The sequence below is a fragment of the Gadus chalcogrammus genome, chromosome 8 (assembly GCF_026213295.1).
Source record: "Gadus chalcogrammus isolate NIFS_2021 chromosome 8, NIFS_Gcha_1.0, whole genome shotgun sequence".
Classification (NCBI taxonomy): Eukaryota; Metazoa; Chordata; class Actinopteri; order Gadiformes; family Gadidae; genus Gadus; species Gadus chalcogrammus.
The window spans coordinates 24,392,010-24,464,098 of record NC_079419.1 but is presented as its reverse complement, the minus strand read 5'-3'; the positions used below and the strand labels follow the sequence as shown (position 1 = coordinate 24,464,098).

Genomic DNA, 72,089 nt, shown 5'->3' with positions numbered 1-72,089 from the left:
AATTGGGTGTATGGTTTGACCATGTGCTGGATGTAGGATGGGACAGAGCCCTTTGCAGCACGGTAGGCAAGCCCCAGTGTCTTGAATGGGATTGGAAGCAGCTACAGGTAGCCGCGTTACGGATGAGCTGCAGAGGACAAATGATAATGAAGGTGAACCAGCCAGGATAGAGTTGCAGTAGTCAAGGCGCAAGATGACAAAAGCCTGGAGCAAAACTCGGGTGGCCTTCTGGGTGAGGGTCTGGTCCAATGTCAGTGTGATGGAGAGAAGTAGAGAGAGAGAGAGAGAGAGAGAGAGAGAGAGAGAGAGAGAGAGAGAGAGAGAGAGAGAGAGAGAGAGAGAGATGAAAAGAAGGCAACCAGATCTTTATCCTGAGAGTTGTGTGACACAAGAAAACCATAGTGTTGTTCTCTTAGCTAGAACTTCCTGCAGTCGAGCATTAGTTGGTCGTCTGATATGGTCTGTCAATATAGTCACTCAATATAGACTCTCCTCCTCTCCCACCACCTCCTCCTCCTCTAAATTTTCCTCCTCTCCCACCACCTCCACCTCTCCCACTACCTCCTCTCCCTCTCCCACCTCCTCCTCTCTCCCTCTCCCACCTCCTCCTCTCTCTCCTCTCCCACCACCTCCTCTCTCTCCTCTCCCACCACCTCCTCTCTCTCCTCTCCCACCACCTCCTCCTCTTCCTCTCCTTCCTCCCCCTCTCATACTAACACCTCCTCCTCTCCCTCTCCCAAACCTCCTCCTCCTTCTCCTCTCCCACCACCTCCTCTCCCTCTCTCTAGGGATCTGGATCTATGGAGCCAATTTCCTGTCATAATTCAAACCTGAAAAAAAAAGTTTCAAAGGCTTGTAAGTCTGTGTTTGAAAACTCAACACCTTGTAGAAAAAGTTTTGCAACACTGAAAAAAGATTATAGCCTGAAATATTTTTTCAAACATCTGCAAACATGATTTTGTGTTCTATTTTATCTTCTTCATCATTTTCACCAACACAAATCTCAGAGATACATATCTGGCACTGTTCTAACAGTGTATTACTTTGTTTCCCGGTTTTGAAACCTTGTCAATGGGATTCTGCAAACAGGTGTTCATACATTGAGAAATACGTTTTGAAAGGTTGAATATATTTTTTTTATCTTGTAAAGGTGTACATTTACACCATTACAATGTATTTTTTCAGAACTGACTTTTCAGAGATTTGCCCACACTCGCAAGCTTCTTAGTCACTTGATTATTGGCAGTGTTCTGTCACTGTTTCGTTCTGAAACTCATGACAGTCTAAGGCAGGGGTCTCAAACTCAACCTACCTGGGGCCTGCTGGAGGTAGAGTCTGGGCCAGGTTGGGCTACTTCAAGTAGTCCACAAAAAAAAGTACCACAACTGACCCAATCTAAGTTAATGATCGGGCTATAATTAGATCACGTTGGCTATGTAATCGCTGACAACAGGGGACATTTCATAGTGGTTGGTGGAAAACCGGGACATTTTAGCGTCCTTTGGCTTTTGTCTGGACTCAGGACACGCAACTCAAAATTGGGACTGTCCCGGTTTTGCCGGTACATCTGGTCACCCTATCACAAGTGATAAAAAAGCGTGGCAAGCGACTCAGCAAAAATGTGCGTTTGACAACAATGCGCGGGCCACACTAACACTAAACTTTGATGTCAAGTAGGGGGCCAAAAAATATCATCCCGCGGGCCTCAATTGGCCCCCGGGCCGCGATTTTGAGACCCCTGGTCTAAGGTCTCAAAACGTTGATCTGAAAAAAGGAAAAAAATAAATGTTCCTGTAGGCGGGACCATTTTGCTGACCAAAAAAATTCAACCTTTCAAAACGTATTTCTCAATGTATGAACAACCAGGCACGGCGCCAGGATTCCAGTTGTGGATGGGCTAGACCAATTGTGGGTGATCCTTGAATTGAAAATGTTATCAAATCCCTGTTTAACCTTATATAAATGACTGACTAATCTACTGTTATATTATCTGTGCCTAAGAGATTTTAATAGCTTGATGCACTTTAAATATTTTGTTGCATTGTAAAAAGTTTCGGTGCATAGGACGGACCTATCAGCGATCGCTCCTTAGGCCTTTCCTCGTAAATAACGTTCCTCTGCGTCTTTCTCCTAAATCGCACCATCTTTCAACATCTTTGTTAAATGCGACTGCATCACCTTCTCTCCCATGATGGTCAGCAGCTCGCAGATTTCACAGTCTCTCCAGTTTTAACTGATCATGTTGATATCGCTGCGTCATTGTCTCTGTAGAGACAACGCAGCAACACCTGTACCCAAGCCCGCCCCCCCCCCCTCTCTGGAACTGCGTAACGTCTTAATCGCATTTAGCCTACATCAAAAAGAAACCGCCAGTGTGTGTAGGGTCCGGGAGTGTAAAACTGTCTCTTGGTTGTTGGTTCTGACCATAGAAGAGCGCTTTGGAATTGCGCACCATACCTGGCTGTGCTTTAGCGTGTCACTCTATAGACCAGGTCTAGTACGCTATGACTGTAAAAGTCGTCAGGAATCGAATATTTCCCACATAGTTTAGATATGCTCGTATAACATGAGGCCAACTATTTCAGAATTCTATTTATTTGTTTTAAGTACAATTCATACCAACAATATTTCGATATCATTAGCAACAGACTGACCTTGGCCTATTATACAAAGAAGATGCATTCAACTGTAGCCTAGGCTACGAGATAATACAATAGCCTACCGCCAATTCACGTTCATCCACGAAGATAAAAGCCCCTTTATGTCACGGTTAGCGGGTGGCAGGCAGGCAGGAAGGCAGGCAGGTAGGACCCAATCACAGACAGTTCAGGTAAAGGATAATTTATTAACGCAAAAGGCAAGGAACACCGAGAACACAGGTAACACCGGTAACACACAGGACACAACTCACCACAAACAACAATGATCCGACAAGTAACAAAGGAAAAACATGGGCTTAAATACCAAACACAGGGCAAGCAACGAGTAACAGCTGAAACTGTTACGGTACGGGTAACTGGGACCCAAGTGCAGGACGCAGGGAGGCGGAGACAGGGTAAAGGCAAAGGAATTTATTCGAAGAGCGTTCGGGAAGTCAGGCGGGCGGGGGTCTGGTAACGGGCTGGCAATCAGGTGGTCACGGGCTAGACAGTGGACGGGTAGTCAGGCAGGCGGGGGTCAGGAACCGGGAGGGCGATCGTGCTGGTGGGGGCTAGGCGAGGATCGAGTAGTCGGGCAGGCAGAGGTCCGGTAGCGGGTAGACAGGCAGGTAGCGGGAGAATTGCTGGAAGAGTATGACGAACTGGCGCCGGCAGACTGGGGATCCCAGACTGAAATAGGGAACGTAGATTGCGGATTGCCGACAGGTGGGTTGAGGGAAGAGGAATCCGTTACGCCCTGCCGCCGCTAGAGGTGGGTGTTGGACTGTGTAGCGGGCCGAGGCGTAACAGTACCCCCCCCTCAACGGACGCCTTTTGGCGGACGCCCCACCACAGCCGGATGATCCTGGAGAAAGTCCTGAATGAGAGATGGGTCCAGGATGCGGCTCCGGGGAACCCAGGAGCGCTCCTCAGGACCGTACCCCTCCCAGTCTACGAGGTACTGGTGACCCCGCCCACGGCGTCGCACATCCAGGAGTTGACGGACCGTCCAGGCTGGATGATTATCAATCATCCTAGGCGGAGGAGGAGGCGGGATGGGAGGGGACAACGGGCTGGTAGAGACAGGCTTGATCTGAGAGACATGGAAGGTGGGGTGGATGCGAAGGAGTGCGGGGGGGAGGTTCAGGCGAACCGCAGAGGGGTTGATCACCTTGGAGATGGTGTAGGGGCCGATGAAGCGTGGGGAGAGCTTGGCCGGAATCCCCTTCAAGGGAAGGTCCTTAGCCCGCAGCCAAACCCCCTGTCCGGGGGCGTACTGAGGCGCAGGTCGACGCCGCTTATTGGCCTGGAGTTGGGAGCGAGTGGAAGCGTGGAGTAGAGCAGTGCGTGTCCGTTTCCAGATGCGCCGGCATCTGCGCAGATGGGTTTGGACCGAAGGGACGGCAATCTCCTCCTCCAGATCGTTTAGCAGAGTGATATGGGCGTATTCCATCCAGGGCAGCTGGGAGCTCCAGGTGGCGGGGCTGGCGTGGGTGATGCAGCGGAGTGCCGCCTCCATCTCTTGGTTGGCTCTTTCCGATTGCCCGTTAGACTGAGGGTGGAAACCAGAGGAGAGGCTGGAAGTGGCGCCAAGAGCCTTGCAGAATGCCCGCCATACCTGCAAGGTGAACTGGGGGCCTCTGTCCGACACAATGTCCGCGGGGATGCCATGCAGGCAGAAGACATGTTTGAGCAGGAGGTCGGCGGTTTCCCTCGAGGAGGGAAGCTTGGGAAGAGCGACGAAGTGGGCGGCCTTAGAAGAACGGTCAATCACCGTAAGAATGGTGGTATTGCCTTCAGACGTGGGAAGACCGGTGACGAAGTCAAGAGCAATGTGTGACCAGGAGCGGCTAGGGATGGGTAGGGGCCGTAGTAAACCGGAATGGGGGCGGGTTGAGGTCTTGTTCCGGGCGCAAGTTGCACAAGCCGAGATGAACGAACGGACGTCCTTGTCCATGGTGGACCACCAAGAACGCCGGCGGATGAAATCCAGGGTGCGGGCTATTCCAGGGTGGCAGGTAAGCCGGGAGGAGTTCGCCCAGGTCAGAACACGGGACCTAACCGCGTACGGAACGAACATACGATTACAGGGGCCGAGACCGGGGTCCGGCTGTTGCCTCTGCGCCAGGCGGACCGCGGACTCCACCTCCCAGGTGAGTGTGGCAATGAGGCACGTGGGTGGCAGAATGGTCTCGCCACAAAAGGATGGCTTCAAGGAGGGGGCGGGAGACCGAGGGATTCCGAGAGCGACTCTCCAGTAACCCCCGAGTTACTGACGAGCCCATCTTTTCCCGAGCGGGCAGGACATACGGAAATAAGATGACCCGAAATTCCGCAATAAAAACAGGCTCCCGATCGCATATGACGCTCCCTTTCCTCGGGCGTAAGGTGTGTGCGTCCTATCTGCATCGGCTCGGGGGAAAGGGGTCCGGACATGGCGAGGAGGAACGGCAACCGGGAGGGGAGACCGCGTTGTGACCGGTGACTCGAAGGGGGGCGTGGCGAATGAGTGTGCGCTTCTCTCTCTGCGACGTTCGCGCAAACGGTTGTCCATGTGTATCGCGAGGGAAATCAGATGATCTAAGCCCGTGGGTACTTCCCAGGAGACTAAACGGTCCTTCAGCTCACTGCTGAGCGCATTTTGGAAGACCCCCTGGAGCGCTTCCTCGTCCCAGCCGCTCTCAGCGGCGAGGGTCAGGAACTCGACCGCGAAGGAGGCGATGCTGCGGGATCCCTGGCGGAGCTGCAGGAGACGTTGGGAGGCCTCCCTGCCCCGGACCGGGTGATCGAAGACCTTCCGCATCTCGTCCGTGAAGGAACTGTAGTCGTAGCAAACCGCGGACCCGCGTTCCCACACCGCCGCTGCCCACGCGAGAGCCTCGCCACTCAGCGAACCGATCAGATACGCTATTCTAGACCTCTCGGTGGGGTAGGTCTGGGGCTGCATTTCGAAAACTAGGGAACACTGAATTAAAAACGACCGGCAGGATTCTAGGTCCCCTCCGTAACGTTGGGGGGCTGGGATGGTCGGCTCCCGGGAAGAAGCCGACGGACCCGGAACTGGGGCTGCTGGTTCAGGAGCGACGGAGGGTCGAGAACTGACGGCGTGGGTCAACTCACGGAGGGCGGTGGAGATCTCCTGCAGGGCCTGATCGTGTTGGCCCAGGAGAGTCCCTTGGTGAGCGATCATTCCCCTGAACGCCTCTGCGTCTTCTGGGTCCATCTTGGCCAGTTCGTACTGTTATGGTACGGGTAACTGGGACCCAAGTGCAGGACGCAGGGAGGCGGAGACAGGGTAAAGGCAAAGGAATTTATTTGAAGAGCGTTCGGGAAGTCAGGCGGGCGGGGGTCTGGTAACGGGCTGGCAATCAGGTGGTCACGGGCTAGACGGTGGACGGGTAGTCAGGCAGGCGGGGGTCAGGAACCGGGAGGGCGATCGTGCTGGTGGGGGCTAGGCGAGGATCGAGTAGTCGGGCAGGCGGAGGTCCGGTAGCGGGTAGACAGGCAGGTAGCTGGAGAATTGCTGGAAGTGTATGACGAACTGGCGCCGGCAGACTGGGGATCCCAGACTGAAATAAGGAACGTAGATTGCGGATTGCCGACAGGTGGGTTGAGGGAAGAGGAATCCGTTACGCCCTGCCGCCGCTAGAAGTGGGTGTTGGACCGTGTAGCGGGACGAGGCGTAACAGAAACACATTAGGGGAGGGAGCAGTATTCACACAGGAATATAGAGATACCAAAGTAAAACAGGAAACACACTGTTACAACCCCTACTCGTTAGGGGGGGGAAAGGGAAGTAACACACACGCAACCCGGTGGATTGGGATTGTAATATTATGCTTTATTAAAATCCGACAAAGGAATAGAAAGGAACAACCATCAGAAAAGGGCCGTTGGGTGCTGTCAAAGCAAAGAAACAAATATAACCAAAAGAGAACTCCTTAAAATAGAATGGAGCTACCTATCTAATAACGAAACACGAATAGTCTTAAAACAAAACCTAACTGGATACTCTAGCATAACGAAACAGAAATACAAATGATCAGCACCCCCTAAACCTAGTGTGTCTAAACAGTGAAAAACCTAAATGGGAGTGCAAGTGAACAAAATCAGTATAGGAGAGATTCTTCCGTGTTCTTTACTAGCATACTATGAATCAAAAGGAGGAGAATTGTACAAACACGCGTGGAGATACACTTAGTAGGGCATTCAAAAGGATGCTTTACCTGGAGCGTTCTAACCCTCTGGGCTATGGGTTGTAACTTTAATACTGGGCAGGCGTGGACTTAGTTATGTGCTCTGATTGGCTAAGCATGGTGCTGAACTCCCGCCTCTCTGGATGTTGTATGTGTCTCTATGCTGCTCCCTTGTGGCTATGTGTTGGCATTACAACTTGCTTTGTGATATTGTGCTGACCCCTAGTGGCTATGTGTTGGCATTGCAATTTGTTATGTGGTCCTGAACTTCTGAGTTCGCAGAACACCTTGGCCGCGCATATCTGTAGAATTGATACGTGAATGAATGGCTTCTTGTATGGGCCGGACGCCTCCCTAGGAGCCGGATCCCTCCTTGGGATGGTAACGAGACCTCTCTAGTCGCCAAGGACATATGTGGCCTGTTGGTATGAATGTGTGAATTCAGTAACATTCCCTCCTTGGTCATCTCAGATGACCATCCTACAAGCAAATAGAAAAATGTCTAAAATGTATAAAAGTATAAAATCATCAACATCACCAATCATTATGGGCAAACACACCTTATTGGAGTGAAAACAACAACGCGTCCCCCTAATTCTGAAACGGAATTCACCTTGGTGGGTCTCACAGGAAATACAGACCACTGTCAACAATACAACAGTAGGATCACATGGAATACACAGAAATTAATAATTGCTAAATGAATAATGAAATAGCAAAGAAATAATAAATGAATAACGAAATAGTAAATAGTAAAGCAATAATAAATGAATAACGAAATAGTAAAGCAAGTAGAAATCATTAACCAAATAGTAAATAGTAATAAATCAATAATCAAATACAAAAGGGCACACATATAGGTGTAATCATAAAAAAAATTGAAACAAAAACACAACAAATAAAATATATGTGACGCAAAGTCCTACACTTTCAGCATGCATTGAAAGTCAACCCCACAAAAAATTATCAAATAACCACAACATGCTTATGTTCACCATCTACCCTGTCCGACCATGGCTTTCCTGCACAGATATCTACACTACCGTTCGCTTTTATGAAAGGTAGCACAAAATCACTTAAAATCGCCTGGAAAAAATGAAAAGTTCTATCACACTACCAATCCCATCATAAACCACAGTCCAGGGCTGGTATCCATACTGAATGATGACGATTCAGGCTTCATCTTTCCCCAGGCCAGAGACAGTCTTTTAGGCCTGGTTCAGACGTGATTGTGTGTGTAAGGGTGTGTCAGTGTCGGTGACGGCCAAGGGGTTTGGGTCAGAAATGACCGCTGTAGTTGGTGGTGGGGTCTGCCACTTGCAGTGGCTGGGATGGGGAAGGGGGGGGGGGGGGTCAGGTGATCTTCATGTATTGGTGCGCTGCATTGTGTGGGGGCTCTTGGACAATGGTGCAGGGGGTCTGGTGATCTTCATGTATTGGTGAGCTGCATTGCGTGGGGGCTCTTGGACAATGGTGCAGGGGGTCTAGTGTTCTTCATGTATTGGTGCGCTGCATTGCGTAGGGCGTTTTCGACATCGGTGTAGTCGTTGGAGAGAGGTTACTAGCACCTCACATGTGAGCCCCCTCCCGGTATCCAGTTGTCAACTCGCCCATACCAGAAGTTAGGAACGTGTTAAGCAACCGTCCAGCCGGATCAGGTCGGGCCCCTCTGGTGGATCCTCGTCTGTGTTCACCGGTTCATACTTGATCTCCATGTAAGCTTGGATGGCACCTGCTGCTCCTGTAGTGCCCATCGCTCACTGGGCTCTCCATCCATCCCTGCCGAAATCTGATTGCATCATCCTTGGGTAGTTGGTCGGCTCCGGGCGTGTCTGCATCTGGCTCCTCCTCTGGCCCTGGAACTTTGTGTTTCTCTTGCTGGAATTACAAACTTATGTACAACAGTTAGATGTTCAAACATATTTTCCTTAATTCTATTTCTAATTACTCTAATGGAAGTCCCTTTTGGGACCCTTGAATGTTAGGTGAATGCATGGGTCGACCCTTAAGCATTTCATGCGGGGTTAGATGCGTCGTTCTGTTAGTTTTCATGCGATAACTCATTAGTGTCATTGGTAGTGCATCAATTCAATTTAGTGCTTGCACAAATGGTGTTCATTTTTTGTCTTCAGCGTCCCATTCACTCTTTCCACCATACCTTGTGGTTGAGGATTGGGGCGTAATCTAGTCTTTATTTGACATGCAAATGTTGAATCACTTGTTTGAGTGTTCTCTGAATAAACGTTTTGTCTGAGCTTATTTCTGACGGAATTCCAAACCTTGTCATGACTTCTCTAGTCCGAAACTTTATTACTGTAGCCACACTTTGGTCTTTTGATGGGACTGCTTCTACCCATCTGTTGAACACTGTTTTTTTTTTAAATATATTTCACACTCATTTAGCTGGATGTCAATCATTGTTTGCAAGTATGGTGAAGAAAAACCTTGTTTTCTAATATATATATATATATTTTTTTTTAATTCTCCTCAATACCTCCCCCCTTGGGCAATGGTCAAATCCATGCGCATTAAATGATAAGCAAATCTAAGAACGCCGTTGGTGCAACCAACGTCGAAACGTCTAACCTTAACCATCAGCAAACTAAAACCAATCTTTTGGGAAGGGAAATCGAAACCAGTATGTCCAAAACCAAAGCCCAATATGGGTGGGTTTACCATCAGCCGCCTGAAACCACGCTGTTCCAAAGTCATGCACTAAACCGAAAAACGTACATGCGTTAGTGGGCTTCTATACCACAAAGGTAAAATAAAATAAAATAAAACGCGACATGCCCCGTTCCAAGACCACCTCTGCTGCCAGAGCTGACATATCTGATTCCTGTTCCTCCTCCACCTTACACCCCACCCGGCACTTCCTATGATTGTTGCAGCTAGTGACTTCATGAACAAGTAAGCCAGTGCCCACAGCGACTCTGCCAAGTAATCGTGACTGTGCCTGCCTTAGGTCGTCCCGGGTGTCAAGGTGGGATCTTACCCGTCGTTGGCTAACCAGCCTTCCATACTGGCTCGCTGCAGGATGCCATACCTGGGATACAATCAATCCCCACCCATATGGTGGTATAGATCGCAAAGTGGAGGGATGGAGGCAGAGTCTTCAGCCCCATCTGCCCTATGCAGCCAAGTGTGTGCGTAATGGATACACATCAGGGAAACTATAAAACAAAAGGTAATTTATCAGAGTTAAAATTATTAAAGTGTTGCAGCAGCAGTAGTGGCATTTGAAAGGTAAACCCACTACTTCCGAATCCAAATTGACAACATAGCATGTAGGATCCCTTCCCAGCAGATGTGGCGTCAATCCACCTGTCATCTTTGACCAAAGAGATACACCCCATATTTTAATAGGTGTAGTCCTAGTTGTATAGTTTATCAAGATCACTTTTATTTTTTTATTATTATTCTCCTTCTTTATCATATCCATATTTATTCAATTATTTTTTCCTGTGTGAAAATAATATGAATCACTTCGTTAATAGCAACACCTTCTTTAGTCCAATTGCATTAGATTATCATCACTGTTATCCTATTAAAGTATCAACGTTATTGTCCTTATAACCTCCTCATGAACTTTGATGTTCATCATCCTGAATGATAACTGTGTCAGGATGTTCATCATCCTGAATAAAAAACAAAACTAAAACTAAACTTAAAGAAAAACAAATTAGCCATAATGTGAATATCCACTGCGTGTCTCCCTGTGACTCTCTCCCTCCTTCAGGAGAACACGCTCTCTCTCCCTCCTCAGTACGGGGTGCTGTTTGGTGCAAGTCAACAGATAAGGGTGGAATGTGGCTTCTCTCTCTCTCTGCGTGTCTCCCTCCCACGTTGGGTGTGGCCATAACGCCTTGAAAGCGAGCGTGCTCTGGGGGCTGGGTGTGGGAGAAACCATGGGTAGTTCCTTTTCTCGGCCAGCAGAGGGATTGTTCAGGTGAAACCTTTGGACAGAGACTACAAAGAACTTCAAACATGGCAGACAGGGAACTACAAAGAACTTCAAACATGGCAGACAGGGAACTACAAATGTATCAAAGCCTGAAAACTCAACAGAGCTCTACCTGCATTCCTTGGATATGTGGTATTTTATGGCATATGGCCACCACACTCTTTCAGTTGAACACACTCTCTATTTCCTTTCTCCGTACTGTGTGTTAGTGTGTCTCTCTGTGCTGCCTGAATGGTGTAGGTCGATTGGGGGGGAAATTGGGGGGGAAATGTGTTCTCTCTCTCTCTCACCCTTCCTCACTCCCCTTAGGGTCAAACAGCACCTAGGACCGTTAACAGATAAGCCTGGAATGCAACATCCTCAACTCCCCATCGTGGAACAAGGCCTAGTAACTATCTCACACACAAAAAGATCCTTCTGTCCCTTCATTCACAATCCCATCTTGCCGCATCCATTCCCAAATAACTTTTCACTTTATTATAAATAACTTTACTATTGCTCCCCCTTTCCAAATTTCTATATGCACAGTTTTCAAAACTACAAAGCTGACCACCGAAATTGGTACAGGCCTCGTCAGGGCAGGCCGAACCAAAATACCCTCACAGGTTCTAACTTCCATACAATTCTAGGGAGGGGAACTACAACATGAGGTGAAGTAGAGGACTTCAAATATGGGGAACGGGGACTAAAAGATCTCGGGGCCTGACAGCTGAACAGAGTCTCTGTCCGTGTTCCTGAGGCAACCGTCCACTCTCAGAAGAACACCCTGTCTATCGCTACCTCTAACAGACTAGAGCAGGGAAAATGGTCCCTCTTGATCGTCCTCCGACTTTAGCTCTCCTTGTCTATCTCTCTCGCTCCCTCTCACACAAACGCACATTGACATGTACATGCTGTCACACACATTCACACTGACTTCACACACGGCTTCTCTCATTGTCTCCTCCAAACGCACACACAGAAACATCACCTCTTGCGTACACGCGCACAGAGACGCACACAGCCTTTCTCACTCTGTCTCCTCTTAAACGCACACACAGAAACATATCAACAGACCTCTCATTCTGTCTCCCGCAGACACACACACAGAAACATATCAACTGACCTTTCTCTTTCTGTCTCCCGCAGACGCACACACAGAAACATATCCTCTTGTGTGCACGCGCACAGAGACGCACGCGGCCTTTCTCAACCTGTCTTCTCCAAACGCACACACACAAACATCGCCTCTTGCGTACCCACGCACGCACAGAATCTCTCAGACATTCTAGCAACATAGCGTTAAGCATTTACATAGCAAAAATGTGTCACACACATTGCAGGGTTAGTCACTCAAAAAGTAATTGCATTGCCATATAAACCGAACTGGCCGCAATCGGCCCGAGACATATAAGTTCAAACATTATAAGTCGAACTGGCCGCTATCGGCCCCGTAACATACAAGTCCGAACCTTGTAAGTCGAACTGGCCACAATCGGCCCCGAGACATACAAGTCCAAACATTATAAGTCGAACTGGCCGCTATCGGCCCCGTGACATACAAGTCCGAACATTATAAGTCGAACTGGCCGCAATCGGCCCCGAGACATACAAGTCCGAACATTATAAGTCGAACTGGCCGCTATCGGCCCCGTAACATACAAGTCCGAACATTATAAGTCGAACTGGCCGCAATCGGCCCCGAGACATACAAGTCCGAACATTATAGTCTAACTATAACATTAATTTATGTACACAATTCTGTCCCTTTGCTTCTTTTAGCTAGTCTCGCAATGGCGACAAAGAATGTTATCTTAATTCAATCTCCTTCAGAGTTCTCAGCGACTGTTCAATTTCACGTCGATTACACTTTTTCCGTCAAGCCGGGATTCCAGAGCGTACACGGCGGGACGTTGGCTTCCACTCCTTCCACCTAAAATTTCTAAATCTAATCCTATGCAGATTCAGTCTTCAAGACAATAGGCTCTGCTTACCTGTTTTGTGGAGCTCCTGTGGAAGGAGTGATAAGCGTTTTGCCCGCCACTCGCCTCTGCAGCTCCCCCGGTCCTTGGCCTTTCCTCAGAATCACGTCGGGGTCACCAAATTGCCGTGTTCTTTTTGGAAAAAGTCTGCCGAGTCAGGATCGCTTTAACTCACTTTATTTAGCAAAGGTTTGGACTAGCATATTATGAAGCAAAAGGAGGAGAATTGTACAAACACGCGTGGAGATACACTTAGTAGGGCATTCAAAAGGATGCTTCACCTGGAGCATTCTAACCCTCTGGGCTATTGGTTATAACTTTAATACTGGGCAGGCGTGGACTTAGTTATGTGCTCTGATTGGCTAAGCATGGTGCTGAACTCCCGCCTCTCTGGATGTTGTATGTGTCTCTATGCTGCTCCCTTGTGGCTATGTGTTGGCATTACAACTTGCTTTGTGATATTGTGCTGACCCCTAGTGGCTATGTGTTGGCATTGCAATTTGTAATGTGGCCCTGAACTTCTGAGTTCGCCGAACAACTTGGCCGCGCGTATCTGTAGAATTGATACGTGAATGAATGGCTTCTTGTATGGGCCGGACGCCTCCCTAGGAGCCGGATCCCTCCTTGGGATGGTAACGAGACCTCTCTAGTCGCCAAGGACATATGTGGCCTGTTGGTATGAATGTGTGAATTACGTAACAATTCCTATTACCCTGGCCCAAATCTGGGAACACACAAATGCAAATGCGACTACACGCCTTCGTTCCCTACAGGTGTCTGCCGCCGCTTGTAAGGCGCATCAGGCTTTTATACGCCTCCACAGCGCTGTCGCTCTCTGGTTGGCTGGGCCCCGCACCACTCAGCTTGAGCTGCTTTGGGGGAATACAGGAGGGGTAGCGCATGCAGAGGGAGGGGAGACAATGCGGTCGGCTCAAGGCCGTAACATTCCCCCACTTAAAATGGCGGGCAACGCCTATCAAAATACATTTTCTAAATTACAAATAATACCACGGTACCCTTTTTTCTTTTTTTCTTCTATAACCTGGAAAGGGCATCAGCTACCACATTTTCACTCCCCTTTTTGTGCCGAATTTCCAGGCTGTAATCCTGCATAGCCAGCGCCCAGCGCATGAGGCGCTGGTTCTGGTTGTACATGGTCTGTATAAACCACTATTGGTAACGAGCTAGACCCGAGGCATACTTCAAAATGATGGAGAGCTAACAGCAAGGCAAGTGTTTCCATCTCAATGATGGATTAGTTGGCCTGATGGATGTCAATTTTTTATTTTTTTTTGCACTGGCATCCACCTCCAGTTTAAAGGGTGTTGTGAAGTCAGGGGCAGCCAGCACTGGGGCATGAGTAGGGTTGGGTATCGTTTGGGTTCTATCCGATACCGGTTCCTACTCGGTACTTTTCAAACAGTTCCGGTGCTAAAACGGTTCTCGAACCGGTACTTAAAAAAAAGAAACCGCACACACTTGCATACATGCACGACTTGTTATGAGTTTCACATTAAGCAGAAAGTCAGCGGACACTGAGTTGAATGGCAACGGTGTTTGCTAGCCTACTTGATATGCAAGATTTACGGTTGCTATTAAATTACTCGACTTACACGAAAGAGGCTGCTGTGAGTGCTGTGACTGATAAATATCTTTTTAAAAAATAATTACAAATAATATTAATTACTCGCTGAAAGCAGGCAGGCACGCATCATGGCGCAACATTACTGCCAAAGTCATATTAAGTAGTATAACTCATGTGCAAGGCAGCCACAGGAGACGCCAACATTGTTTTCAACCGCTCGGTACCGCGCTGTATTAATTCCCAAGTTTTGAAAAGAAAAAGTATTTGAAGCGAATAACGACTCTGTTTTTGATTTGTTTATTTGGTTTTGAACAGAAAGTTTTGGATGCATGCATAGGCTTTGAGTTTGTTTGTTTGTTACTTTAAAATGACATTCGCTCGCAACACACACACACACGTTCATTCACGTTCACCCACTACAACCTACCGATCTTCAATCAAAACAACATCAAGTAAGCGATGCCGCAGCGCGTTGACAAGTCTGTCCCGAGTCTCGAGGCGCCCATAGGCTTTATGGTTTATATGTTTGAAAGCCGTGACACTCCAATTGGCCTGAAATACCACGCCTTGCAGTCATGGTCCTGGACCTATAAAGAAAGTTGTAGTCGTACCATGCGTGTTTAGCGCAACATTGAAAAGGGTCCCGTCTGAAACAGTGTCGCGCAGCGCTGCGTTCCGAACTTTGTGTAATCAAATACACCGGTATGGCGGTCTATAAAAAAATCATATCCTAACGAAAATACACACCGTTATTCAGTGTGAACCGGTATGGCGCCCAGCACTAACGCAAGTTGACGCCGCAACACCATGGGGGCGGGGCAGGGGGCGTTAAAAAATGTCAGGCACCGTTATGAGGAACCGAAATGTGCGTTCTTATTCGATCTCGTTAGAACCGTTTACGTCGGAACCGGTTCCCTACTGGAACCGAGTTTCGGTGCTCAACCCTAGGCATGAGTGAGGAGAGACTTTACACTCTCAAACGCGTGTTTACACTCTGCTGTCCAGACAAACTCAACTTTTGGACTCAGCAGATTGGTTAGCGATTGGACCACTGAGGAAAAGTTTCTGCAAAAGCTGTGGTAATAACCGGCCATGCCGAGGAAACTACGCAGGGCCTTCCTGTCAGTGGGACTGGAACACGCTGAGATGGCCGAGACCTTGGCTTCGACAGGCCGCACCTGACCTTGTCCCACCCGTCGACCCAGATAAGTGACAGTGGCCTCACCAAAGTCACATTTGGCCAGGTTGAGGGTGAGCTTGGCGCTCCTGAGCCGGGTGAACACTTGTTCGAGGACCTGTACATGCTCCTCCCAAGAGCGAGTGTACACAATGAGGTCATCCAGGTAAGCATTACAGTTTGATACACCCGATAACACAACATTTACTAGACGCTGAAACGTAGCAGGCGCATTACACATGCCAAACGCCATGACCGTGTACTCGAGGAAGTGATCCGGGGTGACAAAAGCGGATATTTTGGACGCTCTCTCTGTTAATGGAACTTGCCAGTATCCTTTTAACAGGTCCAGTTTACTGACAAATTTGGCGGTGCCTAAGTTGTCAACACAATCCTCCATCCGCGGCAACGGATAGGAGTCGGGGACAGTGACATTGTTCACCTTGCGGAAATCCGTGATAAAGCGCGGGGAACCATCTGGTTTAGTGCCGACCAGACATGGGGAACTCCACGGACTAGAGCTGGGGCGGGCGAAACCGTGTCGTAATAAATACTCTGCTTCTTGTTTCATTAGCGCGCGCTTGACAGAGTTGACGCGGTACGCATGCTGCTTAATGGGCCGTGCGTTCTTAACATCGACATCGTGGGACAAAACCGAGGTCTGGGACGGAACATCACCAAAAAGTTCCGGGAACCTAGCCACTAATGAAAGTAGGTTCTGTTGTTGGCCGGGGGAGAGATAATCTAAGCGAGACGGCAGCTCCTGCAGCATCTCGGAATTAGATAGGCGAGCAGTTTGTGGATCAGCCGAACGGTGAACAAATTATCCTCAGGAGCAGGTGCAGCTGAGGAGGTCACCATTAATGCTGTGCCTGGAGTAACGGGTTCACGGGTGAAATAAGCTTTTAGCATATTCACGTGACACATTCGCGTTTTCTTATGCCGTTCTGGGGTACTGATAACATAATCAGAGTCACTGAGGCGATCTTGGATCTCGTACGGACCGGAGAATTTGGCAGACAACAATGAGCCGGGAACCAGCACTGTCACTACGGGTGTCAGCCACAGTATATTTTTCATTATGATCTGTAAAGACTGACGGGCGGGACAGTCTTTACAGATCATAGAACAAAACAGAAGAACAAAAAATATATATATAAGACAACAGTTCAGTGATTTAAAAATATCAAAACAAAATGTAATCAGTATCACGTAAAGATATATCAATTTCCAGTGTCTTTTTCTTTTGTGTTTTCTTTCGGGCTTGTGCACGAGTAATCTGACACGCTGAATACCGAGCTGTTTTGCAGTGATTTACCTTTCCAGACTCGATGTTCTGGGGCGCATTTAACACCTCCAGCGAAGGAGTCACATTTCCTTCCGCTATGTCGTTACCCATCAGGAAACTAATACCCTCAATAGGCAATTCCGGACAGACAGACAGACACAGGGAAATAGCCGGTGATTAGCTCGGACTGGACATAGACACGGAGGACGTATCGGAGCACATACCCCATTTCCACCCCCTGCAACACAGAACCATAACCACATGCACACTGGTCAGAAAACGGCAGGACGGAGGAGAGGATACAGACTGCGAAAAAGCTGTGTCTCGCAGAATACGCACCGGACGCTTGTCAGCAGGATCGCAAGCCAGGGACACCAAACCATCAAAAGTGGAAGGTTTAAAACACATCGAGGTTGTCGCTGTGACTGAAATTTGAGGGGAATTTTGTCCTGCCTTTATTATTTCTATCCCTTTAGTAGGAGCAAACTGTGTTTCTCATTTTCCTTGTTTTTACGTGTTAAACATATTTGCTATAACATGACCAGTTTTGTGACAATAAAAACACTCTGTCATCCTTCCGGACGTTGTTACTTGTCTGTCCTGAGCAGAACTCTTCCTCCCATCAGAAACGCTGCCAGTTTTGGGGCCAAATGCAGCTTTGTGCGTGAGCACGTACTCGTCAGCAGCACGGCTGCACAGGAGAAAGAAGAAACCTTTTGTTCATTTAAATAGACCACAATACGATCGGGCAGACACCTCTTAAACTCCTCCACTAACACCATCTCTCGTAGAGATTTGTAGTCGGACGAGACCCCCACATATGTTACGACCCCTACTCGTTATGGGGGGGAATGGGAAGTAACACACACTACCCGGTGTATTGGGATGTAATTATTGTGCTTCATTACAATCCGACAAAGGAATAGAAAGGAACAACCATCAGAAAAGGGCCGTTAGGTGCTATCAAAGCAAAGAAACAAATATAACCAAAAGAGAACTCCTTAAAATAGAATGGAGCTAACTATCTAATAACTAAACACGAATAGTCCTAAAACAAAACCTAACTGGCTAATCTAGCATAACGAAACAGAAATACAAATGATCAGCACCCCCTAAACCTAGTGTGTCTAATCAGTGAAAACCTAAATGGGAGTGCAAGTGAACAAAATCAGTATAGGAGAGATTCCTCTTACCCTGGCCCAAATCTGGGAACACACAAATGCAAACTCTTGCGCTCAACAGAATGCGACTACACGCCTTTGTTCCCTACAGGTGTCTGCCACCGCATGTAAGGCACATCAGGCTTTTATACGCCTCCACGGCGCTGTCGCTCTTTGGTTGGCTGGGCCCTGCACCACTCAGCCGCCAGGGCTAATCCGGGATGAAAGGACCCGCCCACTTGAGCTGCTTTGGGGGAAAACAGAAGGGGTAGCGCATGCAGAGGGAGGGGAGACAATGCGGTCGGCTCAAGGCCGTAACACACACCAAAAAAAGATAAGGAAGCAGACAGACCATGACGCTTTAACGCAAATCGGATCAAGCAGCAATATCAACAAAGTTTGGTAACCCTTCCTTTTACAGTCCCCTAATTACTAGGTATTTATTTACCCGGTACATACATGTTAAATCATAGTGTATTACTGGGTAATTACCACTGGTAATAAGAAGGTAAATACAGAGGTAGTTACCCGGAAAATACATGGTAAATCATAGTGTATTACTGGGTAATTACCACTGGTAATTAGAAGGTAAATACAGAGGTAGTTACCCGGCAAATACATGGTAAATCATAGTGTATTACTGGGTAATTACCACTGGTAATAAGAAGGTAAATACAGAGGAATTACAGCTGAAGTACTAAGTAAAACCTCCACTATTACCCATCAACTCAACTAAGTAGCGTGTAGTTGTAACTGTTTTAGGTTGGTAATAACTCCGATATTGTGTACTTCCTAGGAAATTAGGCAACCAATTCTTAGAAACAATTATTATCCAAGGTTTATGTTCTTAACAGCCGAAGTTTAATGATGTACTATCTAGAAATTAGCATAGTACTTTCCAATAAAATACTTTTTCTTAGTTATTATTCGTAGCTACACCCATTTAGAAAGGGTTTATTCGATTTACCACTATGGAATTACTTACCTGGTAACAACCTCTGCAGGAACAGTTTTCCTCTAGTGTTATGGTACATCTTCTTAAATACTGGCTACAAAGCCGTTTGATTCCATGGTATTACCAGGTTCTTACCATATAATTTATAATAGATACATTCCATTATCCATGCAGTCAACACAAACTTGTACCATGTACGTTCTGCGACGTTACCAAGTAAAACACGACAATTTACCCAGTAATTAAGCTGAAACTGTACTGTAAAAGGAAGCCTCGTTTGTTTCCATGGTATTACCAGGTTCTTACCATATAATTTGTAATACATTATTCCCTTTTCCATGCAGTTAACACAAACTTGTACCATGTACGTTCTGCGACGTTACCAAGTAAAACACGACAATTTACCAAGTAATTAAGCTGAAACTGTACTGTAAAAGGAAGCCTCGTTTGTTTCCATGGTATTACCAGGTTCTTACCATATAATTTGTAATACATTATTCCCTTTTCCATGCAGTCAACACAAACTTGTACCATGTATGTTCTGCGACGTTACCAAGTAAAACACGACAATTTACCCAGTAATTAAGCTGAAACTGTACTGTAAAAGGAAGCCTCGTTTGTTTCCATGGTATTACCAGGTTCTTACCATATAATTTGTAATACATTATTCCCTTTTCCATGCAGTCAACACAAACTTGTACCATGTACGTTCTGCGACGTTACCAAGTAAAACACGACAATTTACCCAGTAATTAAGCTGAAACTGTATTGTAAAAGGAAGCCTTGTTTGTTTCCATGGTATTACCAGGTTCTTACCATATAATTTGTAATACATTATTCCCTTTTCCATGCAGTCAACACAAACTTGTACCATGTACGTTCTGCGACGTTACCAAGTAAAACACGACAATTTACCCAGTAATTAAGCTGAAAGTGTACTGTAAAAGGAAGCCTCGTTTGTTTCCATGGTATTACCAGGTTCTTACCATATAATTTGTAATACATTATTCCCTTTTCCATGCAGTCAACACAAACTTGTACCATGTACGTTCTGCGACGTTACCAAGTAAAACACGACAATTGACCCAGTAAGTAAGCTGAAACTGTACTGTAAAAGGAAGCCTCGTTTGTTTCCATGGTATTACCAGGCTCTTACCATATAAATTGTAACTGGTTATTCCCTTTTCCATGCAATCAACACAAACCATATATGTTCTGCAACATCGTTCACCAGTAGTTAAGCACTTTAATTGTTGTTATAAAACCCCAAACCACTGTTGATGAAAGACATATTAAAATTAAACAAAATCAAAGGCTTATCTTTCAAACAAATGCATATCTCACAAACAGGCACTGAACACTGAAGAAATCGGACAAAAAAAAGAGCCGTCCACATCAACTCAATTTAAATGTTACTGATGGTGTTTTCATAAAACACATGACAGTGTTATGGCAAGTGACCACAAGGAAGACTGCTTCAACCTCTACAATTTGAATAAGTGGTGAATGCCATGCAGCAATCTGCCTATGGGAGCATCTTTGTGGTCATTCGCAAACCAATGAGTCCACTCGATGAATGAGAGATGGCTCTTTAGTGTCTTTCTCAATCTTAATCGGCTTAACACCATGACCAACATTCTGAAACACCCATTAACATCCACATTTGCCTCAAACAATGTTAAGCTTACAGCCCATGCAAAACTTTGTGTAGTAATGTTTTTGTTATTTTAATTGTTTGTTACTCTGACCATTCTGTTTGATATTGTGGAAAGGATGTTGGTGAATGATTCAGAGTATGAAAGTATTTAAATGGCAATTTTCTGAAAACAATTGTAGCTGGAAATAAACATAGCCAATTACAAGCAATAGCTTCAGTCATTGAGGCCAAAAATAGGCCCAATGCTGGGCCCAGATTTTTTTATTTAGTTTTACAAATCAAGAGTAGGCCTGATTTGACTAATTGGCTTTGCATCCTTTCCTTCTGCCCTTGTAGTCCAAGACATGCTGCCCACCAGCTTTCAAAGTCCAATGCTGCCATTGGTGGATTTGCATCAATTGACATAATTATCCCTCCCTGCTATTTTGTAGTTCCCCAAAACACCCTGAAACAACTTCAGTCTCATGTACTTATGCCACCATATGCCACTAACATTGCAAGCAGGCCAATGGCAACCATGAACACAGTCCTTCTTCCCTCACTTTAAAAACCACCAGCCGCCACTGGTGTGTGTGTGTGAGAGTGTGTGATTGTGTGTGTGCGTGAACGTGTGTAGGAGTGTGTGCATGTGAGTGTGACTAAGGGTGTTTGTGTGGTGAAAGCGGGTATGGTGGAAGGTGAAGAAGTGATGGAGCCGAAAAAAGATTTGTTTGTGTGTGCTGTGCAGGCATGGACGCACAAATAAACACATACATACTCAAATAGATACACACAATACACTGCTATATGTAGCACCAGACTGGATTCACACACACACACACACACACACACACACACACACACACACACACACACACACACACACACACACACACACACACACACACACACACACACACACACAATCCTAATTCAAATCAACACGCAGGATCTTAAAATACCTCTCGGACACAGTGGCATAGAGCCATGTCCCTCCCTCTGTCTATTTATCTTCCCCTTTACCTATTTTTCTCTCTCTGTCTTCTGTTTATGACTCTCTCCCCTCCTCCTTCCATCTCTTTCATTCTTTCTTTCCCCCTCCCTTCGTCTCACTTTCTCTCCCTCCCTCTCTTTCCGTTTCCATCTTGCGCCTCGCCTCGCCTCTCTCTCTGTCAGTCTGTCTCTCGCTCTCTCTCGCTCTCTCTCCCTCCTATTTTTAGTGCCAGTTGAGACGGAAGGACAAAAAACCAACAGACAGGAGCGCGACACGCTCAGTCAACTGTGTGTGTATGTCTGTGTGTGTCTGTGTGTGTGTGTGTGTGTGCGTGTGCGGTTTGTGGAGAGAGTCAAGGGGAGAGTGAGGCAGAGAGAGAGCGTTAGGGAGAGACTAAAGGAGGAGCTAGTTGGCGGGGCTGCAGTGTGTCCGAGCACCGCCTGGGAGAGGACACACGGCTACCACCCACACAAACACCTAGCACACACACAAACACCTAGCACACACGCACACACCTACCACACACATACACACACCTAGCACACACACAAACACCTAGTACAGACACAAACACACGTAGCACACACACAAACACACGTAGCAGACAAGCACATTCCTAACACACACATACGCATATTGGCTTCAACACTGACACGCTGAGAACACACGTCACCCCTGACCTCTGAACCCTTTATCCTGCCCCTCCCACTTCGGGGCTCCTGCCCTTTCGGTTCTGTCTTGGCCTTGGAGGAGGAGGAGAAGGAGGAGGAGGAGTTGGGCCGTTCTCTCCTCCCCTCTCCAGTGTGCTGAGAGACTGGGGATCACCAGAGGATTCCTCCAAGGATGGACGGTAGGGGTCTGCCTCAAGGAGCAGAGCCAGTCGTTCTTGCGTCCTTCCAGATCAGGGTCTTGGAGGAGGTTGTCTGTTTATAGACACCGGTTGAAGTGTGGGACCTGCACACACACACACACACACACACACACACACAACGTCCTTCACTAGATCGATCCTCACAACCTCAAGATGCGGCGATTTGACAAGCTTAAAAAGTCTTTCCTGGCACACTTCCACATCTACAGAGTAAGTCTGTCCGCCTGTCTTTCTGTTCGACCATCCATGTTGCTGTATGTGTGTGTCTCCATCAGTCAGTACATCTCTTTACTACTTTAGCACTGTCTGTCTCTCTGTGATGTTTTTCAGACTCTTTCTTCTTTTGCCTCAGCCTTTTGCTGTCGTCTGTGTGTGTGTGTCTGTGAGAGAGTAATATTCCAATTTAGATTTTATTCCTAATAGTCTATTATGTAATGTACTGTGTATGTGTACTTTAATACCGGGTTGCCTCATGTCGTTTTATAGGATGTGTTTGTCTGTTCTTGCATGCCTGGACATGCTTGTGTGTGTGTGTGTGTGTGTGTGTGTGTGTGTGTGTGTGTGTGTGTGTGTGTGTGTGTGTGTGTGTGTGTGTGTGTGTGTGTGTGTGTGTGTGTGTGTGTGTGTGTGTGTGTGTGCGCGCGACATCCCAGCTGGGCTGGAGCTGTCCTCAGGGAGGGTTGTTGTTATTGCAGCAGGATGTGGAGGAGAACAGAGCTGATGCAGGTCATGGCTCTGACCAGGCTACAGGCATTCCTTACCATGGACATGTTGCCTCTCTATCTCTCTCTATCTGGCATTTTTACACTACCAAGCCAGTTCGGTCACGGCATGGCACGCCTGGCAATGTCACTCAGTACGTTGACATGCACAGCTTAATCAGATTAAAGACATAGTTCGACTATGCTCCTCAATCGGACAACTGCAATTGTCGGAGTATACATGGCGGTAAGAAAATAGAATCATTGGCATGTCATACCCCGGTACAATAGGTGGCGCTGTACCCATTTCAACTATTTGTAATGGAGCCACTGGCTGACCTCTTTATGTCACCCATAGGGTTTAATATTTTCCCGAAAATTAGATAAATCTGATCCCCGGAAAGGAAAACCTTTCCCGGGAACCTTTTTATTATTTGTATCGTTATTAGGGCAAAAAAACACAGTTTATGTCCGTCAACACAGTTTGCAACGATCAATTCTGCTGCATGACATCTGTCGCAGCGCTAATTTTTAAATGCCACATGGATTGTCTGTGACTTGTCCTCCATTATAAAAACAAACAAAATCTGTTAAAGTAAAACATTGAGGGCCCTATCTTGCATCCGGCGCAAGTGACTTAGTCACTGGCGCATGTGTCGTTGCTAGTTTACAACTGGCGCAGAGCGTTCTTTTCCCACCAGCGCCACTCGCCGGTAAATTAGGGATTGATCATGCACCCCAAGGGGCGGTTCGGCGGAAGGAGGAGGCGTGTTCTGGCGCAAACGGTATTTTGCCGTCTCTGAATACCATTGCGCTACTGACCAGGAAATACCTGGTTTAAAGTCAGTGGCGCGTTGTTCAGATGCTATTTTAAGGGCGCAAGCATACATGCGCATGCGATGCATACGGATTGCTTGTGCACCTCGCGCATACACTTTGCTTCTCTCATCTACCTAGCCGCACATTCTTGGTAAATTATTTGGGAAAGAACAGCTGATGCAGCGGTAATAAGTTGTACTTTTAAATCAATGCATCTGCAAACACCGTACAGCAAACACATATTTTCTTGACACAGACATCGTGTAGGCCTACATGCCCATAACTTTTAGGATTGATGAGTAGGCCTATTTGATCGTGAAAAACATTGTTTTACCGCGAGTGAGTGTTAAAAAGAATGAATGAATGCGGGCGCGCGTGTGTGCTCTGTTTAAACACACGCAAACTAAACACTCTCATCATCATCTCATCTTCGTCCGCTTATCCGGGGTCGGGTCGCGGGGGGAGCATCTCAAGCAGGGGGCCCCAGACTTCCCTTTCCCGGGCCACATTGACCAGCTCTGACGGGGGGATCCCGAGGCGTTCCCAAGCCAGTGTTGAGATAATCTCTCCACCTAGTCCTGGGTCTTCCCCGAGGTCTCCTCCCCACTGGACGTGCCTGAAACACCTCCCAAGGAAGGCGCCCAGTGGGCATCGTTACCAGATGCCCGAACCACCTCAGCTGACTCCTTTTTAAGTAAAGGAGCAGCGGCTCTAATCCGAGTTCCTCACGGATGGCTGAGCTTCTCACCCTATCCCTAAGGGAGACGCCAGCCACCCTTCTGAGAAAACTCAGTACCCGCGATCTCGTCCTTTCGGTCATCACCCAACCCTCATGACCATAGGTGAGGATAGGAACGAAGATCGACCGGTAGATCGAGAGCTTTGCCTTGCGGCTCAGCTCTCTTTTCGTAACAACGGTGCGGTAAAGCGAACGCAATACCGCCCCCGCTGCTCCGATTCTCCGGCCAATCTCACGCTCCATAGTTCCCTCACTCGCGAACAAGACCCCGAGGTACTTGAACTCCTTCACTTGGGCAAACTAAACACGTAACGCATAATACAATCAATGGCAATGTCTATTACCGCGGGGACACATGCATATTAGGATAGCATACAATACTGATAAGAAACAACGTTTATGTATTGCGTATATCATTAAATAGAACCACAGTTACCGCATATCATATGTTATAGCCTATCATACGTTTTCTTTGCCGAAATTTATTTGAGGACTCAGTATTTCTGAAGTTGTGGAAGAAAACCCCTTATTCCATGTGTGATTTAGGCCATATTATTTGGCAATAAACTAAGCCATTTGCAGTTTGAAATTCATGTGCATCTGTCTCATCGGAGACTGCAGACACGCTGTCAAAATATCAACTCGTCCGATTCAAATGCGCTCATGGCTCTTAAAGGGGATGGGAGCTGGCACTCTCATTGGTTTGTTGCACGTTACGCCCAAACCACACCTACGGGTAATTAGGCTGCTTCAGACCAACCCTTTTGACACTTGCGCCGCGGCGCAAGCGTCATTTATCCGCCTGTAAAATAACGATAGCGCCGTAGAACCGCCCACAAAGCTACTTGCGCTTTGCGCTTCCCACTTGCGTTTCAGACCGTTAAAATAGGGCCCTGAATGATTCCTAAACCATTCTGTTAAACTAAATCCAATCTGTTCCTGTCGAGATTTGTAAACGGCTGCAAACGGGATTAATCACTCCAAGTTAAATTGTGCCCGGTGTGGCTGGAGTCCACGGACCTGCTCCCAAGGGGGACACAGATCAGCGTTTCGCTGTGTTTTTCCGCTCCTTTCCCGGGGCACGAGTTTCGCCACCATCAACGTTACCGTATGACAACAATAGACGCCCAATCATTGCGTTTTCGTATTTTATTTTATTTCCCGTTTTCCATCATAACCTTTCCCGGAAATCTGGGAAATAGTCTTGATTTCCTGGTAATCCCGTTTCCCGGGATTAAACCCTAGTCACTAAGCAACAACAAACTCAGGCAGCATTCGAGAAAGTAGTCAGCAAAATAAAGAATAGGCCTATGTTGGTGTTTTTGCAGAGCTGTCAGTTCGGGTCCATGTCATATTTCCGATGCTCCATTGTTCCGACCTCTCGGTCGTGTGGTGGAGCTCCGCCGCCGGCGTGTGTGTCGTGTGTGTCCTCCGGTGGCGGGGGAGCTCCTCCGGTGGCGGGGGAGCTCCTCCGGTGGCGGGGAGCTCCTTCGGCGAAGTCTGCATACTGCAAAAATCCCTTTCTCCTCCATGTCGCCGTTCAATCTTGACTTCAGGGAGTCAAAGCCAAAGTTCCTTTCCCCCAATTCGTTCTCCACCATCGCCGAAATTACCCCCACTACGAGTCTTTACTTGTTGTGGAAGTACCAGAGAGTCGGAAAACCGACTCTCTGGTACTCTTTAAGATTCATAATATCAGAGAATATCCCCGTCAGGTCGACCGCGGCGCAATGAATGAATAAAGAATCATCATTTGCATACTGCAAATGTTTTAATTTTTTTATTATCCAAGAGAATTGCATGCAAAAATGAGAATACATCTGAGTGCAGGCTCAAAACGCGATTAAATATTTTCAAGTGCAAAAACGCCAACATAGGCCTATTCTTTATTTTGCTGACCACTCTTGTTTTATCCCGACAATTTCAATCTAAACGATCAAAAATCCTGATTAATTCCAATAGTTGTAGACAATAGACAGAGTTGAGTTTACACTGACTGTTACACAGTGCTTGTCGCAGCCATTTAAATGAGGCTATTGATTTTCGGTTTAACTTTCTGAGGGTCTGACTTTATTATTTTATTATTTATGAAAATACGATGTCCTCGCCGAGATGTGGAGATAGTCCACGGGGAAAAGATAGTCAATAGTCATGTAATTGCAGTAAAAGTGCAGACTGGTAATGTATTTCTTGCATTTACCCTGTAGGGGTCTGGTGCGGGCTTTGCACACCACCCAGTTAATAGCATGGGCAGTGACTGAACATGTCATTGGGTAATGTCTCCTTACCAGTTAAGTGAGCGCCGGAGCAATTTGTCATTTGGAACAGAATCAGAGCTGATTTCTTTCTGTGTACATTGACCACTGTCCACTGGAGATGTAGTCTGACCTAGTTCTTTTCAGAGTTACTGTATCACACATCTGCTGTAGGGCTGTAGGGTCTGGCCCTCTTGTGGGTCCCAGGTCAGATAAGGGCCCGGTTCAGGTGATCATGGAAACACACACGCTGTCCCAGTGTCACAAGTGACGCTGGGTCACCTCAATGAAGAGACATAGTCCGTTAGAGGGGCATCTTGAGTGCTTGTGTGCACGCGATTGTGTGTGAAGACAGGAAGTGGACTCAAATCAAACGCTTTGAGGAGTTTAAAGGACACAGAGGAAGCTGTGACCCCCAACCCCCTCGCCACCTTTGATCCACATCCTTTCACCCCTGCTTCAAACGGAGCAGGAAGGGGCTCATTCACAGACTACACTTATGACCATAGAACGCCGTCCCATGGTGACCCCTGTGGGGTTCCGCGCTAAGAGCTGCCCTGTCAGTCTCTGTGGAGGTTTGAAGGAAGGAAATACAACACACACACACACACGCTCTCACTATCTCTCACTGGCACACCCCACACTCACACAAAATCTTAATATCTCTCACATGCATACATTAACACACACACACACACACACACACACACACACACACACACACACACACACACACACACACACACACACACACACACACACACACACACACACACACACACACACACACACACAGTATTCTCTGGATGAACATGTTATCCTCTGTAGGCTGATGACCCCTCAGCGTGTGTGTTAGTGTTGATACCAGATGTGGGTGATTTTAGCCAATTTTTCAAGAAATTAATTCTTCTACATTTGTGGTTTCTTTGTATGAATCATTTGATGGATCATTTATATAAACTTTGTTTGTGCAAGTCTTTCATCTCTCTTTATTTGCAAGAGAGCAACAGAAACAGGAATTTTCCCCTAGATGTTTCCCTTTTTTACTTCAGACCGTGTCTTTCTCTGAGCGTTGCACGGCCATATGCACCTTATTTAATCTGTAAGGTCTGCTTCAGCGATGGTCGTTGAGGCCCTTGGTAAACCAAGGCCCTTGGTAAACCTCACACCCCGATCAGATGTGCTTCAGCCAATCAGATCCAAAGGAAACACCGTTAACGAACATTACCGCTTACATTGTCATTGTAGAAAAACCTCTTGCGTTCAAGTAAAAAGTATTCCGAAAGGCATAAATAGTATCACATCAATAAATCCATTGTAGAATTATCAGCACTTCTTGATTTTGGACGATCATCTTCCACATCACTTGCTTGATTTCGCTGATTTGCAAAGTGAATCTTGGATCTAACTGTGTGGGGCTGGTCCAGACTAGATCTGGAGACAAACTGGAGTTGAGCTTGTTAGAATGAGGCTGGCTTTGCAGAGCTGTCTCTCCCTGGCATTAAGAGCTCACATCGGGTTCAGTAGAAGACTCCAGTCTGACCTTAGCCTTAACCTAATTAATTTATTACAACATGTCCTCCTTCCCTGGTGCCTGTAGAAGCTGGGCGGCAGCATGCAGTGCGAGGAAGGCTCTGATTGGCTGCTGGAGCTGCTGATGGAGGTCCAGCTGCAGCAGTACTTCCTGCGTGTGCGTGACGACCTCAACGTTACGCGGCTCTCGCATTTCGACTACGTGAAGAACGAGGACCTGGAGAAGATCGGGATGGGGCGGCCCGGTACGGAGCATGTGTGTGTTGTCAATGTTTATGTGCTTGTGTATGTGTCTGTGTATGTATGGATTGTTGTTTTTTAAGGTGTTTGTTGTTGTGACATATTTCAAAGTAAGGCCTAGGCAATCAATAAAAAATGAATATCTATCATTAACCATGGAGGAACTCTCCTGTATGCACACAGGTTTGAATCCCTGTGTGCTTACAGAGTCAGACAGGGATCCTTACAGTTACACACGTACATTATCTGAAACATTCACTAGCACTGAGATCCGTAATACTTCTTTATAACTGATAATGAGATTCAAGTGAAATCGACACTAAACTGCTATTGTCATCCTGTGTGTGTGGGAGTCTTTTTCCATGTGCTATATATATCAGCGGGAACCTTTGTATGTATAAGTGATGCATGTGTCTGAGTGTGTAGGTGGGTGTGTGTGAAGTAAGTCTTTGGAAGTCTAAATTCTCTCTCTCTCCCCCCCTCCTCTCTCTCTCTCTCTCTCTCTCTTGCTCTCTCTCTCGTGCTGTCTCTCGCTCTCCCTCTCTCTTCCCCCCCCCACTCTCTCTCTCTCTCTCTCTCTCTCTCTCTCTCTCTCTCTCTCTCTCTCTCTCTCTCTCTCTCTCTCTCTCTCTCTCTCTCTCCCCCTCTCTCACCCACTGCTCTTGTTTTCTTTGTCCCTCTCTTGTAATATCTAATATTCTATTTGCACTCAGTCTATTTCTCTCTCTAAAGCTCTCATCACCTCTCCTCTTGGCTTCACAGCAGTGTCTGGCCTCGATCTGTTATAGATAGTAGGTGGTTATAGATATATAGGTTATAGATAGTGCGCATTGTGTTTGATTCCCAGACCCCAGTGTTAATGTTCTGGATTTGTAGCCCAATGTCCAAAGCTTTCTACTTGAAGGCCTCACTGAGCAAGACGCACAGACCCCCACCTTAACAACAATGAAAAAACAAAACGTCTGGATAAAAACATAATGTGTGTGTCATTTTCCCTGTCCCTGTTGTGTGACTTCAATTGTGTTCATTTTGAGGTCTACATTCTGACGTGTGTGTTGTGTTGTTTACAGGACAGAGGCGTCTGTGGGAAGCCGTGAAGCGCAGGAAAGCCATGTGCAAGCGCAGGTCCTGGATGAGCAAGGTAGGGTGGAATGGAGAGCGCTCTCACACACACACACACACACACACACACACACACACACACACACACACACACACACACACACACACACACACACACACACACACACACACACACACACACACAGAAACAAACACAGTCTGTGTCCTACGTGGGTACATGCGTGTATGGGGACACTTTTATTTTCGTGTGTATTCATGCATGATTGTAATAACATTGGCATCATGAGAATTTTTCTAAATTGTAGATTTCTCTTTGAACAAACCCACACACTCCACACACTCCACACACTCTGCGGCTCCCAGCGCAACAGAGCCCCAGTGACACATAGCAGCGTCTTTAGAAGAAGGTCTGAGGCATTATGTCATGTCTGGTCTGGACATGAAACCACACACCGCAGACTACTGTTTATATCTGTCCGACGGAATCCGCTTGGCGCTCGGAGTAGGGGCTCCTAATAACAACTTCTCACTGGGCCCGATGTGTCAGCGGCTCCTGCTGACTAAGAGACCTGTCTCATTTCAGTCGCCCCAGGGTCCTAAAGAGCACCCTTCATGGATCTGAGTGAACACATTTGAGTAGTGCCACCCTGGCAGGTTTTCAATGTAGCACGCCGAGTTTAGCTGCTGGCAGTGTGTTTGTGAATGGATGTACTTCGGAGGGGCTACCCCTTCAAAGTAGATCCATATAGTCTTGTGATTCAATCACAAATAGACTGCTGTGAGGTTAACTGTTGTAGTTTATAGGTCTACAAACATATGCTACTATCTACACCGGCCCAATAATAATCAATGTATCATAAATTGTCATGATAAAATATTTAAACTAAGCTGCTCAATTCGCCTCTTCTCTTTGGTCAATGCAGACTAGTGCTACATTAACTTTCAGAGATAGTGGATAAATAATTAACTCTACAGACGTATGCTGGTCATTTAACAGAAAGTTTTCTCAACCTCTTGTTAGGGGGTACGGAACGTGGAGACCCAAGCGCAGACACAGGCGGAGACGAGGTAAAAGGGAACAGGGTTTATTGGTATGCAGAAGCGTCAGACAGGCGGGGGATCAGGAACCAGAAGGAGTGTCAGAACAGGCGGGGATCAGGAACCAGAAGGAGAGTCAGACAGGAGGGGATCAGGAACCGGCAGGAGAGTCAGACAGGCGGGGATCAGGAACCAGCAGGAGAGTCAGACAGGCAGGGGTTCGATAACGGGCAAGCAGGGCGATGGCAGGCGGGTAGTCAGGCAGGCAGGGGTTCGGTAATGGGCAAGCAGGGCAATGGCAGGCGGGTAGTCAGGCAAGCAGGAGTTCGGCGACCAGAGAGAACTGGGAAAGGAAGGAGAGTGTTACCACGGGGACAGACTGCAATTAAGCTCGAGAATGCTGGTTGGACCGATACTGACTGTGCAGGAGTAACGACGAACTGGCGCCGGCTGGCAGGAGATCTCCGACTGAAGTAGGGACTGGTGATGAGCTGACAGCAGACAGGTGTGGAAGGAGAAGGACCACCGGCGCCAAGTGGCCACTAGGTGGAGGTAGTGGACCGCGTAGCAGGACGCTGCGTGACAGTACCCCCCCCTCTACGGACGCCTCTCGGCGGACGCTCAACACCAGACGGATGATCTCGGTGGAAGTCCCGGACGAGCGAGGCATCCAGGATACTCTTCCGGGGAACCCAAGAGCGCTCCTCAGGACCGTACCCCTCCCAGTCGACGAGGTACTGATGCCCCCGCCCGCGGCGCCGAACCTCCAGGAGGCGACGGACCGTCCACGCTGGATGGTTGTCGATAACCCGGGGTAGAGGTGGGGGCGGGGCAGGGGGAGACAACGGGCTGGAGGAGACGGGCTAGACCTGGGACACATGGAAGGTCGGATGTATACGGAGGGATGAGGGAAGTCGGAGACGAACGGCACAGGGGTTGATGATAGCCTCAATCTCAAAAGGTCCAATGAACGGGGGGGAGATTTTAGGAGAAATTCCCTTCAAGGGAAGATCCTTCGCCCGAAGCCAAACCCTCTGTCCGGGAGCGTACTGGGGTGCAGGTAGGCGGCGCCTATTGGCCTGTAGTTGGGAGCGGGAGGATGCGAGGAACCAGCGCAGCGCGTGTGCGCTTCCAAGTACGCCGGCACCTGCGCATGTGGGCCTGGACAGACGGGACTGAAATCTCCTCCTCCAGCTCGGGGAACAGGGTTGGTTGATAACCCAGCGAGGCCATGAATGGGGATAAACCGGAGGACGCGTTGACCAGCGTGTTGTGGGCGTACTCGACCCAGGGGAGCTGAGAGTTCCAGGATGAGGGGTTGGCGTGAGAGATACAGCGGAGCGCTGCCTCCATCTCCTGATTGACCCGCTCTGATTGTCCGTTGGACTGGGGGTGGAACCCGGAGGAAAGGCTGGGTGTGGCCCCTAGCGCAGCGCAGAACGCGCGCCACACCTGAGAGGTGAACTGAGGACCTCTGTCCGAGACGATGTCCACCGGAATGCCATGAAGGCGGAAAACGTGCTGGACCAGGAGGTCCGCGGTCTCTCTTGAAGAGGGGAGCTTGGGGAGTGCGATGAAGTGTGCGCCTTTGGAGAAGCGGTCTATCACTGTGAGGATGGTGGTGTTACCCTCGGACGTGGGCAGACCGGTGACGAAGTCCAGGGCGATGTGAGACCACGGTCGACTCGGAATGGGTAGAGGTCGGAGCAGACCGGAGCAGGAACGAGTAGACGTCTTATTCCGGGCGCAGGTTGCGCATGCTGCTATGACGTCCGCATCCATGGACGACCACCAAAAATGCCGGTGGATGAAGTCCAGTGTGCGGGTGATTCCTGGGTGGCAGGTAAGCCTGGATGAATGAGCCCAGAGCAGAACCCTGGACCGTACGGCGTCCGGAACGAACAGGCGATTCGGAGGGCCGGTACCGGGGTCTGGCTGCTGACTCTGTGCCCGGCGCACCGGCGCATCTCCCAGGTAAGTGTAGCGATCAGACAAGCGGGGGGCAGGATGTTCTCGGGGTCAGAACAGCGATCCTCGGGGGAGTGCAGGCGGGACAGGGCATCCGGCTTCCCATTCTGGGAACCGGGACGGTAGGTGAGGGAGAAATTGAATCGCCCAAAGAACAAGGCCCACCTTGCCTGCCGGGAATTCAGTCTTTTGGCCGACTGAATGTAAGCCAAGTTGCGGTGGTCGGTCCAGACAATAAAGGGCTGGTCTGCACCCTCCAGCCAGGCTCGGACTGGTAATCTGTGATACCGGGCATTTGCCAGAAGGGCCGGTCCACATTTCGGCGTGCGAGGGCCGGCCCTCCTTCAATCAAACCGGCCCCAATACTGATTATACGACCGCCTTACTTACCTGACAATATGGATAACTCAAAGAGCCCAAGAAAGAACCTAACGTCAAATTGTTGCAATGGTGCATCCAGTATATATAGCGCTTCCTTGTCATGCACATCTATGTGACGGTTGGTATATGGTATAATTTTCTATTTCTTCAAACTGTAAAATCCTGTTTCTTCAAACTGTACAATCATTGCAACAAACTAAATTAAAATAAAACTAAAATGCTTTCTTTAAACTAAACTACGATTTTCTTCTTATATTTGGCGAATTTATGTTCGAATATTTTGCAAAAATATGTTGCGGTGCACGATGGGATTATACATCTAACAGCGAACGTTAACGGTCCATGGATGCTGCGGATGTTGCTTCGCTTATATTTTTATTTCAGTGGATGGGCTAAAAATCATGGAAAGAGTTGGCAAAAAGAAGAAAGGGGGAGCGGAGAAGATTCGGGACAAAAGGCAGAAATCTCTACAAGCTGAGGCGTCTGGATGTTTTAAAATAGATCGCTTGTTTGCTGTGGCCAGTGCTTCAACCGTTGCTGCTAGTGCCCCCGACGTCCCTGCTGCTACAACCGGCGAAAACATGTATAGCCTAGTCATAGTATTTTGGTCATTGGGCTCCAGGGGCGAAATGAAAATCGCCCCAGACCTCTCCCGTTGACTCCCATGTTAAATGCGTTTACTTCACAAAACAGAGCTCTCAATGCATTCTCTATGGCTTCCGGGAGGGCTCGCCCCTCCAAGTCTATTCATAAGTAAGTGGCTAACGCTGTTATTTGCGGTGCACAGTCGCCATCGACTGACCACTAGTGGTAATGAAGTGCGTGAATGGTCTCAACTTCCTATAGACAAGTTTTTGACCCGTTTCCGCTTTACTTCCTTAACGCAAACATAATCCATTGCTTGCTAGCAGGACTGTCCGGGTATGTTAAACCGTGTGGATTAATGTGGAATAATTGCAACTTGCAAGAAGCCCCGCGATCAAGACAGCGTCAAGGTAGGCCGTTTGGTTTTTAATTGTGCCCACCGCGACATGTTGACTTCGGCTCACAGGTCTTTCTTAAGTAGGTTCGCTGGGGGGGGTCGGTCGGTCGGTCCATAAGGGGCCGGTGTAGATGGAAAAATGCCAGGGCCGAAAATCGTTCCCAGTCCGACCCTGCCTCCAGCCAATGCCGCCACTCCTCCAACGCGAGCTTGACGGCCAGAAGCTCGCTGTTACCGACGTCATAGTTCCTCTCTGACGGGGACAGCCGGCGGGAGAAGAAGGCGCAGGGGTGGAGCTTGTGGTCAGAGGTAGAACGCTGGGAGAGGACCGCGCCCACTCCGGTGTCAGAAGCGTCGGCCTCCAGCACAAACTGAAGAGCGGGATCAGGCTGCACCAGGATGGGCGCAGAAACGAAGCAGTGCTTGAGGCTCCGAAATGCGGTCTCAGCTTCCGGAGACCACGAAAAGGGGATCTTTATGGAGGTCAAGGCCGTGAGTGGTGCCGCGACTTGACTATAGCCTCGTATGAACCGCCGATAAAAGTTGGCGAATCCCAAGAACTGCTGCAGTCTCTTGCGGGTTGGGGGGGAGGGCCACTCGGCCACCGCAGAGACCTTGGAGGGGTCCATGCTGATTTGGCCCTGACCGATTATATATCCCAGGAAGGAGACGGATGGCACGTGGAAGACGCACTTCTCCGCCTTGACATACAGACGATTCTCCAGCAATCGCTGTAGGACCTGCCGGACGTGAACCCGGTGCTCCTCCACAGATCTCGAGAAGATCAATATGTCATTGATGTACACAAACACGGAGCGGTTCAGCATGTCCCGGAGGACATCGTTGACTAGGGACTGAAAAACAGCGGGGGCGTTGGAGAGACCGAAGGGCATGACCAGGTACTCGAAGTGACCCAAAGGAGTGTTGAACGCGGTCTTCCACTCGTATCCTTCCCGGATGCGAACCAAATGGTAAGAGTTGCGAAGGTCTAGCTTGGTGAAGACCACAGCTCCGTGGAGGGGGACGAAGGCGGAACTAATGAGGGGCAAGGGATACTTGTTCTTCACCGGGATGTTATTCAATCCCCGGTAGTCGATGCAGGGACGAAGTGTGCCATCCTTCTTCCCCACAAAGAAGAACCCCGCTCTAACCGGTGAAGAGGATGGGCGGATGATCCCAGCAGAAAGAGATTCCCCAATGTACTTCTCCATCGACTCACGCTCGGGCCGAGAGAGATTGAACAGGCGACTCCCCGGGAGGGGAGCCCCGGAAAGGAGGTCGATGGCGCAGTCATAAGGGCGGTGGGGGGGCAGGGACAAGGCGTGGGACTTGCTGAACACCTCCCCAAGGTCGTGGTATTCCTCCGGAACAGGGAATAGGTTAAGAGGCGTGGGGGCCGGCTCGAGCTCTGGTGCTCGAGGTGACTGAGCGGACCGTAAACACTGGGACAGGCAGTGGGTACTCCAGGACATCACGCGACCGGTTCCCCAATCGATCCGGGGGTTGTGCGTCTTCAGCCAGGGGTAACCCAAAACGACCGGGGAGAAGGGGCTGGTAATCACCAGAAGGGAAATGGACTCGTGGTGATTCCCGGAAACGAGTAGGTCTACCGGAACGGTACGGTGCTCCACCCGCGTGAGTGTCCTCCCGTCTAGCGCCTGGGTCTCGATGGGGGAATCAAGCGGGACAGTGTCAATCTTCCATCGCAGGACCAACTCCCGATCAATGAAACTCTCGTCAGCCCCGGAGTCCAGGAGGATAGAGAGCGGGAGGGCCTGATCCTGCCACAGGAGGACAGCTTCCAAGAGGGGACGGGAGACCGAGGGGTTACGGGAGCGGCTCGCCAGGATCCCTCGGCTTACTGGCAAGCCCGATCTTTTCCCGAAAGCGAGGGACAGCCAGACCGGAGGTGGCCCGAAAGACCACAGTAGAGGCAGGAACCGGAGCGCATACGGCGTTCCCTCTCCGCGGGGGAGAGATTCGTGCGTCCGATCTGCATGGGCTCGGGGGAGTGTCCCCGCTCGCGGCGGGGTGGAGCGGAGAACGAAGCGGAGGGCCGAGGTGTTGCAGGCGGCTCGGACCTGTGCGAGACTGGGCGTGACCCTCTCTCCCTGCGGCGTTCGCTCAACCGATTGTCGAACCGAATGGAGAGGGCGATCAACTCATCCAAATCCGCGGATTCCTCCCGGGAAGTCAGCTGGTCCTTGATGTCGTCAGATAGAGCGTTTAAGAAAAACCCCTGCAGGGCTTCCCCGCTCTCAGCCGCCAGGGTGCGAAACTCAACAGCGAAGGAGGCGACGCTGCGGGATCCCTGGCGGAGATGCAGAAGGCGCTGAGACGCCTCCTTTCCCCGGACCGGGTGATCGAAAACCATCCGCATCTCCGCGGTAAAGGCGGAATAGTCGCTGCAAACCGCAGAACCACGTTCCCACACGGCCGTAGCCCAAGCGAGGGCCTCGCCCCGCAGGGAACCGATGAGGTAGGCGACCCGTGACTTGCCGGTGGGGTAGGTCAGAGGCTGCAGTTCGATGACCAATGAACACTGGAGAAGGAAGGACCGGCAGGATCCCACGTCCCCCTCGTAGCGTTCTGGGGCAGGAATGTACGGCTCCCGGGACGAAGCCGATGGACCCGGAACAGCGACGGATGGATCAGGCGAGGCGGCGCGCTGTGAGCGTACAGCCCCGGCCAGCTCAAGAAGGTTGGAGGTAATCTCCTGCAGGACTTGGTCATGCTGACCCAGGAGAGTTCCTTGACGGGAGATCATCTGGCGGAGTGCCTCTGCGTCCGCCGGGTCCATGTTTCGGCCAGTTCGTACTGTTAGGGGGTACGGAACGTGGAGACCCAAGCGCAGACACAGGCGGAGACGAGGTAAAAGGGAACAGGGTTTATTGGTATGCAGAAGCGTCAGACAGGCGGGGGATCAGGAACCAGAAGGAGAGTCAGAACAGGCGGGGATCAGGAACCAGAAGGAGAGTCAGACAGGCGGGGATCAGGAACCGGCAGGAGAGTCAGACAGGCGGGGATCAGGAACCGGCAGGAGAGTCAGACAGGCAGGGGTTCGATAACGGGCAAGCAGGGCGATGGCAGGCGGGTAGTCAGGCAGGCAGGGGTTCGGTAATGGGCAAGCAGGGCAATGGCAGGCGGGTAGTCAGGCAAGCAGGAGTTCGGCGACCGGGGAGAACTGGGAAAGGAAGGAGAGTGTTACCACGGGGACAGACTGCAATAAAGCTCGAGAATGCTGGTTGGACCGATCCTGCGTGTGCAGGAGTAACGACGAACTGGCGCCGGCTGGCAGGAGATCTCCGACTGAAGTAGGGACTGGTGATGAGCTGACAGCAGACAGGTGTGGAAGGAGAAGGACCACCGGCGCCAAGTGGCCACTAGGTGGAGGTAGTGGACCGCGTAGCAGGACGCTGCGTGACACCTCTAGTTTTAATTAAACCAATAGCAATAATGTGGAAACCCAAATCGATAATGTAACACATTTCTGAGCACATATTATAATAACTGTACTTGTCTGGGTGGGTCTGAGCAGCAATCCCACTATCCAGGTCAGCTCAACTAATTGATAATGAATAACTCCAAGAAGCATGGTGCCGATTAGGAAGGTTTACTCAAATTCAAAGAGTGAAACTGAAACACAAACATAAATAGGCCTATATATCAGTTACAAAACGGGATGCACTCAAAATGCAAAAACACAATCTAACATATTGCAATAATTAAGTGCACGAAAGTTGGAGCTTTACTGTAGCTCTCCACAGGCGATAAACAGATATGGAAAACATAGCTGGCACCATATAAAATGGTACAAATCGTTGGTCCAATAACCAAAATAATGCTGCTGATGCGTAGCTAAGGACCTAACAAGCTGCAGTACTTACAAACATTGCGATCATACAGCTAGCAAGACTAGGAAGGTGGCAGATGCGATTTCTCTAGTGTTAATGTAAGTAGTAGTCAGCGGTATCACTTCTGGAATGGCCACTTCCGGTCGACAGGAAGTACTAAAAAATAAAGACTGCTCGATACAATAAAAGCATCAGCATAAAAACAGCGACGAATAGGGTCCAGAACACTCCCCCCCTGTATCGATGATAATGTGCCCGGGCTGACCCAGGGTGGGCTCAGTCAGCAGCTCGAGGGCAGGGTCGATTGTGGGCACCATCCCTCTCTCTCTCTCTCTCTCTCTCTCTCTCTCTCTCTCTCTCTCTCTCTCTCTCTCTCTCTCTCTCTCTCGCCATGCATTATTGATGTCGCTTGCCCCTTCCTCTGCAGGTGTTCAGTGTGAAGCGGCTGGACGGTGGAGACTTCCCACACTGGGGCCAGCCGGCCTCCTCCTTCCGGAAGCTTCCCCCCCCCGGGGAGGGGGTGCTACCCCTGCTGGGTGGTCCGGTGGGCGGGGGGTCGGGGCAGCAGCCGGTCCTGAGCTGCCTGATCTCGGACCAGGACCTGACGCTGTACGAGAAGCTGGGCGACGGCTCCTTTGGCGTGGTGAAGAGGGCAGAGTGGCGCACGCCCGCTGGCAAGGTGCTTCTTTTATGACATTCATTTATTTTTACATTTATATCATTCGTTTTTTATCATTTACAATAAAATATAAATAAGTATCTGTATTTTTTTAGCCTGTATGAAAGTCCTTGCTTGTTTATATGGAGGACTTGCAATGATTAAAAATTTATAAACATTTCAATTAACTTAAAGGGGATATATTATGAGAACAACACGTTCCCTGGGATTTTGGGTGTTGTTTCGGGCTGAGCTGCCGGACTGCTTCCGAGCTCCCCCGCTGGAGCTGCCGGACTGCCGCCGAAGCTCTGGCGGCAGTCCGGCAGCTCAGCTCCGGGAGTACAATCCCTTTATCCTCCATGTCACGGTTCAATCTGGACTTCAGAGAACAAAAGCCAAAGTTCCTTTTCCCCCCTATTCTTCTCAACCATGACCGAGATTACCCCCACTACGAGTCTTTACTTGTTGTGGAAGTACCTGAAGCGTCAGACGCAGTCTTTATGATTCATGATATCATCCGAAGCGCACATAGCTTTTGGCCATGATATTATTATATAGATACCTATATATTATATAATATAATATAATTATTATTATTATATAATATTATATACTATATATAGATATAGTGCTCCAGGTAACAATCACTTCTCCATGCTGTGGTTCACTCTGACAGCTCATTTGTATGCAATAGGCAGCAGCTCATTCAGCTTAAAAAACATGTTTTTTGGAACTCATTGACTATGTTTACTTTTTGGGAAAACACCATAATATTTCACCTTTAACCTGCACCTTTATTAGGTGAGTGCTGCATGCATCGCTCAACCATTGTTCTTCTTAAACTTTATTCTTTCTTTCTTTCTTCTTCTATACAAAGTTTGGGACGGTACTCTTTCAATCCTTTTTCTCCTAGAGACTCAGATTAGCTTGAATCACAGGCTACCATGATTTTTTTTCATTCAAAGATATTCTACATATATTTTTTTGCAATGGAGGCAATGGGAAGACGGTGGAGCCGAACGCCCATTCTCTGACACTTCAACCACTTCAGACTTTGTAACTTTCAATTTTCAACCGTCAATTTTGAACTGTCAATCTTTAATTGTTAACCCTCATTCAAAAAATGAAGAAATCAACACACTTTTATATACTGTATCCAAACAGTAGATACAATCTTACACTTGTATCAACTGTATCTAAACTTTTCAGAATCAATAGTTTAATTTCATAGCCGCAGTTGGTCTTCCGTTGAGGCTAGAGCGAGTGACATGATGACGTCACGTGCCCCAGGGCTAGGGCGGGTCCCAGCTTTTGTGATCGCCATGCTTGGATATATATATCGGGCTTTCGTGTGTGGGGACCCCTGTTTATATGGCCAGAGGCTAGCTGCTTCTTGCATATCAAGGGAGGACTTTCAATAGATCGCAGTCATAAAGCTGCTCTGCTACTTGCGACACCCTGACCCAGAATCAGGTCGCATGCAAGTGGTTTAACACCCAGTCCTTCATAAACATGTGGTGTGATCATGGAGAGGGGCGAAAATCATTCAGCCGCACCCCAAGCCAGTATCAAATGTCGTTCTGCGCCGGCCCCCTGAGGGGTCGGTTATCCTTGAACAATCGTATAGCCCGGGCACTATGGTATCATCACATCTAGGGGGGATTCTGACTTAGAGGCGTTCAGTCATAAGCCCACAGATGGCAGCTTCGCCCCATTGGCTCCAAATGTCTGAACCTGCGGTTCCTCTCGTACAGAGCAGGATTACTATTGCAACTTACTAATTACTAATTGATCTTTTTCACGTCATGTTATGAAATGTCATATGAAAGAGTCCCCAAGGAGTCCAACCGTACAACTCATCTTGTAATCTTGCCTCGACTAACAAGATGTGACATCAATAACACTTTTCCTGGTTACTAAATCTTCAACCATTTCAAACTGTATAAGCTTTAACAGCTCAGCTATTCTATATTTTATCTCAAATGTATTCAAATTTTATTGCTTTGGCTATTTGTTTTACTGCATTCGTTTCCTTATACTACGTGGCTTTAATAAAACATATTTTCAAGCTCACTTTGCACTACAGCACTTGCCGCATACTCTGCAGGAAATGCATTTTGTAGTTGTCATTAAGGTCCCGTGGTGACCTGGATGGATGTCTGCTCAATAGCCAATGAAAACATGTGTTGACCTATTTTTATTATATTTGGTGCTTCCACGCTGTCATTGTGTGTCCTTGTTTGTCTATGTATTGTCTCTTAAATATCCCTTTCATGTATATTGAACATCGCATTGACGTGCCCTTAACCCCCCTTTAAAGATCCCATATCATGCTTATTCAGAGTTGATAATTGCATTTGGAGGACTTGCAATACATGGAGGGGGGGGGGGGGGGGGGGGGGTACCCACTTAACCCCTCTGCCTTGTCTCTGGCTACAGCTGGGCGTGGCCTTGATGCCCTTAACCCCTCTGCCCTCTCTCTGGCTCCAGCTGAGCGTGGCGGTGAAGTGTCTGAAGACGGATGCGCTGACGCAGCCCGACGCACTGGACGACTTCATCTGCGAGGTCAACGCCATGCACTGCCTGGACCACCAGAACCTGGTCCGCCTGTACGGGGTGGTCCTCACACAACCCATGAAGATGGTAGGGCTCACACAATCCCACAAACACGCTCATTAACTCCTATCACCTCCCCTCACCCCTCGCCCCCCCTCAACGCCCACCCCCTCCTCTCCCCTCATGACCTCCTCATCCTCTCACCTCCCCTCAACCCCCTCCTCTCCCCTCATGACCTCCTCATCCTCTCACCTCCCCTCACCCCCCTCCTCTCCCCTAATGACCTCCTCATCCTCTCACCTCCCCCCTCACCTCCCTCAACGCCCACCCCCTCCTCTCCCCTCATGACCTCCTCATCCTCTCACCTCCCCCCTCACCTCCCCTCAACGCCCAACCCCCTCCTCTCCCCTCATGACCTCCTCATCCTCTCACCTCCCCTCACCCCTCACCTCCCCTCATAACCTCCTCTCACCTCCCCCTCAACGCCCTCCTCTCCCCTCATGATCTCCTCCCCCCTCCCCTCCCAGGTGACGGAGCTGGCCCCCCTGGGCTCCCTGCTGGAGCGTCTGCGGTGTGTGCGTTCCCAGGGCGCCGTGCTGGTCCACACCCTGTGCCAGTATGCAGTGCAGGTGACATGTGGCATGGCCTACCTGGAGCAGAGGCGCTTCATCCACCGGGACATGGCAGCCAGGTGGGGGGGACCATCTCAATCCTTCTAATCGGGGGGACCATCTCAGTCCTTCTAATTGGGGGGGGGGGGGGGACCATCTCAGTCCTTATAATGGGGGGGGGGGCATCTCATTCCTTCACATGGGGGGGGGGACCATCTCAGTCCTTCACATGGGGGGGGACCATCTCAGTCCTTCACATGGGGGGGGGACCATCTCAGTCCTTCACATGGGGGGGGGGGGGGGACCATCTCAAGTGAGTTTCAAATAAGAACTTGCATATTTGGCAGTGTAAAACGCTTACTCACACACACACACACACACACACACACACACACACACACACACACACACACACACACACACACACACACACACACACACACACACACACACACACACACACACACTAGAGTGTATGTTTGCCTGTGTGTTCATGCCAACCTCAAAAAAGTTGGGTAATCAACTCCCATCATGGGTTCGAATGACAGTACTTTAGATGTAATAGCTTAAGAGATTAATGAATCAAATGAAGTGCTGTGGTGAACCTCCATGTCCCCACGCTGTTGTCTCCCTCCACCCTGACTTCCTGTCCCAGGAACATCCTGCTGGCGTCGGCCCACCTTGTGAAGATCGGAGACTTCGGTCTGATGCGGGTGCTGCCCACCGACCACGAGCATTACGTCATGCAGGAGCACCGCAAGGTGCCATTCGCCTGGTGGGTTAGAGCTATACACATGCTACTATAATGCACATACTATACTACATACCAAGAGAGCAGAGCAGCAAGGGGACATTACGCATGGAGCTTCATTAGTTAGGATAAAAGCCATAGACTCTCTCTCCCTCTCTCTCTCTCTCTGTCAGAGACAGACTGTCTCTGTCTCTCTCTCTCTGTCTGTCTGTCTTTCTCTCTTTATAAGTCTGTGTCTCCTCGTTCACTCTCATGATCTCTGATTATTAAACACCATGGTTCAGTCACTATAGTTCATAGTTTAATAGAACCGTCCACTCCTTACTTCTATTGAGGTGGATCTGTTTTGTGGGTGATGGGTTGCTGATTGATGGAGGTGTTTATGGAAGGTGGATCTTTAGATGTGTGGATGTTGTCCAGGTGTGCCCCAGAGAGCCTGAAGACCAGGACCTTCTCCCATGCTACTGACACCTGGATGTTTGGGGTCACCCTGTGGGAGATGTTCACCCACGGACAGGAGCCCTGGCTTGGGCTCAACGGCAGCCAGGTACTGGTGCACCAGATCACACCTGTGAGTGGACAGAGTAATACTCCATCTACCAGCCGTCGGTAACCCTGGGTCTCCTGATTCCTTCAGATCCTCCACAAGGTGGACAAGGAGGGCGAGCGCCTTCCCCGGCCAGAAGACTGTCCCCCGGATATCTACCAGGTCATGAGGCGGTGCTGGGCCCAGACGCCTGAAGACAGGCCCAGCTTCCTGGCCCTCAGGGAGTTCCTGCAGGAGGTAAGGAGGCCGGAAGGAGGCTCTCTGGACCAGTTAAGGAGGGCTTCTGAGTCGAGGGGTCTCTGGACACCCTGTCAAATAGTGACCTTTTTCTGTCCAAGGTTTTTTGAATACATTTTTAAATCACAAATATAAAATTGTACAGTGCAAATATTCATCCGAAAGTCAAAGACCACAAACTCCCACCACCCCAACCCCACCCATGACAAAACAGGCATACATCACAGACACACATATCATAAGAACAGTAGAGCCTACAACACACACAAAAAAATAAATAATAATAATGGTGGACCGTCATTGGTGGTTGGCTGCATAACAGCCACAGTTATGGTGTGCTTATGATAATGCCATAACAAGAGAGTAATAGAGGCCCCAAAGTGAAGGTTTGAAAGAGTTAACAGTTACAATTGAGAAGAATAGATATAGGTCCTATAAATACTAGGCCGGTGTAGAAGGAGAATATAAATCATGGGAGTGTTTGTAAGTCAGTAAAGTATTGTATAAAAGAACGCCAGGGCTTGAAAAATGTACCTGAGATATTTTTTATCTGTGGAATAGTGTGCCCTGCTGCATGACGCTTTAGCTGATGTTTTAGAAGGCGACTGGCTTTATCACCATATTCGTAGTTAGAGCCACGAGACCTCCCGTTGACAGGAGGTGAAAATCTGAAGGTCAAGGCGTTGTTTATAGAGCTCAGGACATGGGTTCAGTGCATACTGACGATCAATGTCAAGAATGAAGAAGGGTCAGATAAAAGTAAGTTCAGTCTCCATGGGGGTCGGTCCACATGGTTGGAATTCAAGTCAATATCAAGAAGCAAGGGAGCGTGATCTGAAAAGTTATTAGCAAATTCCAAATGATCAAAATTAGGGGCATATACATTCCACAAAAGAACAGACGCGTGGTTAATAGAGCCCACTCCGATTAAATATCTTTTTGTGGATCAGAATGGCAACTCCTTTGGCCCTGGAATCAAAATTAGAGTGAAAATAAAGCTGAGCCCCAGGGGGTTTTACTCCATGTTGATCCTTACAACACATTTCTCTAAGGGCTAGAACTCCAAATCTCGGATATGTCGTTCTCGGGGCCCCGGGAAATGTGTGTAAACATTTAAGTATCCCTGGCTATCTCGAAAAGGCTGGAAAAGGGGCGTGACCTCCAACAGTACAGTAAATGTAGATAAGACAGAGGTTAGTTTCTAGTCCCCATTTTTTGTGGGATGGAGGTGTACATTTGTGGCTTAAGGTGTGTAGACACAGCTGGCCTGTGGCCACGTTTTTGAAGTCTGGGGTCAAAAGGTCAAAAGGAGCCGGCACCACGCCGCTTATGAGATAACAAAAAGTTCATGTGTATTTCTCTCATAACTTTTTGTCCTTATTAAAGAGAGGCCTGATTCTCAGATATGCATGTTGGATGGCTAGGGTGTAGGTCTGGGAAGAACTTCAGGCCAAAATCTTGCAAGCGAGCCGCTGGGTGCAGGTGCAACGAGATGGAGCACTTGCTGAGTCATTTCCTGTAGTGCTGGAGCCACAAGTTGAAGCGTATGCATCCTTTGAGACCCCCTTTGATAAAAGGGGGTCTCAAATGTTGACCCTCAGTCACCTATTGCATCACTTCCTTTAGGGCTTCGGCCTCCTAATTGATCATTATAGTATAATTGAATGCCCTCTTTCATATATATGATACCTCCACCACTGGGACGTGGCAACAATTCTCCAAATCCATATGGGGAGGGGGGGGGGATGCTTGTGGACAGAAGGGGTGCATACTCGACATAAATAGGAAGCAAACTCAGGAGAACTAATGACATCTCACAAATATTTATTTAATCAATTGTTTCAAATAACCCTGCCTCGTTAAATCAATGAGCTTGGTGTTTTGCTTTCCAAAATAGGTTATAGTAGAAACTGCAGAAAATAAAAACATCCAAGCTGCCTTTTAAGGATACCTTGGAATATCTGCCTTTCTCTAACCATCGGACCCTAGTTTACGACAAAACAACACAATGGACGGCAGCTCCTTTGCCGCGTGTTTTTTAGAGCCATGTAAGGATTAGAGGGGGCGGTCGATAGCAACCATAACGGTCAAGTGACTGGATGCAGCCCCGTTGAAAGAAATTGAATACCACCCTACACACTCAGGATATTAATGATATTTAAATTATTATGACCATGAAGCCTTTATTTGCATATGTTTACATTTCGTTCTGTGTAGCATGGAAAAATCAGAGAAACGCTCCCATTCAGAATGCATTGGTTTACATTTCGTTCTTTGGAGCACGGTTATTTTAATATATTTATTTATTTTCAGTTTTTGAGGAGGTGCTTCAAAGATGCAAATGTTTCAGCAATAATCGAAATCCAATGGCAAAACCCTTTGGCTTTTTGTCGAGGGAATCCAGGGTGACGCTCACTTCCGGGTTGGCCAACATACGTCATCCCTCCACCACTCTACTGTAAAAACACATGTTCAAGTTGAATGAGAATAATAATAATAATAATAATAATAATTCTGCCATAGTATTTATTTAAGGGGGGGGGATACAAGTCTTTTGGCCATTCGTAGTGTTGATCGGCAGAGAAATAATTTGTCCGCAAAGACGGTGACGTCGCTTAGCAACGGAAGACGCTGGGATAGACAAGTCACCGGACTACTACCCATGAACGGAGTGTTCCACGGCATTGAGAAGACCCGTGTAATAAAGGCCTATAATATTTCTGTTTATGGCATAGATTTCTCTTCAGATTAGGCCAATAAACCAATGGTAAAATAAAAATTAAACGCTCGATCAAAGGCCCGTCCCGAGTATAGTGGTGGGAAATATCGGCCCGACCCGGCCCGCGTCGGGCTCGGGCTCGGGCAGAGAATCTAAACACTGACTGGAACTACTTAGCAGGTGTCTGTAGGGCTATATCAGGAGTTAATGCACGCACTGCAGCCAATCAGAATCAGAGTATTCCCCCAGACCGTGGTCTAAACAATATTATTCACGAGTTATAAACAACCCCTACACATCAATATTAATGATAACCCTGTGGAAATTGCCATAAGTGAGAGATACAATTTCGGACATTGAGCACGCAGTTGTGTGACTCGTTTATTTAGTAAGAGAGAAACAGGAAATCAAAACGTACTGAAGGTAAACAAATCCCGCATGGGCTCTGACGTCATGAGACGCTCGTAATCCTTAAAAGGGACAGCGATCCCTGAACCACAAAGATAGTAAACGACATGCCTAACACAATTGAAAGAACAACACATAACAAAATACTGTAGGTGAATTATGTTACACTCACTACAACCCATTAAATACGGTATGATTTCTAGATGTCATGGCAACGTCCGCTCGCTACACTGGACTTGCGATCGAGGCATCGACGCGGACGTTCATTCACATAGCCAAAAACAAGAGAATAGATGGCTAGATAAAATAAACATCAAGACATACAATTCTAAAAAGAACAGATGAAGCAGCTACCATTTTTTCCTTCGCGGTTTGCCTACAGAGCAGCGCACCTGCATTTAATATATCCGTGTATTGTCACAATTTCTCAGAATCAAAGGTGAAAGTAGAAACGGGTGGCCAAAAGCTGTCGTATTGTTAGTTATCACAGACAAATTTAAGTAGAAACGGGTGGCCAAAAGCTGTCATTTGTTAGTTATCACAGACAATTTTCAACAATGAATGATCTGTACGGAGCTCCATAAGGGACATTAGGGAGAACGCTCCCTGACAGAACCTTAGTTTGGAAGTCATGCTTAGTGACACGACAAATAGCCTACTTCCAATTGAAATACAAAATTTAGAAAATAGGCCTACGTGTCCCTGATCACGTTTCAATAGATTAAATAACGTAACAGTGTCACGTATTTTCGTGAGACCATACCCGCACTTCCATGAGTATACTTAAAGGAAGTATACTATCCGCACTGTCTACTACGTAAATTTTTCAGATGTGAGTGCTGTTCCAAATCGAGTACTCCGTGGTGCACTAACCGGAAATTACGATCACGTTTGCCGCCGTGGCTCCTCCCCCGCAATAAACATCCCGCTTTGAACGGTGAACTCTTTACGCCTAGCAGCTATAAAAAGCTATAAAAACTATAAAAACTACAAAATGACTCTATTAATGCAGACTATGTGGGAAATGCGCCGACTTTGGCTCAGCCTGGCTCCGCCTCTTTTGCTACGTAGCTATGATGGCTGCCGTTGAGTACGGGGAGTGTCCTTCGATCCACACTTCACGATTAGCCCGTTTTGAGTACGGCATCCGGGTCCTTGAAGTATACTTCTTTTCGCCGGATCTGAATTGGAACGTACTGCGTACTCAAATTTTGGCTAGTAAGTACGGACAGTACGGGTATTGGAACACGGCACTGTACTTACGTGACACAAACCAGCACCGCAAACGTTCTCTCCCGCTTGAGATGACGTCTTTCTTTATAGGTTCATGGGTCTGATTCGCCGATTTCCCATGCTGATATCCCCGGAGATTCTCGGGCATCTTCGACAATTTGGCTATAGATTGTCTCATTACACGCTAAATAATATAATTATAGCCTAATTATATATATAGCCTATACATATATATAGGCAATATATATAATTAGGCAATATATATATATATATATATATATATATATATATATATATACATATACATATAGCATTTGTGGTTTTGGCATAAACATAACTAGGGTGCACTGTACTATCTGTGCACACCATTTCTGAAGCCTCTCTCTCGCTCTCTCTCTCTCTGTCCCTCCCTCTCTCTCTTTCTCTCTCTCTCGTACCGTTTTGTGGAGCACGTTCATTGTCTGACAACACTCCCATTCAGAAAGCATTGGTTTACATTTCGTTCTGTGTAGCACGCAAAAAGTCGGACTATCGTACTCTGGAACACGCTTCAATAGATTAACGTTCGTGCGCATGAGCACGCAATCGCGTGATACCGGGTTGAAGCCATCTATGGCTAAACTATAAGTGGGCAGAATAATAGGCTTAGTGTTCTAGCTGCCATAGGAACTAAAGAAGATACAAAATACTTGATCACGTATAGAAAGCCCAGACGTTACTTCACCCCTGATGGAAAATTACTGTCAAACCAGCTCTGTGCATCCATGGGCGAATTTAAGTGAAGCTTTCCATCACCATGGTCGATACATAGTTGGGCAGGAAAACAAAGGGAGAACTGCACATCTTTCTCCTTCTGACGTCGTCTCACATTGGTGAAAGCAGCCCTCTTCTTAGTGACGCTAACATTGAAGTCCGGGAAAAGGTAGACCTTTCAATCTTCATGAGTCAGCTGTTTCTTGTTGATAATCCCCCAGCGCCAGGCTCGCTCCTTGTCCTGATAGTAGTGGAACCGAACAATGACTCTCGGCTTTAGCCCTTCGGAGTTCGGGTTTGATGGTTTAGGGCCAATGCGATGAGCTCGGTCCAGAAGTGGTGGTGATTGGAATACACCTGGCCCCAGAGCATCAGCAAAAAATGTAGACATATATGCCACTGGATCAACTCCTGCTTCCCCCTCAGGTATGCCAATGACTCGAAGATTGCAGCGGCGGTTCTTCCATTTTATCAGTTAGCTGCTTGTTAGCTGTGGCAAGATCTTCGACAGCTCTTTCTAGGGACACAACCCATCACTGTAAGAGGTGTTGTTGTTCTAAGTCCCTCATTCGCAGCAGCAATGGGTGTCAGAGCAGCGTCGATCGCCAGTTTAAGTGGATAAGTAATGGCAGAAGTTAGATCAGACATTTCCAATAAAGTTGAGACATTTGATGAACGCTGCAGAAGAGTCATTAGAACTAGCAGACAGAGCGCTAGCATGGTCAGAGTTCTTAGTAGGAGCAGACATAGCTGCGGCAGTAGTCTTGTTCCAATGCTGCCTCTCCGATGCCATCCCAGTAAAATATAAAACTTTATAGATTATAACACGTTGGTATAACTATGTGTGAAAAAATATTTAATTTGAAAAATTTGTAGCAACACCCGGGAGATTTCTCCACCTCTGTCTTGCTCTATCACATTGTCAATCAAAAGTCAAATAGTGACCCTTTTTGGTATTATTACATTTTTGTATATTTGTGGATTCCATTCAATTGGCACAGTAACAAGCTTCAAATTAGAAGCAATAATACACACACACTCTTCAGAAAGTCCTTGAACTGGATAGAGCTCATTGGTTAGGAATAAGAGCACAGTGAGTCAGGTTGCCTTACGATGGGGGGTCTAGTACATAGCAGTGTTGCCACAGTGACCTTGAAAAAGTAATCTGATTACTGATTACTAGTTACTCCTTAAAATAGTAACTTAGTAACTTTACTGATTACTTGATTTTAAAAGTAACTAAGTTAGATTATAAATTACTTTATTGGTCACATTTAGCTGCGACAACACCCCCTGCCACCTCAACAGCACGTTCTAGCGCTCGAGCTGCTCGGACCTCCCCGTGGGTTTAGTTCTCTGGCGATAACGTAGAGGCTCCCACACGCTCTCCTGCTGCCGTCACTCCAGCGCAACACACACACACACACGCAGCACCGCGCGACTAATTCCGCCGCTAATAACGTCTTTTTAGACTTTTGCTTCACACGCACACACACTCTAACACAAACAGGCACAGACAGACCGACCGATACACACACACCACTCCATTGCTCTCAACGCCAATCGGTGATCCGGTAAAAAAATAGTAACGCACAGTGACTTTGATGAGTAACTTTAATCTGATTACTGGTTTGGAAATAGTAACGCGTTAGATTACTCGTTACTGAAAAAAGTGGTCCGAGGCCAGTAACGCGTTACTAAGTAACGCATTACCGGCATCACTGGTTCATAGTAGGAGTTAATGCATTACATTATATATATAGATACTCTTATAATATTAGCTTCACATAATTTTTCTTGCATAGTGGTGGTTAAACTTGTAGAAACAGTCTTTAACATCTACATCCCCTTCAATAAAGCCAGCATCCACTATCCGAGGGCCAACCTTCTTCTCACAAACAGACTTATGGCACCACCTAGAGGACAAGATTAAGACATTATCACAGAAATGATCAAATATCACAAATTAATTTCTTTTGAGCGTTTCCCGAAACTCCTCTTAACATGAACGAGCGTTTACTGCACTCATGATGTTGAAGCCATTGCACTGATTTGTGGTTTATCTATGTCATATTTTTCATATTCACGTGAGTAACTTATAATGAAATACTATTTATCATGTTGACGTGAAATGATTATGATGATGATGATGATGATGATGATGATGATGACGATGATGATGCATTGATGATGTCAGGGGGTGGTAACTCTATATGTAGACGTCACCTGAGCACAGGTGTTTTTGGCTAAAGAGCGGAAGGGCAAACGATTTTCAACCGCATTACGAGATGAGGCGAGTTTTCTGTTTAAGATTAGTTTAATTTATATTGCTGTTACGGTTACGTAATAAAGATTGCATTGTGACGCTACGAAAGGATGAATGCACGTTGATTTACTGACCGCTCCGACACATGACGTAGGATTGTAACTGTCCACTGACATGGTGCTGAAACGGGCTATGTAGGAGGGGGAGACGCAGGAATGTCGCAGGAAAATGGGGTTTAAAAGGGTTAAAATATCTCCCCATCAAGGCCATCAGCAGAGTAGCCTATGAAAAGAATAGACTGCAATAATATGAATGCTAAAGATATTAAAACACAATTGATTAGGCCTAGGCCGACTATATCAGTCCTAATCCTGAGCGCACTGTGCATACATTTTTTACGGCACTTCCCCCCCTGAAATAATTCCATGTTACAAAATCTAAAAATAGCTTGTTCGACAACTACATTTATCTAATGTGCTGATTTCTGAAACATACTTTGTGCAGCAAAGGGAGCCGACTTTATCTGATTCCGCACAAGGTTGCATTGATTGGCGCGCACTCTCTAGTCTAGAATATTTGTAGACATTAAAAATGCAACGTTCCATTCATTCATTATCATTCAAACGCAGAGGCTAGTCATTGACACACGGCTATTGCTGACCCGATTAGGAAAGCTTGGTCTAGATCCTGCCCATATTGTCGGGCAGGATGAAGTAGGCTATAGGTCTTTTTACACTGCCGAGCGGGTTTCAGTCACAGCTTGGCATGCCCGGCGATTTCACCTTCTTATCTCAAGTTTCCTGTGTAATACCGAAGGGGTCAAATCCCCCGTTCGTCACGGCGCGGGCTTTCTTGTTTCACTAGGGAAGGCGGGGCTGCGCACGGAGTCTCTGACCTCTATAGAATAATTTGCATTATTGCATACTCCCGAATGTTTTATTATTTTTATGAATGAAGACACCCGCATGCAATAATGAGTTCACGTCTGAGTGTAGACTACAAACGTGATTAACTATGGTCAGGGATGTTCGTTACTGTCAAGACAGGGTCCAATAAATAGTGAACTTCATCACAGCCTCACCAAAGCCCCTACAGTGCTTAATGCAAACAATCGCAACAAGAAACATCTGCAGAAATTCTCAGTCAACCGCTGGTCTCAGCATGATGCATGTGACATGTCTACTAGAGCCCGACCGATATAGAATTTTTAAGGCCGATACCGATACGAATATTTTGTGATTTAAAAATCCGATATGCCGATATATCGGCCGATATCTATATATAACGATGCTTTCGGGAAACAGTGTGAAAACTGTACGATGCTCGTACGACGCACTCCACGGTCCACTTAGGCTAATTTTCGGGCCCTGATCTCTGATTGTGTGTGTGTGTGTGTGTGTGTGTGTGTGTGTGTGTGTGTGTGTGTGTGTGTGTGTGTATGTCTGTGTGTGTGTGTGTGTGTGTGTGTGTGTGTGTGTGGGGGGGGGTTTTCCAGAGCATGCCAACAGACATGTCCGCCCTCCATGACTTTGAAGAGCAGGACAAGCTGCTGATTCAAATCGATGATGTCATCACCGTCATCGAAGGCAGGTGGGTGAAATCATTGACAACTCAGTGACGGCATGCAGAAGGACTGCATCACGTCATCAGTCGGAGTTTGGTCTTTTTGTAATTTCTCATTATAAATGCAGTATATAACGCCCTATATATATATATATCATGCCACTGGAGCAAAGAGCACAAAGGATTCCATATTACTGAGCTGAGATGTTCTGAGTTCCATCCCCAGTGTCTGCAAACAATCCTTTCAAAATGAGCAAAATAATATAATTTTTTTGAAAAATGTCTGCACTAATAAGCAGCTGTTTCCCCCTGTCTGTCTGTCTGTCTGTCTGTCGGGCTCCCCCCAGGGCGGAGAACTTCTGGTGGCGGGGACAGAACCAGAGGACCCTGAAGCTGGGCCTGTTCCCGAGGCACGTGGTGACGGCGGTGTCCGGCCTGTCGGCCCGGTACATCAGCCGCCCGCTGAAGAACAGCTTCATCCACACGGGCCACGGCGACCACGACCCCCGTCGCGGCTGGGGCTTCCCCGACCGCATCGACGAGTAAGGCCCCACACAAACTGCCTTAGAGCCACGCATTGGCCCAGACGACCACAAGTCCTCTGCTTGTTCATGGAGGGCTCCACTAGAGGGCCGCCATAGAACTCTCAGCATGTTGAAGCTCTGGATGTAGACCAGTGAACCCTCAGCATGTTGAAGCTCTGGATGTAGACCAGTGAACCCTCAGCATGTTGAAGCTCTGGATGTAGACCAGTGAATCCTCAGGGTGTTGACCTCTGGATGGAGGATGTAAAGCAGAGGTACTGATGGGCCGGCCACGGTCCGGGGGCAGGACCAGACGTCACTGTGTCCGGACCTGCCCCTTTAACGGAGAAATGATTGAGAAGTATTACATTTTGATGGAACGCTTCTAGTTTTACGGGAGGAGCTTTTCTAGCCATTACGGCCCTGGTTTTGCTACCCAGGAGACTCGGAGACAAATTGTATGCGTTGTAAATCATCTTGCGTGATGCTACGCCAATCAAATCCGTGCATTCCAATAAGCATTTTTGCGTGAGTCACTGAGTGAGATACCGAATCATACCGGGGAGAGACTGTCATAAAAAGGTTATTTAACAGTATGGACAGACCCTCCCATGTTCATGCAGTTCAAAAGCAGCATGGCTTATATGCTCTGAGACGGTGGCGATCGTACACGTTGGGCTGGTTAGCTCCACATGCTCGGACCCCCATGCAGCACACAGGGAATTCAGTTGAGGTTGTGTGCGTGTGAAAAAAAATGGAGAGCATGTACTGGCACACAGTCACCCATAGATGGTGTAAGCACATCATTTTAAAATGTACAACCATGGCTGGGCATATAAGAGATGGTTTATTTATTATAATGGGCCTATTGTCTTTTTTGAGACATACTGTTCCCCTCTCTCTCTCTCTCTCTCTCTCTCTCTCTGTCTCTGTCTCTGTCTCTGTCTCTTTCTCTGTCTCTGTCTCTCTCTCTGTCTCTTTCTGTCTGTCTCTGTCTCTCTTTTTCTCTCTCTCTCCCTCTCCATCTCTCTGGTGGTTAAATTCTTCCTCTCTGTCTCTCAGCTTGTATCTTGGTAACCCCATGGATCCTCCTGATACTATAGGGGTTAATGTTTTCCTCTCTGTCTCTCAGTTTGTATCTTGGTAACCCCATGGATCCTCCTGATACTCTAGGGGTTAATGTTTTCCTCTCTGTCTCTCAGTTTGTATCTTGGTAACCCCATGGATCCTCCTGATACTCTTCTGGGTGTAGAGTTGCCCTCTCCCCGGCCCGCCCAGCTCCCCGGTCGGGCTAAAAGTGAGTAGCAGTCTCCCCACTTCTGTTCACAGCTTACTGGGTATTGAAGATGGTTAATGGTAAAGACGGTTAATTGTACGCAACAAGGTCGAACACAGGCTCACTGTGTGGTCAAAGAAAGAGTAACAAGATGTAGAACAGTGATGAAGTTTCTTCTCAAGTTTAAACCCCTCTCCATAAACATGGGCTTAATCCTTCATGACCACAGGAAGACCATTGCTTGCTGTCTTTTGTTTTGTTTGTTGTGTTTTGCTTTGTTGCAATATCTTACTTTTCTGTGTTGGACTAATGCGAAGTCCTTCTTTTCCCTTTTGCCTCTCTCCCTCTCGTTCTCGCTCTCGCCCTTTTGCTCTGTTTTTCTGTCTGTCCTTCTGTCTGTCTCTCTTTCTCTCTCTGTCTCTCTGTCTCTCTCTCTCTCTCTCTCTCTCTCTCGCTCCCTCTCTCTTGTTCTCCGTGTGCATTCTATTCACTGCTGCTGCTGTCTTGTTCCTCTCTGCCTGGGGCGGGGTGCGCTTGTTTTGCGCAGCGGACCCCCCGCCGCGGCCTCCCCAGCCCACAGGGTTTCCAAGCAGTAAGTGTGGCCTCCCCTGCTCTCTCCCATCACCCCTGCCCTTTCTGTGTATATCTCCCTCCCTCTCTGTATCTCCCTCTTCGCCAGCTTCACAGTGCTCATACATCTTGGTTAAACTTGTTGTTCCAGGTTGTCCCCAGATTAGTTTTGTGTCTCAACAATGTTTGTGTCCTCACTGTGTTGGTTGAAGTGTGTGTGTATTCATGTGTTATGTATGGGATGTATGGCTGCTAGAGGCAGGGTATTATGTATGAATTATGTATCAAACCTCTTTCTCCAGAGCCGTGCTACGACTCCGTCCCCGAGGATGAGGATGCACCGCTGGGACGCACAGGGCGACTGTTGCTACGGAAACCGGCTTCCATCATGGGGCTCAAGCTCAAGCCGGCCGCCTGGGTCTTGGCCACCAGGCACACGTCGGGGGGGCGGGGCTCCGGCCCGGGCCACGCCCCTCACAGCGAGGTGTCGCTCATTGACTTCGGGGAGGAGTTCTCTTCACCTTCCCCTGTCACGGAGATCCCCGTCCCCTCATTGGCCAAGCTGGCGTTGGACGTGGACCACCTGCTGGACCAGACCCCCCCCCAGGGCCCTTCCGGGCCCTTGCTGCGGCTCCTCCACCCCACGCCGTTGGTGGACTGGAACGCCCGACCGCTACCCCCGCCCCCTGAGTACGACCGCGTGGCGCAGGACGAGGACATTGAGGTAGGGATCTGATCAGATCTATTACAGCGTTATTAAATCATGAATTCATAGCCTTTACACACCAAAATACAAACTCTTTGTGCTTTATATTTTGTTAAAAACACTAAAACACTGAGAATACAATTATGAAACAACAAAATGCAATTTGTGCAATAAAATGTATTTAAAATGTGTATGTGTATATCTGTATTAAAAATAGGAAATACTGGAAATAACCAAAGAATACAAACAGAATGATGAACTTCAATAATGCATAAAGATTATAATAAATAGACCATAACCTTGTAAAAGCAATAGTAATGTTACGTTTGCTAAGCAATGTGAGCAAAAGCCAGCTAGGCATTCCTCGATGTTAGTTGTTGGTGTAGTGAGGGGCAGAGAGTTGGCAGAGCCTGATGAAGTCCGCCAGGGTTCATATCAATCATATCCTTTAGCGCCAGAGAACGCTCTCATCTCGAAGGAAATGCTAACGTCGCATGGGCAGACTATGAGAGACGAGTCCGTGTGACATCATGCTCTCCTGGTTTCCCCAGGTGAGCTCCTTCACCAGCGTGGAGCAGCAGTATGCAGAGCCCCCGAGGGACGGCACTCCTCCCCGTGGGTTGGTGGAGGGGGAGACCCTCTGCCCCCCGGGCGTCAATGCCCTGCGTCAATGCCCTGTCAATGCCCTGCCCCTCCCCCCGCCACCTGCCCCTTCCTCCTCCTCCGTGGCGGCGTCCCTCTTCCAGGAGCTCCAGAAGGAGGTTATGAGGAGGCTCAGCGCCCCCCCCCCGGGAGCAGGGGGAGGAGCCTCTCCCTCCCGGACGCCGCTGGCTTCGTCTCAGGAGCCGGTCGAGACGCACAAGGTGGTGCCGTCGTTCACCGAGGACAGACCCCAGATACCGCCCCGCGTCCCCATCCCCCCGCGGCCGCTGAAGAGGGGCGACTACACGCCCTTCCGCTGGTCGGCTGACCACTCCCTGTCGCCGCCCCCCACCACCGCCTCAGTGGAGGACCTCTCAGGCCCGGAGACCAGGGGCATACCGCCTCAGATCCCCCCAAGGGATCCTCTGTCACCGCCCGGCTCCAGGACCCCAAGCCCCATGGGCCTGGGGCTGGGCTCCCCCCACCAAAGAGCCTTCTCAACCAGCCCCGGCACCCAGTCGGCTCCCATCGCCTCCCCCTGCTCCTACCTCACAAGCTCCCTAGGGAAACTCATGCCAACTACACACAGCTTCGCCTCAGACCCCAAGTATACCGCGCCCAAGGTGATCCATGCCCAGCCGTACCCCAAGGACCTGGCCAGTAAGGGTCCCTGCATCCTCCCCATCGTCCGCGACGGCCTCAAGGTCAGCAGCACCCATTACTACCTCCTGCCCGACCGGCCTCCGTACCTCGACCGCTACGACCGCTTCTTCCGGGAGGCCGAGAGTCTGTCCACCCACACCCCCCCTGGCGGTGGGGGTGCGGAGGACAGGCAGACGCGTCAGGCGAACACGGCCACCGTCAGACCCATGGTGGTCAGCAGCCAGACCCTCGTCCAGGGTCTGGGCCAGGGCCAAGGTCTGGGCCAGAGCCAGACCCTCGTCCAGGGTCTGGGCCAGGGCCAAGGTCTGGGCCAGGGTCAGGGCCTTGGCCAGGGTCTGGGCCAGGGCCAAGGTCTGGGCCTGGGCCAGGATCTGGGCCAGGGTCTGGGTCAGGGCCTTGGCCAGGGTCTGGGCCAGGGTCAGGGTCAGGGCCAGGGTCAGGGTCAGGGCCAGCTTGGTGACCTCAAGGCTAACCCCTCCTCCAACAACAACAGCAGCCTGGGCGGGGTCCGGGGTCCGGGGCTGAGGACCTCGTTGAGTCTGCCCAGGGTCTGTTCAGAAGGTTCTGAAGCCCCGGGAGCTCCCGAGGCTGAGACGAGCAGGGCTGAGACGGTCCACATGGTAAGTTCAGCTGCTTCAGGTTTGACGTCATTCTTTCCGAGTTTCCCCTGCTTCTGATATTATGTATTGATTGAAACCGAGGTAATGGCAGAAACATTTACCATTCATCGTTGTTATGGATGATATGTTTGACTGTGAATGTGTTGACCATCTCTTTGTGCTGCACCTTGTGGTGCTTCACTCTATCAGTCTTCAAGACATCCACTTGGATCGATGTGAGCGAGGGGAGAGGACAGAGAATCAGAAAGTATAACATTACAGTACAGAGGTGGCTAGAAACCACAGACATCCATCTCCCATTGGAAATCGCGTCTCAGTGTGGCTACCGCCACTGAGACAATGAGCGGCGTTCAATAATGCACTGGATTCCATATTTATAGTTTGCTGTTTGTATGGATGGTGTTTGACAGTTTGCTAGTGAGTATTGAATCAAATGGTAATGGAACAGTAGAGGGCAGCAGTGGGCCGTGTGTGTGTGTGTGTGTGTGTGTGTGTGTGTGTGTGTGTGTGTGTGTGTGTGTGTGTGTGTGTGTGTGTGTGTGTGTGTGTGTGTGTGTGTGTGTGTGTGTGTGTGTGTGTGTGTGCGTGTGTGTGTGTGCGTGTGTGCACTTTCACGGTCGTGCAAATAAACATTAATTGTGTTGAAGGAGAAATTCTGAGAGAGTGTGTGTGTGTGCAGGTTGCCTTTTGACTCTCTGGCACATTGACGCATACACAAATTGATGTGTTTTGTAAATGAATTGATTGCCTTTTCCGGTTAATTGAATTCTATACGAACGGGTAAATCACGATTTAAATTGAAAGTTTGTTTACGGGAATAGAAAAAGCTGTGCTCATTAAATAGACCACTGCCATATGGAGAGAACAGTTGAGGAAGGTAAGGTGCTGCAAAGCGTGTCAGAAATACAAAGATATGAACAATGCAATGCCAGGAATCTATAATTCATTGAAAGGGTCGCTTTTCTACTACTGTACGAGCTTGCGGTGGTTATTGGAAAGAATGTGATGTAATGCATGCGCTTTTCAGATTCAATAAAAAAAATGCAAGTGTATTGTAAGAAAACATATTAATGCCCATGGTAGAGTAACAACAACAAAATAACACTCTCCATCTTTGATGGACCTCCACACTTCTGTTGTTCTAATGGCTGATGATCAAAATGAGTTGAATCAAATGACGCCATAAATGTAATACTACCACAGCCCATGTTCAAACAGAATGAACTGTGAATCAACAACATATTGGGAAAAAATCTTAAATTGCAATACTTACAGTTTGGATTTCTCGGAAACACGACCATCGAGTTAGAGGCCGACCTATCCCATTACACCTTTGGTGGACTCCACTCCCACGCCCGCTGACGTGTCTACAGGGGTGCTGGTGAGATGGCTGGTAATGGTTGATCTAGATCCCATCTCCTGGCAGAGTAGGGGCCCTTTCAGTTCAGCCCCAGCCTGAGGCTCCTCTCCTGGAGGACACGTTCAGAGAGGCCTGTGGATTTAATGCCCCCCTATCCACACCCCTTCAGAGAGGACTGTGGAAGAAATACCCCCCTATCCACACCCCTTCAGAGAGGACTGTGGATGAAATACCCCCCTATCCTGGCTCGGTTCACACTAGACTAGACAGGATCTGATGAGCTGCTGTGATAATGGTCAGGTGCTGGACACCACCGTAAACATCCAGTTTAATTGTAGCGCTGTGGTCCAATAACAGAGGGAGATGGTACTGTCCGATTAAAGAATGGCAGCTCTACTAATGTCCCTTCAAATGTACCCAATGCCCTGCTACAGAAACTCATGCTTTGTGGGTGGGTGTGTTTGTGTGCATGTGTTTGTGTGTGTGTGTATGTGTGTGTGTGTGTGTGTGTGTGTGTGTGTGTGTGTGTGTGTGTGTGTGTGTGTGTGTGTGTGTGTGTGTGTGATGGTTAGTGTGAGCGTGTGGAAGTGTATTTGTGTGGATTTTTTTCAGCACTTGGTCTTTTATTCTCCCACAAAATTGTTTCCTAACAAAAGCCTCAACAGAGGACGTAAGACTAAATCAACCGGAATGTTTGTTGACTCAGCAGGGATCGTATAAAGGAGAAAAGGGAGATTGATAGTTGAAAGCATTATAAGATGCCTGAGAGGCTTACTACATTATATTCCACTTTGAGTTGTCACATTTTGTGATGAATAAAGATATTTTCACCATAAATGCTTAGAGAAAAGGCACAAAGTGCAGCGTAAAACTTGTTTGCAAATAGTGTTTGACGCACAAAAACCTATGCCACTGTGTGTTTGTTTGTGCGTGTAGGTTTGCATGTTTATGTGTTTGTGTCTGTGTGTCTGCATGTGTGTATATGTAGATGGGTAGGTGTGCATGTGCATTTCTGTGGATACGTGTGCGTGTGTCTGTGTGGGTGTGTGAGGTTGCGTGTGTAAATCTGACATAAAAAAAAATCTGACATTGACAACACCAGATCAGCATAGGATTCTGGGTTTTGCTGATAACCATGGCAACCTGCTTTGTGTTTCGCAGGTGCAGCAGGCTGTGCACGGAGTGACCGTGGAGGAATGCCAGACGGCCCTCCAGAACCAAGGCTGGAGCGTTCTCCAAGCCGTGCACTATCTCAAGGTACCACAGCTGAGCTACACTGAGGAGGGCACCGGCATCCCGCACCAGGGGCTACGCCCTATTGTGGGCGTAGCATCAGGGGGTAGGATTAGGAGCTATGCCAACAACAGGGCTTTGTCTCGGGATTTTGTGAAATGCAGAAATAAAAAGTACAATTTCGTGATGCAAAATGCATGTGAGCGAAATGCTATACAAACATAGAAGTATACAAGTATTCTTAATTTGCAGTGTGCAAACGGTGAGGACAGAGGAAGGAATTCTACTCTGAAGAATATACACAGAATAGATATATTTATATTTAATTTGAATTCTTCTCACATCTACTGAAATGTAGTCCATTGGGATTCCATTCTAAGGACACATTTTTACCTACTCAAACTAACGCTATCAGCACACTATGAAATTATCATTACAGGTTAAGATTAGGGCGTTAATATGTGGAAGCATGTTCCTGATTGGGACTGTGATAGTTTAACTCCATCACAGCCCCCAGGAAGTGTGTGCTCACGCATGTAGCTATGAGGTCTTTCTAGAGATAAAAATAAAATTAGTAACAAAATGCAACCGTTGAGAACTTCTCTGAGATGAGTAAATGTGATGTGACTTTGTGGTTGCCGTGGGCGACATCTGTTAATGCTCGAGCCAAGCACATTTCTCAAACCCTGCTTCAGTATTATGACGGTGAGAGCCTCAGGGCCTCAGCCCTACCATACAGTACGCATAGAAAGAACCTTGAAATAGGGACCAGGGTGAGAGATATCCTTATCTCTTATTTAAAAAAAAAAACGTTCATTTTTGAATAAATAAGGACATCTCAACATGACATTAATACCAAATTGAACCGAAATTCCCATGATTTGGGAGTTTCAATGGAATACAGATTGAATACCCAGCGGCCCCTCAACACCCGATAGCTCCAGTGAACCTACTGAGACGTGTGTTTAAACGTCTCTGCTATGACATCAGACCTGCTGGAGAAGCCTCCGTGTTGAGGACACAAAGAAACGCTGGGTGGATCCTGGCTGAAGGCCAGCGCCTGGAGACCCAGTCTGCTGCTGAACATCCAGCCCCTAAATCATAGAGGCTCAGTGAGGCTGACAGTGGAGCTGACAGTAGAGCTGACAGTGAGGCTGACAGTGAGGCTGACAGTGAGGCTGACAGTAGAGCTGACAGTGAGGCTGACAGTGAGGCTGACAGTGGAGCTGACAGTAGAGCTGACAGTAGAGCTGACAGTGGAGCTGACAGTGGAGCTGACATTGAGGCTGACAGTGGAGCTGACAGTAGAGCTGAAAGTGAGGCTGACAGTAGAGCTTACAGTGAGGCTGACAGTAGTGCTGACAGTGAGGCTAACAGTAGAGCTGACAGTAGAGCTGAAAGTGAGGCTGACAGTAGAGCTTACAGTGAGGCTGACAGTAGAGCTGACAGTAGAGCTGACAGTGAGGCTGACAGTAGAGCTGACAGTGAGGCTGACAGTAGAGCTGAAAGTGAGGCTGACAGTAGAGCTGACAATGAGGCTGACAATTCCAGTCTATTTACAAACAGTACGTGCTCTACAAAGTGCCTGATGAAATGGAGTCAAGTCACACAATCGTGTAAAAACACAGTTCATTAATTTTGCTGTACTTCATAGTTTTTCCCCTGCTGTACATCACTAGCCAGCTGTGTCTCCGTGTGAGGCAGGCTGTCTTCAGTCCCTCTCCTCCCCCTCCTCCTCATCCTCACTGCGAGAGAGAGAGAGAGAGAGAGAGAGAGAGAGGAGAGAGAGAGAGAGAGAGAGAGAGAGAGAGAGAGAGAGAGAGAGAGAGAGAGCAAATGGGCGAGAACGAGAGAGAGCAAAAGGGCGAGAACGAGAGAGAGAGAGGTTTCTCCATCATTGCCCCTCCCTAGAAACATCATCTGTATGTAGAGCCCGAAGACTCTTCATAACCTTATAGTCTCAGGTCAAATATTGAACCCCCCTTTTCCGAGGGCTATCTCTCAACGCACTGGGTCAATTAAAATGGATCAACTCTCTTTCCAATAGAGATGAGCTATGTGCTTCTCAATCTCCCTCTCTTTGATTTCTCACATTTTGAGCCTTCTTTTCTTTTCTCTTCTCTGTTCCTCTGTCCTCTTCTCTCTTTCTCACCCTCAGAGTCGGGAGGTTTGTCCGTGCCCTTCAAAGGGCCTGTGAAAACCTTATAGGCTGTGATTAAGGAAATTTGTATATATATTATGGAAAGGAATGTGGTTTCACTCTCCTCTGTGACTCTTCATCTGAAGAGTAATCTCTCCTCTCCTCCCCCACCTCTCTCCCGCCTACCCTGCTCTCCTCTTTCCTTCCCTCCCTCCACCCCCCTCCAACCCTATTCCTCCCCTGCAGGTGGAGCAGTTGTTCTGCCTGGGTGTGGGGACCAGGGCAGAGTGCCTGAAGCTGCTGGAGGTCTGTGAGTGGAACCTGGAGCTGGCCAGCACCCAGCTGCTGGACAGCTGGGGCTCCACCAGGAGACAGAGGTACTAGGCCTGGGCTAACGGACAGGTTACTAAAGGTTATCTAATAACAAAGGTATTTCAGTTAAATTAAGTTAATTTACATTATTTTTGTTACTTGGACTAGACTATTTACCTGACCCATGGTTTGCTAATCTAGAATTTCTAATCTTTTCATAATCTTGAAGCAGTTTCCTATTATCAAGGCCTCTGGATGAGTTCACAGTGTTCAATAATTTAAGATAAATCTTAGTTCTCCTTCGTCCTGCCTAATTTCTCTTTCCTGATGATAAACCATGTCAGTATGAATGGCATAGCAGGACCGATAGAATCCTAAATTAATTGGTAACACTTTGCAATAAGTGTATATTAATTAACCCTTAATTCATATTAGGTAATGAAGTTGTAGGCCCTACTATATAGCAATAGCATAGGGTTAAAGGTTAGGAGTGGTGGGTTAGGATTGTATACTATATTGTAATTCACTACTTAGTTAGGGTCAACCTAAACCATAATAACCATAATACAATAATGAATAACTTAGTTAACATGAACACCATAACATAGTTTAAATAAACAACTTGCGTGAACATGAACAACATCGGTAAATTATGAGAGACGTTCATTTAACTCTTAATTAACGAAGTTAATGCTTATGACTGCGTTATCTAATGTGATTTCTGCTTTAATGTAACATTTTACTCCAAAAATGTTTTCTCAAATAATTTCCTTTAGAAACACTTTAAAGAGTAAAACAGTAAATGAGTTGAGTCCAATGTGTGCTTTTCTTGTCAATTTGCAGGCGGTGATGGATATCTGCTCACTTCCGCTCCTCTAGTAGGATATCAGCTTGTTGCCGTGGACACAGGGTCGGTCTGTGGGCTCCTCCCATGTTTGACCCCGGGTTTGAAGCCTTATCATGGGGGAGGAATGGACAGAAATTGAGAATCGCCTCAGCCCAATTCAATTTACTCTGCACAAAATGATGAGGACACCTGATAAATAAAAACGCTAGCAGAAAGGAAACATCCACAACTGAAAGACAGATATAAATCATATTGATGTCTATTCTCGCCCTAGTAATGACCTTTGAGCTGCACTAAGAGGTTTAATATATATATATATATATATATATATATATATATATATAGTGGTATCCCGGTCCTCGGTTGGACCGGGTTCCACGGACAAAACTCGCTTGACCTTCGGGTTTTAGCCATTTCAGCCATTTATTTAACAATCAACTTAACAATCAAACCATAAAGGAGATGCGGTCTCTCGGGCCTCCGTGGGCCTCTAGGCTCTCACTGCCACGAGCACTTCCTTCCTGCTCCCGTGCCCGTGCTGTGCTGTGCTGTGCCTCCTTTTAAAATGGCTCCCGTGCTTTCGGCCAGGTGTCCCCCAATCACCCTGATTGGGGTGCCGAAAGGGCTGCTCTCCATCGCCGGCTGGTGGGTGGGGGTGGTACACCCCGTCCTCCACGGTACCCCGGGCCCGTCCAGGCCGAGGACCACGTGGCGGGATGCCACACTCCTCCACCCTTTGTCCAAGCCCCAGGTAGCCGAGGGACCCGCCCAGGATGGTGTCTCGCCGGGGCCGGGTGTCTCCTGCGGCGACGGCTGCGTCCCTCGCGTCGGCCGCGTCGTCTCCGGCCGCGTCGTCTCCGGCCGCCTCGTCTCCGGCCGCCTCGTCTCCGGCCGCCTCGTCTCCCGCCGCCTCGTCTCCCGCCGCCTCGTCTCCCGCCGCCTCGTCTCCCGCCGCTTCGTCTCCCGCTGCGCCGGCGGCGGCTGCCTCTCCTGCCGCGGCGGCGACCGCATTTCTCCTGCCCCGGGACTCTAGTGCCGGGTCCCAAAGCCGACGGAATATCGGGCAATCCCTCCCAATTAGGAACGGCACCGGGAGGGGTGGCACGACCCCTGCCCTAGCCGTGAACACCCCCTGTGGTGTCCGGACGACCACGTGGCAGGTCTCGTAAGTTTGTGTGTCCCCGTGTACGCATGTCACCTCCATTGGTGACCCTTCCCTTCCCCCCGCCAGGTCGGGCCGGAGGAGGGTGACCATGCTGCCAGTGTCTACTATGGCCTGCGTCTGTTTGGACATGACTCTCGCAGGTACGGTTGGGCACCCTGACGCTTCCTTGGCCCAACATGTCGCCAGCATGCAGGGCCGGCCCGTCCCCACGTCCGCGTAGGCCGACGGCACTGTCACGTCCCGTGACAGTGCCGGGACGTGACAGCCCACAATAATCTTTCCCACAGTTAGTTCCACTCTCTGTTGTTTTGTGTTGTGTTCCTTCTTCAAAAGGCCGCCTTTTTGTTTCCTTCAGTAAAGCATCATCGAACAGTACAGTACTGTGCAGAAGGTTCCTTCCTGTATTCTTTTTTTTGCCTCAGAGTCGACACTGACTCCTATACGCAGAGTCCTTCAGAGGAAAAAGCCCCCAGGCAGCTAACTTGTTTATTTCTGCGATTCTGCACCCTAATGCACAGGCCTGATGGATATTAAGCCCCCTTTAAAGCATGACATTGCTGTTTGTCTGCCGTCTTAGCGGAGGAGATGATCCAGTTTGGGGACGTCAGCTCTGAGCTGCGGGGGTTTTATTTTATTTGTATAACTTCCTGGTTGTTTTGCCTGCGATACTTTTAGAAAAGAGTCATGAATCATGGAAATAATGACATGCATCTGTCTGTCACAACATCAATGGACCCCTCACCACAGACACAGACACACACACATACACCCCCACACACACATACACACACACACATACACGCACGCACACAAAGAAACCTAGACATCTCCAAATGAAAAGGTAGTCAAAAGACATTGCGTAGCTTTCAGCGTCTGGAGTTGAGCCCGTCCCAGGACCAGAGAAGGCAGAGACCAGCGGTCATGTCTCATTGTAATCTGTTGGCAAACCAGAGAGAGAGAGAGATTGTTTTTAAAATGGATATGTTGTCTCTTACTCTCTTACCAAGATTCTGATATCTTTAAGAATGACCAAGTGGTAAAGATCATTCTGTTCATGGGGTTACCGGGGAGCTGTTTGTTATTTCTCTATTCAACATGGCTGCTAGACCGAACCAGCAAACCTCAACCCTAGTTCACCCGTCAACTTCGGCTAAAGCTGTAATGGTTGTTGTCCGTCATCACGGAGCAGCGGACTGGTGAAGTTCTTCTGTCTGGGTCATCTTGTTCTCCCTGTTCATAATGGAGACAGAGATCCTCTCTGTGTAGGCCGCATGATTCCAGTGAAAAGCTGATCAGGATGTTTGTCAGGAACAGGAGGGACAGCTCGGCCTCCCCACTTTGTCCTTCCTTAATTCTTCATACCCCAGCTGCTGTTTTTTTAAGGTATTTAAGACGCCATAGAAGAGGTCCTTTTTCGATCAGCTCTCAAAAATAGTGTTGATTGTTTTTTATGATTCTGTTTTTGAAGTGAAGTCCTGTTGAGTACCATGTCTTTGTGTTAACCTCCCGTCTCTCCATGATGTTCTGGTTTTCAGTTTTACCGTTGCTGTGTTTCTGCGCTGGTCTTCCCCAGAGGACCTTGATAAGGATTTCTGCTTTATTTTAAAAAAGAAAATATATTTTGTACCAACCTTTTTGTCCTTTATTTGTTCTCTTTTCCTTGTGTTTCTGGGCAACAAGTTCAAGCTGCCGAATATATAAATGTATTTTTTAATTAAAGAAAGAAAAAAAGGAAAAATCAGTGCCGGCGCAACGTGTGTGTTGGTGTGTGTGTCTGATGTTGTGTGCGTGTGATGATGTGGGAGCCGGCACACATGCGGAGGTCGGGATGAATAGTGTGTTCACTCCTGTGCAGTGTGTGTGTGCTCCGTCTGCATCCTGCTTGGGAGGTTGATCAATGCGGCGCAGCGCTACGAGTCCTTGATCTCCCTGACCGAACACACGCCGGCCGCTATGCCTCACCTCCATCAATCAACGGCACCAAACAGAGCAGCCCTCCCCCCGCCGAACCCCCCCCCCTCCTCCGCAGTTAACCCTCCTACGCTTGCGCTGTCCCCTCCCCACCTAATGGGGGATTAACAAGCGTGGCCTTGCTTGCCCCATCGACATGCTGCAGCGGGAATCCAAATGGTGGTTGGAAGTCCTAGCTGGTGGAGAGGCAGATGGATGGTCTTGTATACAAACAGGTAATTGGTCAAAGAGAGGTCTGTGGAGGGAGGGTGCGAGAGGTAAAAGGTTAAGAAGTGGATCACAAGCATGGACCGATTAAAGAAAGGACAGCGGACTAAAACATGGCCGCCCATTCATTCCTATGAAAACTGCTCAATGGAGCAGGGGAACATCAAGGAGAGATTTGCTTCCGCATCATGGGCGCCTAGCCACGCCATAATGCATGACGTGCCGGATGCAGAAATATTCTCGTTAACTAGCATTGTTAGCATTATAGCATCATAAGCGAGAGGTCTGAGGGAGCACAGTCGCATTGTTTACTGACCATGGAAGTATAAGTTAATAACCCCCCGGATGATTCTCTATGTGTGATCTTTAAATTACACTCCTCCTGCCATCTGGACAACAATAATTATTTAACAATTATTATGCCGGGCTGAAACAACATTTGTTTCACTACGACTCCTTTCAGCTGCCCACCCCTCCTTCTCCTGCAAAAAAATACATAAATAAAATAAAACGCTTGAGGTGGCGTTTTGAAAAGAGAAAACGTCCATTTTATTAGTATATGGTATAAAGTTAATTATGAGCCTTTGATTGATATCCACAATTTATTTGCGGAGACACATTCCTGTTCCCTAATTGTGTTGGAGTAAATGGCGATATCTACTTGTGGGACTCCTTGAATCGAGAGACCCGTCCACAGCCCGCTTAAACAGCCGCAATACCAGGCTTGGCCGCTGAGCACTGGTGGATTGCGGAAGTATGCACTGTTCCTGGGGTCTGATCACAAGGTGCTCTTTCCTTCTCAGTATCCATCTTGCCCCCTCAATCTCTCCCTTTAAAGGCTCTCTCTCTCTCTCTCTCTCTCTCTCTCTCTCTCTCTCTCTCTCTCTCTCTCTCTCTCTCTCATATTCCTCCAACCACAGACAGTAGTTTGCATTCGTTTCCATCCCCTGTCTCTCGTGTGTCTTGTTATCCGTCCTCTGCTCTTCTGGTTCAGCCTGTGTTCTGCCGGCCCCTTTGTGTTGCTTAAATTCTTCATAACGAGTGCACACATTCTGTGTCTTTGTATGTGTGCTTGTGTTTGTTTTAGTGTGTGTGTGTGTGTGTGTGTGTGTGTGTGTGTGTGTGTGTGTGTGTGTGTGTGTGTGTGTGTGTGTGTGTGTGTGTGTGTGTGTGTGTGTGTGTGTGTGTGTGTGTGTGTGTGTGTGTGTGTGTGTCTGTGTGTGTGTGTGTGGGGGTCGTCATGCATATGTTTCCATGTGTATGTGAACTGTTTATGGTGTAAGTAATCATGTGTATGTGTGTGCATGTCTCTATGTCTCTATGCATGTGCTGGTGTGTGTATGTGTGTGTGTGTGTGTGTGTGTGTGTGTGTGTGTGTGTGTGTGTGTGTGTGTGTGTGTGTGTGTGTGTGTGTGTTTGTGTGTGTGTGACTTACGAGCTGAGCCAATACAGTCAGTATTATTTTGTATTGTTTAAATTACAAATCTATAGTGGAATATGGGGAGAGCCCTAAGAGGAATGATTTGGGGTTGTCCAAAGCATTTGTTCCAAAAATTGAAAATTGATGTGATGGAGAAATTAAACAATCAATGGAGGTAACCAATATATGCTGTGTGTGTGTTTTGTATGTGTGGGAATCCTTCTATTGGTTAATCCGTGCTCCGCTGCAGTCTGTTACGTATTTTAAGAATCTAAGCTACCCACACATAGACCCAATGAAGCAGGACCAAACATATAAGCCGTAAATACTATACATAGCCACAAGGGGAGCAAGACCTTATTGAAGGCTGCTCCACCACAGAAGGCATCACCTGAAGAAGCCGAAGCCACCACGCCCACTAGGCCACGCCCACTTGACGGTCTCTACCTGTGCACACTAGGTGGAGAGCGTTAGAGATTTTCAGCGACACCCGCGAGGGGCCATGGGCTAAGGCCCATGGCCCGTAGTAGCCAGAGTTATTATCTCTCACACGTGTTCGACTCGATTCCTAGATTTTCGTTCAATAGTCAGTTACCATGCCGAAACATGCCTACTTTAACAATAAACTCTCTTAAAAGCTATCCCGGATTTGAACCCTTTCCTTGAAGAACTACTCAGCAAATCCTTCCTGTCTCCTGTCTGTCATGCTATGTCTTCCAGGAACCACAACGACCCCTGGCTCCCGCAGCAGTGGCGTCTACAAGGTGGTAACCTGTGGACCTGTCCTGTTGCAGGACAGGGTAGTGTGCCCCTATGATCAGAGAGAGAGAGAGAGAGAGAGAGAGAGAGAGAGAGAGAGAGAGAGAGAGAGAGATCAGTTCCTATAAACATGCACACGAGCACAGGCTAATCAGCGGCCCTATGTGGGTGTAGGTGTGTGTGGGTGTGTGGGTGGGCATTTCTAGGTCATTATTGAATTATCTAATACCCCGGCAAGTAACTGACTCCCATATGCACACAACCCACTCCCCACTCCCCACACAGACCAACCCCAACCCTGGGTATTAATTCACTTTTTCCAATGCAGGTACTGAGTGACGGGGACGGGGGGACGGGGGGGGTAGATAAAGTACCACTTCATGTTACAGCAGAGAGACGAGCGCTGCTGCTGTCCATAGCCACCAGATGTAGGGCCTGATTGCAATCAACCCGACAACACGTTTCCTTCAGAGGTTCAGGAGGGGTGTGCAATTCTGGCGAATTATGTGTGTGTGTGTGTGTGTGTGTGTGTGTGTGTGTGTGTGTGTGTGTGTGTGTGTGTGTGTGTGTGTGTGTGTCTGTGTGTTTGTGTGTGTACATGTTGGATATACATTTTCAGATATTCAATAACATCCATTAGTTGAGGAGGGCTTGGGGAACACACACACAGACACACATACAGGGAGGATTATGTGTTCACAAAAAAAGCTTGTGACTCAAGATGGAAATTGTTGGCACGGAGATGAGAGTGCAGCAGATTCATTATTATAGTAGAAGAAATCACAAACAGGGTTATAACAATAATTGTGTGGTAAGTCATATATGATTTATGTGAAGGCGCTGCGCTGTGTTCATTTTACGCGATTCAAGGCCTTCATTATGTAGCGTCATGCTAATGTTTTGCTTGGTAGCCAAGACGGAATAACAGCTATCTTGTAAAGGAATGGCAGTATTCCATCGAGTTTACCATTAGCCATGGCGACCGACACATTGAATTGAATAGACAGGTTTGGAAAAACAAGACATCTCCTTCAGTTGGTGTCATCCCTATAATGAATAACGTTTAGCCTTTCCAACCCTAAGAAGTCCAGTAAGTTCCGCAAATAATGATAAAAAATAAGACAAGACACATTGATGATTGGGTCTGATTGGATGGATATGTGGGTCCCACATAAAGGCTTTATGCAACCCAAATGTTGGCTGTGTTATGAAGTGCATTATCTATATGGAAGCAGTGTATACTATACCGCTTCTTGTATCCCAGGTTTGGGGAAGGAGACTAGTATGTTCACCTGTTTTGCCCCCATAACATTAACATAGCACCCAATTGCTATGTAGCTCATTTAAATGAATAAAGAGCAATCCTATTCTGATTTTATTATTGAACAGGTAAGGATTAGGGGCGGTATTAAGGTAGAGAGGACATTGGGGCTTGGAATCCAAAGCCTGAACATGAACGCATTATTCACTGACCTAGGATTATTGTGGACATAACAGAGGGTGAAACCATGGGGTCCTCTTGTTGGTGGTACCTGAGGAGGCCGTAACACTCTCTACTCTGTTACTTTCTTCTTCATGAGACCTAGTTAACCGAGCAGCCATATCGGTAAGTTACGGTGGAGTCTTTGAATTACAATAACAACTCAAATCAGATCCATTCTCAAAGCTGTAGAATGCAGAACTAAAATGAATGCTTTGAGTTTTGATGGTTTCCAAAGCCAAGGCTTTCCCTCCAAACCTTTCCAACCTTCCCACCTGGGTGACTGGTAGCTAAAGCATATATTCTTTACTCAGCATTATGGTACAGCCACACAATGTAGAAACCTCTGGGGGAGGATTAAATGAAGAACATTATGAGACTGCTGATCCTAGTCAATTATATAAGGAGAGGAGAGAGAGAGAGAGAGAGAGAGAGAGAGAGAGAGAGAGAGAGAGAGAGGGAGAGAGAGAGAGAGAATGAATGATGTAGGCACAGAGAGAAGAAAGTGAGAGGAGGGGCAGAGAAGGAGGAGAGACTAAAGGCCAATTTCCACCAGATCCCTCTAAGAAGCATCATGGCAGTAAAACGTTCGCCGCAGACAATAGAAACCATTCTAGTCAATGTAGGCTATTCCACTGGCTATGGTTGCAGCACGGCAAAGAAACCGTCCCCAAACCGGCACTTCATTTACGATACTCGCCTCTTCTGTTTTTGAAGGTTGTTGGTTCGCAGCCGTGTCTTAGAACACTTCAACAGCCAATCTGTTTGAATTTGCTCATGAATATTCATGAGCTCACATCGAGCCCTATGCAATTCACCTACAGGGTAATATCATACAGTCCATCTATGTGTCTCTAATGAGTGGCACCTAGGTAATGATAGAATACTACAACAATTACGACGTAGGATTTGCTACAGACTCACAGAGAGCATTACTTATTTTTATCTGAAAGCCTACCTGTTAAGAAAACAGTCCAACACATTTCTCCCGAGGCTGAATTAAAAGTAGGCCTACATGATTTTATAAATGTTGTTCATCAACAAGGTTGTTGATGAAGAGAAAGTTCTCTCACGGACACGTCGGACAGCGAAATATTTGATTTAATCTTAAGGCATGATCATGGGAAAAGTACTGGCTCCAAAGGTTACCAAGAACACATTCGAAGAGACAATAGGTGAATAAGATTCTTATAGGCAAACTTCTTCATTGTGGGTAGGGAGTGGGAGTGACCTTAGGCCAAGTAAATTTGTAATACAATAGGTGGATATTGGACATGTCTGCAGGTCTGTAAGACATGGCTGTAAGCAGTTTACACAACAAAGAAGTCAGTAGATTGGCCTGATCTCAATACCAGACTGGCTGGCTCCAGTTGAGGAAGGGATGTGTTTTAAGATACAGGGAGAATGAATACAGTTCCTTCTAATGTAATAATTATATAAACAAGGTTAATATAATTTGTATGTGATTGTATATTTATAGTTATGATTGATATTTCCACGACAGTTGTAAAGTAGTAACATCAGGCACCTCAAAACAAATGTTTTTTTCTTCCGTCGTTTTTCTGATCTTTATTCATTCATTACGCCGAGGCCGAACTGACGGGGATATTCTCTGATATTATGAATCTTAAAGACTGCGTCGGGTTCTCAGACTCTCTGGTACTTCCACAACAGGTAAAGACTCATAGTGGGGGTTGAGAAGGTATTCGGGGAAAATAACTTAACTCTTAAGTCAAGATTAAAATGCGACAGTGAGGAGAAAGGGATTGTTGCCGTATGCAGAATCCCGCCGCCGGAGGAGCTCCCTGCCAATCACGTAGCATAGTCTATGAGTATTCATCAGTTTACACTTTCCGCCAATTCCGCAGAGTCA

The 72,089-nt window shown here is 47.9% G+C and overlaps 1 protein-coding gene across 1 annotated transcript; it reads left to right on the top strand.

The window, feature by feature from the left end:
• The first annotated feature begins 22,143 nt into the window (after positions 1 to 22,143).
• Positions 22,144 to 63,511, top strand: LOC130387846 (activated CDC42 kinase 1-like). The gene is made up of 17 exons (XM_056597139.1): positions 22,144 to 22,636; positions 28,541 to 28,718; positions 29,784 to 29,854; positions 38,447 to 38,698; positions 41,168 to 41,320; positions 41,761 to 41,924; positions 42,500 to 42,619; positions 43,016 to 43,142; positions 43,233 to 43,379; positions 52,254 to 52,348; positions 52,669 to 52,863; positions 54,048 to 54,142; positions 54,994 to 55,415; positions 55,949 to 57,322; positions 59,844 to 59,939; positions 62,302 to 62,432; positions 63,211 to 63,511. Exons 1-17 carry the CDS (start codon positions 22,580 to 22,582, stop codon positions 63,215 to 63,217), a joined length of 3,684 nt encoding a protein of 1,227 aa, XP_056453114.1. The 5' UTR covers positions 22,144 to 22,579; the 3' UTR covers positions 63,218 to 63,511.
• The last annotated feature ends 8,578 nt before the right edge of the window (positions 63,512 to 72,089 follow it).

Bases quoted from the DNA above. Each gene is read 5' to 3' on its own strand.
- LOC130387846 (XM_056597139.1), top strand. From the start codon at position 22,580: ATGCGGCGATTTGACAAGCTTAAAAAGTCTTTCCTGGCACACTTCCAC. The intron at 41,925-42,499 runs GTGGGGGGGACC...TTCCTGTCCCAG, and splicing joins CACCGGGACATGGCAGCCAG to GAACATCCTGCTGGCGTCGG. The intron at 43,380-52,253 runs GTAAGGAGGCCG...GGGGTTTTCCAG, and splicing joins TCAGGGAGTTCCTGCAGGAG to AGCATGCCAACAGACATGTC.